At 38.0% G+C, this 51,477-nt stretch overlaps 1 protein-coding gene across 1 annotated transcript; it reads left to right on the top strand.

Annotated features, from left to right (window-relative positions):
* Nucleotides 1-3,456: 3,456 nt before the first annotated feature.
* On the top strand, nucleotides 3,457-32,105 carry LOC129680529 (zinc finger protein 280C-like; the record flags this gene model as incomplete). The annotated part of the gene is made up of 13 exons (XM_055612172.1): nucleotides 3,457-3,624; nucleotides 3,758-3,867; nucleotides 6,812-7,032; nucleotides 11,697-11,770; nucleotides 12,574-12,674; nucleotides 13,722-13,868; nucleotides 19,126-19,257; nucleotides 24,302-24,603; nucleotides 25,245-25,382; nucleotides 26,846-26,908; nucleotides 29,443-29,561; nucleotides 29,700-29,736; nucleotides 30,207-32,105. Coding segments are annotated over 13 exons (1,628 nt in total), but the record flags the coding sequence as incomplete, so codon positions are not given.
* Nucleotides 32,106-51,477: the final 19,372 nt, after the last annotated feature.

Below are 51,477 nucleotides of genomic sequence, written 5' to 3'. Positions count from 1 at the left end.
AAACTGACTCTGATCTCCACAGGTACACCATTGTATGCATGTGCCCACAAGCGTCCATATATGTGTTTTGAAAATTGTTTTTTACTAATTTGATATGTCTTAGTAGAAATTTGATATATTTCACTAAATATATTTCTTAAAATTTGATATATTTCACTAGAAATTTGATATATTTCATTAGAAAGATTTATAATTTTTCTTTTGAATTTTTATTTACTAGTAAATAGTATATTACATGTATTAAGCCTTTTAAAGGTTTTATAGTTATTTAAGTCTCAAAATATTTTCTCACTGTTTCATTCTTCATTTGATGTTAACCTCTGTCCATTTAGCAAATAACTTAGAATTAAAATGGATAGGAAAATGAAATCGTTATTTTCAGTATAATTTTACTAAACACAAGGTCTCATTCCTAGAACAAGTCTCAAGTTTGTAGCAGTTAAAGACGTGGACAGGAACTCCAGAAGGAGAGTGACAGAACCAAAAAATATGAGCAGAGGGGTCTTTCCTGAGACTGATACTCCAACCAAGGACTATGCATGGAGATAACCTAAGACCCCTGCACAGATGTAGTCCATGGCAGTTTAGTATCCAAGTGGGTTCCATTGTAATAGCAACAGAGATTGTCTCTGACATGAACTGAATGGCCTGCTCTTTAATTACCTCCCCCTGAGGGGGAAGCAGCCTTACCAGGCCACAGAAGAAGACAATGCAGCCACTCCTGATGAGACCTAATTGACTAGAATCAGAAGGAAGGAAAAGAAGACCTCCCCTATCAGTGGACTTGGGGAGGGGCATGCATGCAGAGGGTGGAGGAAGGGAGGGATTGGGACTGGAGGAGGGAGGGAACCACAGGGGTGATACGAAGTGAATAAAGTGTAAGTAATAAAGAAAAAAATGTAAAAAAAAAAAAAAGACATGTAGCCCTTCCTCCCTATTTTAAAATTTTTCCACTGTGTGTGGTGGCACATGTATGAAATTTCAACCCTTGGGAAGTGGAGGCAGGTGGACCAGGAGTTTGAGGGCCAGTCTTGGCTACATAGTGAATTCAAGGTAGCTGAGTTACATAAGACCCTGTCTCAAAAGAAGGTCTTTAAACTGTAGAGAAGAGAGATTTGTCCTCGGTAGTAAACACTGTTGTTAATTTTACTGTAAAAGATAACAGGTGTATCCGGGCCCTGTGGCATTAATCCCAGTACTCAGGGAGAGAGATGCAGGAGGATTTCTGTGAGCTCCAGGCCAGCCTGGTCTACAAAGTGAGACTACGATTGCCAGGGCTACACACACTGAAACCCTGTGTCAAAACCAACACCAATAAGAAAGAAGGAGAAACTAGAAGAATTCTGTTCTACAGATTTGTGTATGCTTTATCAAGTTACCTACCTTTTCTCACATTGTTAATACATCCACTCTCTGGACCCAATATGAGCCATTTGGAGATTATGTTACTCATCTTAGGAGTTTATTGAGGCAAAAAAAAGAAAAAGAAAATTGAAAACTGCTTTATAAACTTTTAATGGTCTATAATGTTCAGAATAATAAGTATGTGATATGTTTGAATTGCATAAAAGCACATCCTGTCTAAGATGAGCATGAAAGGTTCTTCAACAAAATTAGATTTGAGCTTGAATTTGAATTTGTGCATTAGTCTTTTGACTGCATGTATGTCTGTGTGAGATTGTTGGATCCCTTGGAACTGTTACAGTTTTGAGCCGCCATGTGGTGCTAGGGATTGAACCCGCGTCCCCTGTAAAAGCAGTCAGTGTTCTTCACCACTGAACCATCTCCATAGCCCGGAAATAGGGGATCTGACACCCTCACACAGACAAACATGCGAGGAAAACACTAATGCTTAATAAATAAATAAGCAGAAATGAATGAATAACTTGAAGGATCTGAACTGGAAACTCTTTATCTCAGAGTAATTTTCTTTAATTTAGATGCCCCTGTGCCTCAAAAATTATATACTGGGAGGCTGTCGAGATGGTTCAGCAGTTAAGATCACTTGCTGCTCTTCTGGAGGACCGAGCTTGGTTCCCTGTACCCATGTGACATCAGGCAGCTCACAGCCACCAGGAGCTCTAGCTCTGGGAGATCTGACGGCTGCAGACATGCATGTAGCATAGTCACAGAGGTGCACAAACACCAGCTCTAAGAGATCTGACACCTTCTTCTGGGCTTTGCGGGCATGCATGTGACATACATTCACAGAGATGTACAAACATACACGTACATAAATGGAATAAAAATAAATCTTTAAAAGGCTATGTATTAAAATAGTATGTTTTTATTATCTAGTGTGCTGTGTAATATCACCTAGTGCAATATCCCAACATTTATTGATTATTCAAGTGACACAGGCATCTAAAAGAAGTAAGCATGAAAGTAACAAAACCAAATTCAGTTTCAAGTGCTGGCAGTAATCATTCAGTAACCATATCCTCTAATGATAGGGAAAAAATTGTGTCATCTCAAAGAATGAACACTATAAATTTGACAGGTTAGCCTCCACTTTCCACATACACCTTTTTTTCTACTGTGAATTTACACTTCAGTGCATTAAACTATGTGTGGTTTTAGGGTCTTTGTCACAAAGTAGAGTTTATATTGGATTATTTTTATAAAATCACTTTCTCTGTGTCTGTGCCTGTTCCTCGAACAGATGCCATGAAATTATATAATCTTTTGGATGCTAAGATGATAGCTTTCAAGCACAACTATTTCTTCCAAGGAAATCTTTATTCAAACCACAAAAGTAAGATGAAACATAAAAAGAAAGGCTCTGTCTGAAATGCCCATTATGTTTAATTAATCCTGGGGATAGTAGTTGGAAGGCCATTGTGGAAACTCTAGATTTTTTTTCATATGAATGAGTGAAGTATTTTGTTTCCACTTTCTACATAAGAAACAACCAAATAATTTAAACCATTTGTCAGGTTATTAGTTGGAGAAGACCAAAATCAATTTTCTTTAGATATCTCAAGATTTTAAAACGACCTGTAAAGAATTCTCCTGAATGTTAGAATGAATATTTTTGGTATCAATGTTTTTTTTAAGTTTGAATGTATTTAATCACCAAAACATAGATTCATTTGTAAGAACTTAGCTCAGAGAAAGTTAACCTTGCTTTCCCTTTTCTCTCTCTATCTTTTTGATTATACTATTGTTGCTTTGGGTTTTGTGGGGTTTATGCTTTTTTAACCTCAGCCTGCCTCCTTTAATGGACATTTGAAAATTTCTTTGTAATTTTCTTGCATAAAGTTTATTTTGTGAATATGAAAATACTTCCTTGTATAGTTTCTGCTCTTTGGTTATATAAATTTTTGTCGTTTAGGTTAGCTGCAAGGCATTTTTATTAAATTGTAAATCTAAGCCATTTTCATTGCAGTTTTACATAAGTAATAGTCTATGCTAAAGCATTTATAAATGTCTTTCCTGGTGTTGAAATCTTTGTAGGTATCAATCAAACTTCATTAGGATTAAAACATCCTTCCACTTCCGAAGTAAACAGTGTTAATCCAAAAAAGCCAAAGACTGATGCAAGTGTTTCCGAAACAAGTCCTTTGTCTTCATCATCTTTACTTAAGTCCCCTTCAGAGGCTTCTCCCCAGGCTGTAGGGTCAAGTAAGTGTGAAATTTTACATAAGAAAAATGTATTAGTTAGAAACAAATCCTATGAATTGTGATGGACTTTTTAAGATCATTAAGTGTTTTAAAAGATCAATTTTTGCTCATAACAGTCCTTAATTTATTTTAGATATAAATACCTCATCACTTCAGTCTGAAGCTGGAGACCCTTCACTACGACATTGTCCAAACTGCCAAGTTAAGTTCAGGTTTTTGGATCTTTTGAAATGCCATATAAAGGTAAAATAGTTACACATTTTGACTTTTTAAAATGTTTCCAAATCCATGAAGAATTAAGAATAACAGAGTAAATACTGGTCAACCTATTTAAATAATAAAGCTTTTACTGGTATTTTCATATTCTGATGTAAAAATTAATTTTCATACAGTCTTTAAATTCTTCAATCATGAAAGTTTAAAACTTAAGTTCATCATATATACTCTGTAGTATGTGGGTTTTCATTTACAATAAGTTAACTGGTATGTGTAATTTTCATTGGAAATGAATAAACTATAATATTTTATTGAGTAAATCATGTTATTCTTTATACTTCTCATAAAACAGTTATTTATTGATTAATCTTCCATTTAACTTAAAATTTCCTTCTAATTTATTTGTTCCATGGTATCATATTCATTTCATATTTCTCAATGGAAATCTTAGCTTTATGTCTTCATTTTCCACAATTTCCAAATGGAGCATTCCTTATGAAATGATAGTTTTAACTCAATGAACTTATGATTTGGTTAAACTTAAAGTGATTGAAAAGGTATGGGATTTAGAGAAAATTCTAATTAAACTATGTTACCTGGTAATAATAGTATTCTGTTGTATCTTTATAAGATCGTCCTTCTCTTTGCCTGCCTTGTGTAAATGACAGTGAGGAAAAGGGCAAAATGGTAAGATAAGTGAAATAGGTGATATGTGGAAAAGAAGGATAGGGAGAATATAAAGAGGCATCTTAAGGAAAGATTATGCTCACTGTTCCAAAGACAGAGTTTTATTAAATCCTACATCTTGGAGAAAAGTAGAGGAGTGAGAATGAGTGCTCAAGGTTTTAAATAAAATATTTATTCTGGGAGCAAGACTGATACCAGATGTTAATCCATCCTCCTCTCTGAATATGTGAGAACATTGGATCCACTCTCATATCATCATCTTAGCCATTCTGATGGGTGTAAGGTGAAATTTCAGGGTCGTTTTGATTTGCATCTCCCTGATGGCTAAGGAAGTTGAACATTTCTTTTTTTAATTATTTTTACTAGTTACAGTTATTCACTTTGCATCTCCCCCTCCCCTGCCAATGCCACCTCATTCCCTCTTCCCTACTTTTGCGCCTCCCCCAGTCCACTGATCAGGGAAGTCCTCCTCCCCTTCCCTCTGATCCTAGTCTATCAGGTCTCATCTGGAGTAGCTGCATTGTCTTCCTCTGTGACCTTGTAAGGCTGCTCCCCCCTCAGGGGGAGGTGATCAAAGAGCAGAACAATCAGTTCCTGTCAGAGACAGTCCCTGTTTCCATTACTATTCAACCCACTTGGACACTGTACTGCCATAGGCTACCTCTGCACAGGGGTTCTAGGTTATCTCCATGCGTGGCCCTTGATTGGAGTATCAGTCTCAGAAAAGACCACTGTGCCCAGACTGCTTGAATCTGTTGCCTTGTGGAGCTCCTGTCCTCTCCAGGTCTTACTGTCTCCCAATTCTTTCATAAGATTCCCTGCACTCTGCCCAAAGTTTGGCTATGAGTCTCAGCATGTGCCTTGATACCCTGCAGGGTAGAGCCTTTCAGAGGCCCTCTATGGTAGGCTCCTATCCTGCTCCCTGTTTTCTCCCTCCTCAGATGTCCATCCTCTTTGCCTTTCTGAATGGGGATTGAGCATCTTAGCCAGAGTCCTCCTTCCTAATTAACTTCGTTAGGTGTACAGATTTTTGTATGTTTATCCTATATTGTATGTCTAATAGCCACTTATGAGTGAGTATATACCCTCTGTGTCTTTCTGCTTTTGAGATACCTCACTCAGGATGAAATTTTCCAGTTCCCACCATTTACCTGGAAATTTCATGATTTCATTTTTTTTAATCACTGAGTAATATTCCATTGTGTATCTTTACCACAATTTCTGTATCCATTCCTACTGTATCCATTACTACTTTTTGGGTTCCTCTTTCTTCCACCCTTCTCTATCCTTTCAATTTGCTTATAATAGATATCAGAGAAAAAAACAAAAGAGAGCAGACAATGTTATCTTTAGACTACTTCCTGTTGATTAGGGCTGTCTAGCTCCTTGGGGCAAGTTTGCTCTTCACTATCAGGATATCTGATTCCTCCTTCTTGTTCTTCTTGATCTTTTAATGTTGGTTTTTATTGTTATTGTGATAATTATAAGAATTCTCACACTTGGTTTCTAACACTTTATTTTTTTAAAAAATTTAATTTTTTTCTTATCACTTACATTTTATTAACTCTATCCCAGCTGTGTCCTGCTCCCTCATTCCCTCCCAATCCCACCCTCCCTCCATCATCTCCACTGTGCCCCTTTTAATACACAGTTTATTCAACAGTTATACGAATTCTGTGATCATCAAATATCTTTCCATTTTATTTTTGTTCTGGTTACTATTTTGAAGATTTATTTATTTAACTTTGTTTGGCTGCTTTGTTTGCATGTATGTCTGTGCACCACTTGAATGTCTGGTGTTTCTGGAGGCTAGAAGATCATTGGCTCCCCTGGGACTACAGTTACAAACAGTTGTGGTGATGTGGGTGCTTGAAATTAAACCCTGAGTTCTGTGGAAGTGTGGTTAGTGCTCTTAACTACTGAACCACCTCCCCAGTCTGCACCAGTTCTCCTAGAAAAATCCTACCACTGAAAATTATATATAATAAAAATTAATTTATTCAATGAAAAGGCTTATGTGTGGAAACTATTCTATTTAGAATCAGTTTAAATGAGATTTTGATTTTATTTGTGATAAATATTCCCCATGAACTATTTAAGTATTATTATAGATAGAATGCATTTAGATTTTGAGAATGTAACTGATGACTTTTGGGGGGCCACAAATTTTCTAGTACTTTGTGTTAGGGGAATGACATATCAACTATGCTCAAAGTCTAGTTCCAACTATGCTTTATTAAAATTTATAAGAGGTAAAAATAAAACATACTATTTCTCCTTTCAGCTTTGCTGCCCAAACATGATAAATCACTTTCTGGAAACTCTTCAGTCAGATGATTCAAAGGATGAAAACAAAGCTAACATTGGCTCAGACGAAGGCAAATTGATCATGCTGGTTAGTGACTTTTATTATGGAAGAAATGAAGGAGCTATTGCGGAACACCCGAAGACTTACAGAACTTTTAAATGCTTCAGGTGCTCGAAAGTTTTTAAGAATAATATTAGGTATGTAAATATTTATTATTTGTTTGAAAATTAACAAATAGTAATTTGTATCTTGATCTTTTATTAGAAATCTTGGTAGGTTTTCTGTTGTTGTTAATTTTGTTTTTGTTTTTACTCTCCTGGGTAAATTATTGTAATACATTACTAAGAAAGGTTACTTGTTATGCTGAATATTTTTATATTTCTCTTGTATTTTCATAGTTTGAAATCTGGATCTATCTAGTCATAATTTTTTGATAGCTTAAGAAAAAGCAAGAGTATTTACTGTTACTTAGAGGAAATGACATATTTTCCAGTATTCTGAATTATTCTTCTGTTGTCATGATAAAACACAAGGACCAAGATAACTTATGAAAGAAGATATTTAATTGAAAGTTACTATTTCAAAGGATCAGAGTCCATGATGGTAAAGCAGAGACATAGTAGCCAGAATAGCTGAGCGCTCACATCTTAATCCACAAGTAGGAGGCAGAGAGATTAATACACTGGGAATGACCAGAAACTTTTGAAATCTTAAATCCTGCCTTGAGTGACAAATCCCTTCCAAGCAGGCCACAATGCTAATCTTTTCCCAACAGTTCCACCAGCTGGAGACCAAGTATACAAACCTATGAGCCTATGGGGCCATTCTCGTTCAAACTACCACATTTTAATCTGTATTACTGAGGGTTCTCTAAAGGAACATAACAGATCGTATGAATATATGTATAGTAAAAGGAGATTTATTAGGGTGGATTACAGGCTCTCATCCAAGAAGTTCAGCAATGGCTGTCTTTTGATGGAAAGACCAAGGATCCAGTAGTTGTTCAGTGCACCAGAGTGGATATCTCAGCAGTCCTCACTCTTCTGCCAGAGGCCCAGGGAAGTCCTGGAAGAAACAGGTTCTAATATCAGCATAGGGATGGCTCAGGAATAGGATAGATTGGAATCGCCAATGGACAGTGACGGCAAGCAGGCAAAAAGCACAATCTTCTGTCTCGTTTTCTGTAGCTGCTGTCAGAAGGTGAGTCCTCTCACCTTGATTGATACAGTCAAGAAAATAATCCCAGCACCCAGGAGGCAGAGGCAGGCAGATCTCTGTGAGTTCAACGCCAGTCTGGTGTACAGAGAGAGAGTTCCAGGACAGCCAGGGCTACACAGAAACTCTTTCTCAAAAAATAAATAAATACATACATAGGAAGAAAAGAAAAGAGTTAGCCCTTTATGGATGTGCCCTGCTGCTTGGGTTTTGATTGATCTCAGATGTGGTCAAGTTGACAATCAAGATTAGATATCATATCTGTATAGACATCACATCTGTGTATTCATCTTATTGTATTGAAATATATATTTCTGTACATAAAAGAACGACTTGATTCTGCCTAACATCGTCCATACTAGTCTCATTTATAATTCATAATTAGAATTTTAGCATATTTACCTCAGAAAGAAAAATGATTTTTTATTATCTTCTTTAGAAAAGTTCAAGTTGTACAAGTTCAACTTGTCTGCTTTGAATTTTGTACAATTGAACACGTTATAACAGATATAATTCCCAATGGAATTCTAAAGATTGTTTTGTTTTGTTTTTTGTTTGTTTGTTTTTGAGACAGGGTCTCAATATATACCCAAACTCACAATGTAGACTAGGTTGGCCTTAAACTCAAAGATGTGCCTGTTTTTACCTCTTGAGTACTGGAGTTAAAGGTATGTGCCACCATGCCTGGTTAAATTCTAGAGATTTTATACATTTTTGCCTTAAAATTTAAGAATTTATATTTTTATTGTATGGCATGTTGAATATTTATCAGCATAGAAAACACAAGTAATAACTGACTGATATTTTTATCATTGCTTGTATAGCCTGATATTTGTGGTAGGTGACATTGTTTTCTGAATGTGTGTGTTTGTTTGTGTGTGATATCTTTTTTGATATTTATTGTTAATACTTCCAATACTTTTCTAGAGGGAAAAAAACTTTTTTGAGACAGGGTCATTCTATTTTGTAGCCATGTCTGTCCTGGAACTCACTATATAGCCCGATCTTGACTCATAATGCACAGAGATCCACCTGCCTGTGATGGGACTAAAGGAGTGTGCTGCCATTCTGGCTTAGAGAAAAAATTGAGACAGGGTCTCACTATGTACCTATCATGGGCCTGGAACTCACTATATAGACCAGGCTGACCTTGAAATCATACAGAGCTCCCTGCCTCTGCTTTAATACTGAGTTCTGAGATTAATGGTGTGTGTCATGATGCCCTACTAGATTTTTTTAATTCATACTTACACTATACAGTATAGCTTTAGGAAAGCTAAAAAAACAAAGTATTGGAAGTAGCCTTTTTTCTTCTCTTTATTGTTTGAGAACTTCATACATGCTTATAATACATGTTGATCAAATCCACCCTGTTCCTTCACCCTCAGTATGGCCCCTATACATCTTCCCCCCACACACACATAATCTTTTCCCTCCCAAGGCACTGATATTTTTTTTTCCTTGAACCCGCCTAGTTGCTGCATGATATAGGGTGTTGAGCATGGGTGTAGGGCCATTCATTAGAGCACAAGCAGTCTTTCAGGGACCACGTTCCTGAAGAAAATTGACTCTTGTCAGTAGTTCCTCAATTTAAGAATGGAACTTCATGAACCCATTCCATACACATGCTGAGGGTTTGACTGTCTTGCTCTTGTGCAGGCCTTATGCATACAGTCACAATTGCTGTGAGTTCATGTGTGTAACAGTGCTATTTTCCCAACATTTTATAGGAAAAATATTATCTCTTCAACAATGGTTTGAGAAAACGTTTACCATGAACGTCTGTTTACCAATTTCATGCTACCACTCCTTTGGTTTTCGTAGGAGTCTATAATTTGCTTTGAAAAGTATCCAAAACATCACTTGGTTCTATGGGTGAATACAGGTGTGGTAAATCAAGTACCTGTTAACCTCTGATCTGAAATGCTCCAAAATCCAAAAGTTTTTGAGCATCTCATTACTCCACAATTGCACTTAAGTACATATGACATGTTTTACTGGCTAGTTTTATGTTAACTTGACACATGCTGACATCATCAGAGAGGAGGGTATCTCAATTAAGAAAATGTCTCCGTTAGTTTGTACTGGGACAAACCTGTTGGGCATTTTCTTGGTGATTCATGAAGGAGAGTGCAGTCCATTCTTGGTAGGGCCAACCCTGGGCTAGTGCTAGGTTGATTTTGGTCAAGGTATTTTGTCACAACAATAGAAACCCTGACAAAGAGACACGTTAATGTAAAATGCAGGTATATCAGAAGTATCATGCAACACTCCCTTTAAGCTATATGTAATAACATAAGTCAACTTACTTGATTTATACCTGTCTCCAAAACAAAGTAGATATGGTTCAATGTATTTATTACCAACAGTAGCTCATAGTTTTTTTTTTTTATAAAGAACAGTATTTTATAGCCTGTAACCCCAGCGCTCAGCAGGTGGAGTGCTAATATTAAAATTGCTTTTTTGCTCTTCTTTTTTTCTTACCTCATACCTTAGCCTCCATAGTTCTAATATTGAAGCTATGAGCCACCACATCCAGCAAAATATTTTGATTGATTGAGTTATTTTACTTTGACATTCAGTCTGGTAAAGGCTTCAAAACAGGCACACCCATTTATCATAAGCTCTACCATGAACTTATTTCTTTTCATTTTTGTGGGATTTGTTTTGTTTTGTGTATGTTGTTTTTGTTTGTTTCTTTCTTTGTTTTTTCTACACAGGGTTTCTCTGTGCAGCCTTGGCTGTCCTGGAACTCACTCTATATACGAGGCTGGCCTTGAACTAACAAGAGATCTTTCTGCCTCTGCCTCCCTCAGTGCTAGGATCAGAGACATGCATCACTACACCTGGCTCAAAATTCCATCTTATAAAAACCATTTTTGTGAAGCTGAAGTAACAGGAAGTAAAACTGAGCAAACAGATGGTGTTACAAAGGGTAACACTGACAGATATCTGAAAAAAGCAATTGAAGGAAGAATTCTTTTGGCTCATTCCTTCAGAGTTTTGAATCCGTGATTAGCTGATGCTTGAAGCAAGGCAGAAGCATCATGGAGGATGGACATAGTGTAGAAAAATTGTTCACTTTCTGCTAGCCAAGAAGCACAGGAAATGGCCAGGGTAAAGGTACCTCCCAAGTGTTGAGATTAAGTACAAAACTTTTGTTTGATGATAGAATCTGCTGTGTTTCCCAGAGAAGCTGTAATCTCAGAGCTCAAATTAATCCTGTATTCTTAGCCTCCTGGTAGTTAGTTCTACAGACACATGATAGATACCATGCCAAGCTAAAGTATTTTCTTTGTGAATTTTCTATTGTCACGCCAAAATACCATGACCAAGGCAACCAATAAAAGAAAGCATTTAATTTGGGCCTCACTATTATTGAGAGAGGTTAATAGCATCCATGACCATTAGTGGATAGTCAGGCATGGAGGAAGCAGTAGCTTACAGCTTACATGTTGAGACATCACAAAGCAGAGATGGGAAACTGAGACTAGCAGGGCCTTTTGAGGGCATTAAAGCCTAGGAGATAATATTTTAAATTGTAGTCATGAAACTATATTTTAAATTTTTAGGATCAGATAAGTATTTGTAAATGTTTTGTTGTTATAAATTTGCATTTTTGCACCTGTTTTACTATCATTTATAGATTCATGAACCACATGAAACACCACTTGAAACCTGAGAAACAGAAAAAAGAGACCTGGAAAAGCCGTTCTACATGTGAGCACTGCTACTGGCAGTATCCCCACCCTTTTCACCTCCAGTGCCACAAGAGAGCACACACTCCTAAATTTTACAGAATTTAACATGTGATTGTGAGGGAACCTTAATGATTCTGTTAGAAAGTCTATAGAGGGCTTTCAATTTTAAAATCAATGGCCTTAATTTATACTTAATTTAAAAACTTAACTTGTAGTTAGCACAGCCTGGGAACCGTGTAGCTTAAGTTGAAATCCCAGCATTGCTTCTTTTGTTTGTTGTTTTGTTTTTTCCAGGCATGGTTTCTCTGTGTAGGGTTGGCTGTCCTGGAACTCACTCTGTAAACCAGTCTGGCCTCAAGCTCACAGAGATCTGCCTGCCTCTGCCTCCCACAATGTTGGGACTACAGGCGTGTGCCACCATGCCCAGCTCCCGCATCATTTCTAAATGCAGCTGTGGGACCTTTGGTAGTTAATTAATCTTTCTTTGCTCCTGGTTTCTTATCTGAAAATGTGAATAAAAGTTGTAGCTCTTTCCACAGTGTTGTTGTGAGAATTAAGTAAGCTGAATAATATCCTTAGATCTTTGTTTTGTTTTGTTGTTTTGCAGTACTAGGGATTAACCCAGGGATGGAGAAATGTTAGTTAAGTAATCTACAAGCAAGCTACATCCCTCAGTTCCCCCAAACAGTATTAGCTTTGATAGTGATAAGATTGCTGGAACTACCTTCTTTTGTCCTGTTACTGTATTTGATGTTAGGATTCTATGAAATGAATCCTGTTTTCATAAGTGTGAAAAATGATTCGATATGTTTTCCCTTTCAGCTCTTTGCAAAATCTGTGAATTGTCATTTGAAACAGAGCATATCTTTTTACAACATATGAAGGACACTCATAAACCTGGTGAAATGCCCTATGTTTGCCAGGTATACACCTGTTTATTGTACACTTTGGTGTCTGTTCAACGTCTGCATTCCATGAAATAGTATTGTTTATTTTGCTTACCAAAGCACTTAAATAAAATTAGTATACTAAAATTGAGAAGCCTTTGTGTTTAGTGACTTTCCCCTTGGTTGAACTCATGCATTGTATGTGGGGGTAGTGGTCTGGATTTGGCCTTCCTGGCCATACTGTAATAGTCCTACTGGAGAAAGACAAACATGGGCTTATCATAGAGGGAAGAATGTAGATGTTTCAAAGAAATAGGAAATACTAGAGAACCTAACTGAATATACCTAATTATCTATTTGTCTATGTAAATCATATATATGCATGTATGTGTGCTGCTTTTGAGACAGGGTTTCTCTCTGTAACAGAGCCCTAGCTGTCCTAGAACTCAAACTCACAAAGATCTCCCTGCATCTGCCTCCAGAGTGCTGGGATTAAAGGTGTGTACCACCACTCTCCATGGCTATTGCCCGGCTTCTTTCTTTTTTTCATTTTTGTTATTAACTAAATATATTTTCACTAGTGTTTTAACTGAGTTTGAAGTAAGTCCTAGTATTAAGAAAGGGATAGGGGGCTGGAGAGATGGCTCAGAGGTTAAGAGCACTGGCTGCTCTTCCAGGGGTCCTGAGTTCAGTTCCCAGCAACCACATGGTGGCTCACAACCATCTGTAATGAGATCTAGTGCCCTCCTCTTGTATGTAGGCACATGCAGGCAGAATGCTGTATACATGAGGAATAATTAAATCTTAAAAAAAAAAGAATGAAAACAGAAAGGAATATGAAGATAAACTGTCTCTGGCATAGGCTTTAAAATCTGAAGAAGAAAATACTGTCTTATATAGTAGAAAAAAACAGAACAAGCCCTTGAAAATTTAAGTCAACATAAAGGAAAGGAGAAATAAAACCTGGCTGTGGTTTGAAATATTCCTAGTGCAGGATGTTTTTCTAAACATATCACTACTAATTTGATGTAAATTGTATGCAAGTTATAAAATTTTATGTTGAATTTAACTTTATATTTCTAGGTTTGCCAGTTTAGATCATCAATATTTTCTGATGTGGAAATTCACTTTAAATCATCCCATGAAAACACTGAGAACTTGCTATGTCCATTTTGCCTCAAAGTTGGTAGAATGGCAACCCCTTATGTGAATCATTGCATGAGACATCAGGTGAGATTTGGACTTTATTTCTTCATATGGTTTCATTGGAAAGATATACCTGCTGAGAACACTAATTAGATTTAATCCAGATGGAAAGCACAGTTGTTCAAAATGATGTGTTTACTTTACACTTTATACTGACTTAGGAAACAAGGACATGTTTTTCCCCTGCTTGCGGATAATATTAAGGTCCATAACCAGTGAACTTTTTGGAAGATATCATTAGAAATAGGTACCATAGAATAGAGGGAAAGGGGGTAAATGAGTGGGATGTTTAAGCTGCATATTTTGGCATCCAAGATTGGTTGGAATTGTGATCTTGAAGGTAATTTTGAAGAGCAGAGGAAAGCATTTGAACTGACTAGACTTAAGAACTTTTTGCTTTTCTTTCCTTTCAAACATCCTTTTCACTTCCTAGTCTGTTGCTGTTAGAAGACAAGTATTTGTCATCATTACCCAAGTTTCTCGTGGTAGCTACCAAAAGAGGAAACAGCTGTGACTCTTATTACCAGATTTGTAAACTCTGTCAGGGAAGTGTATTTAAATTGTACCTTGCTTCTGGCATGAATCTTGCGAGTTCTACTATATAATTTCTAAGATACTCTTATCAGTGCTTACACATTTCTCTTTAGTTCTGATTTGATGTTCCCCTGGTCTTTTTCTGAAACCATTAGCCTGGCCTTTGGCTGAAAACTCTGATGAAACTGAGCGTATTATTGCTTGAAAAAGCAATGAACATGTACTGAAATTTTGCCTCCTCACTGATTGGCTCAACAATTGTGTTGTCATTGCCAATTTACACAGCTCTACTGCCAACTTGAATTTGGTTTCAGTCATTAGATAATCATGACATTAACTTCCTGTTAACTGGGGAAAAACCTTTCACCCTTCAAAATTCTCAACAGAATCAATCAATCTTTCTCTTTTTCTCTCTCCATCCCTGCCTCCCCCTTTTCATCCTTCCTTCTCTCCCTCCCTTCCTCTCTGTCTCTGTCTCTGTCTCTCTCTCTCTCTCTCTCTCTCTCTCTCTCTTTTGACAGGAACTCACTATGTAGCCCCGGCTGGCCTGAAATTCTGTGTAGACCTTGCTGACTTCAAATTCACTGAGATCCATCTGCTTCTGCCCTCTGTGTCCAGATAATAGAATTAAAGACATGTTCCACCACACCCAGCAAGAAAATCTAGCAAAGGATTTTCCTAAGGCAATTCTACTTTCAAGTACGTTCTGATAAAAGAAATGACTGGACTTTCAAAATTCAGAATTACAACATTTTATTGAGAGAGGATCTCTGTATTTTTTCCTGGCTGTCCTCAAACTTACTCTGTAAGCAGGCTGGCTTTAAACACAGAGATCTTCCTGATTGTGCCACCTGAATGCTGTGACTAAAGGTGTGTGACAGCATGACTAGTCTATAATTTTTTACTTATGTTTATAAACAGAAAACAATAAAAATCTCTTTTATTAAACTGGGTTACATAAAGTTATGTTTTCTTCTTTTTTGTTTTTTCTAGACAGTTTAACATTTTTAGATATAAAAAATACTTTCATAAAGTTCTTAGTAGTAAAAGTAATTACCAACTACTTACCTTATTGATAACCAGTGATGCTTTTATGTCCATTATTTTAGCAGACATTTCATGAAGTGAGTATCTGATTGTTTCCATTTTATACAAGGGAAAGCAAAGCTTTATAGAAAATAACTATACCAATATCACATTCTTCAACCAACAATGGCCCAAAATTGTTTTAGAGCTCCAACTTTTACCACTGCTTCAAAGTCTACAATGAAAGGTCAAAAAGCAGAAATTCTGCTTCTGGGATACTTTGCTTAGGATGATCTTTTCTAGTTCTCCAAATTTCCTTGCAAATTTCATGATTTCCTTGTTTTTAATAGCTGTGTTGTATTCCATTGTGTAAATGTACCACCATTTCTGTATCCATTCCTCCTTTGATGGATATCTGCATTGTTTTCAGCTTCTGGATATTATGAATAGGGCTGCTATTAACATGGTTGAGCGAATGTCCTTGTTTTGTACATGAATATATTTTGGATATATGCTTAGGACAGGTATAGCTGGATCTTCAGGTAGCACTATTACTGATTATCTGAGAAAGAGCCAGATGGATTTCCAAAGTCTCTGACATAAACTCAGTGGCTGTCTCTTTGATCACCTTTCCCTGAGAGGTCGGAAGCCTTATCAGGCCACAGAGAAAGACAATGCAGTCAATCTGATGAGACCTGATAGGCTGGGTCAGATGGAAGGGGAAGAGGACCTCCTCTATCAGTAGACTGGGGAATGCACATGGGAGGAAAAGAGGGAGAAATTGCAGGATTCGGAAGGGATGAGGGAGAGGGATACACCCTCCCTCATTGTAATAAATAAATAAATAAATTTTAAGGCAGAAATTGCAGACAGTTAATATTACCTTGCAAATTCTAACTTTTGAAACAAAACATTGTTTCTTTTGTAGAACATCATGTTATTTCTGTATCCTCGTCAACCTTAGTATCTTGCAACATACATACATACATGAGAACAATGTGCAAATTTAAGTTCAGTTAAACTGAGTATTAGATTAATATCTACAACCCAGGCCTCTAGGGAAATGTTCTCTGAATGGAATAGCAGATGTTTTAAACTCGTTGACTCATGCTCAGTGCTCACGTGTATCCTTCCATTCTCTTGCCGCGTGACTTGCTGTTTTTTTAACAAATAATTTATAGTTTATAAATATTAGGAATATGGAAGTAAGAAGAGCGATCTTTGCCCTCTGGAGTTTGCATTATAATGGAGAAAGGTGTGCGTGTGTGTGTGTGTGTGTGTGTGTGTGTGTGTTTGAAATTATATACACACTGGTTAGTAGTAGATGCAGTGGAACAAAAATATAGATGGATTGGGACTTATCCATCTTTCGTGATGCAGTGGGTTTTCCTTGTTTATATGAATTGGTCAATGTGGGCCTCTCCAAAGGAGAAAAAGCAGTATGTAACATGTCTGTCAGAAAAGTTATATTCCAAGCCAGCCGTGGTGGTGTGCACCTTTAGTCACTGCCCACAGGAGGCAGAGGCTATCAGATCTCTGTGAGTTGAAGGACAGCCTGGTCTACAGGGTGGGTCTAGGAAATCCAAGACTACGCAAAACCCTGTTTCAAAAAAACCAAAAAAAAAAAAAATAGAGTTCAGAGTGCCTAAGTCTGTTTTTGTTATGAGATTTCGATAGGGGAAATTTCCATATACTGAGATACTGGAAAAGTATGGAAGAAAAAGATTTTTAAATGTATAATGATTTCTTGAAATTTTAATTATATTATTTTCCCCTTCCCTTTTCTTCCTCCAACACCTCCCAGACATCCTCTCATCTTGCTCTCTCTCAAATTCATAACCTTTTTTTCTTTATTTGTTACATACACACACTTAAATATCTATATATAATGTACATATATTATAAATATAAAAGATAACCTATTCAGTTCCTGTAATGTTACTTGCATGTATATGATTTCAGGACTGGCTATGTGGTACTGGATAACTGATTGTGGACCCTTCCATTATATTTTTACTTGGAATCATGTAATGTTCTGGTTTTTTTGTGGACATGAAAGAAAAGTTACTATTTGCAAGAGAATATGTGATTTTTGTAACAGTGACTATAAAAGATTCAGGTTCCAAGTATTCATGAAGTCACTGAATATTATATAAAATAGTAAGCAGGCATATTACATTTATGCTATATATTACTTTGAATGTGGTATAAAACTTTTATGCATCATTTGCTTGTTGTGAACCAGTAACTGTCCTAGATATTTTTGTGTATGGTACCTTGTTTTTGTTTTTCTCAATGATTATTTGTTTATAAAGGAACATTTTTGTGCTTATGCACATACAGATTTATAAAAATTACTATTTTTCATTTATTCTGCTCAAACAATATGTGTTATCAATGAGAATATATACATAAAAATTACAACTAAAAGATATAAAAAGAACATTAACATAAACAAGTGACTTGATTTTTCTGGAGTTCCGTTTTGTAACAGCAAAATAATACTATGGCTGTTTGAGGACTCGGTCAAAAGATTAAACAGTAAGTTGGAAAGAGTTATTTATGCTTTCATATGCATGTAGCTCAACATCATAACACCTAGTGATGTGTGTATTTGAATGTAAACCCATGAAAAAGTAAAATTATAAAATCTGTTGCACTTGTCACATTTAAAGCACTCACTGTCCATTTATAAGTGGTAGATTTCACAATGGATAATGCAACTTTTGAAAATTCTGTTGGACAGAACTGCCATTTAGAACAATTGTATATTACATAACTTTAGTCAGAGTTTCTGGTTAGATTTTTTTTTTTTATTTTCGTTTGGTTGCTTGGTTTTTTTTGTTTGTTGGTTGGGTATTTTGTTTGATTGAGACAGAATCTCACTGTGTGGCTCTGGCTGACCTGGAAACTGCTATCCAGACCAGGATGGCTCAAACTCACAAAGATCCACCTGCCTCTGTCTTAAGAGGGCTGATTTCATTCAGCCAAATGATTTTTTTTTGTTTTAAAAGTTAAAATTTGCTTTACCAACTTGTTAAACAAATGGAGATATCAAAAACAAAGAATTTCCTTTTTCTAAATATAGAAATAAAATGTAATTCATTTTGTAGTCTCATATGTTTAAATAGTTTATATATTGCATTTATAATCAAAAGCACTTTTACACCATAATAGGTGTAGAAACTTCCACAGTACATCCTAGTTGATATAATTTCATATTGGGTACTTTATATCATAGCAGATGAAATAAAGCACTTGCCTAACCTGCATGAAATCCTGAAATTCATCTCCAGTACTTCAGAAACAAAGAAATGAATGAATGGATGGATGGTTGGATGAATAAATGAATGAATTAGCTCAGTATAGTCCATTGGTAGCATAGGTGCCTGAGCATGATTCAGCACCAAAATAAAAAGAATATCATGGCATTATGTATAATGGGAGATGGTAAAATAGTTGCTTTTAAAAAATTATAGAGATTTTAGTCAAAGAGCAATTTCAGGTGTGAGGGTTTGTGGTGCATAGTTGTTAGCATCTCTAGAATATGAACATGCATACCTATAATCCTAGCATTTGGGAGTCTGAAACCGGAGCATTGCAAGAGACTAAGAAAGTATGCCACATGCAACATTCTAAGGGCAGCTGGAGCTGTGTACTGAGACCTTTTCTCAGAAAACAAAATATATTTTCACATATTTCTATTTTTTTTTATAAACAGAGAAAAGGAATTCATCATTGCCCAAAATGCAGACTACAATTTTTGACCTGCAAGGAGAAAACAGATCATAATTTAGAACACCGTACATTTATACAGCCTAAAGAACTAGAAGGATTGCCTTCCGGAACAAAAGTGAGTATTAAATATGTTGTAGTTTGGCATTTTGTCTGATAAACTCCTGGGCTGGGTATGGTGGCACACGCCTTTTATCCTAGCATGCAGTAGGCCGAGGTAGGTGGATCACTGAGTTCAAAGACAGCCTGATATACATAGAGAGTTCCAGAACAGCCAAGGCTACATTACTGTCTCAAAAGACAGAGAGGGGGAGGAAAAACCCTTGTCTCATCTTATCTCTTGAATATAATATAAAAATTTGTTTTTAATAAGAGCTAAAGAAAGATTTTGTTATTCTTTTTAATTTGTGTGTATATATGTGCTATGTGTTAAAGCATTAAGGTTTTATTACATTTCTGTGTGGGTGTGTGTTATTTAAGCAATAAAATTAACAGCTAGGCACAGTGATGCACACCTGTAATCTGAGCACTCTGAGAGGTACAGGCAGGCAGATCATTGTAAGTTAGATGCCTACAAAGCAAGTCCAGAACAGCAAAGGCGACAACAGAAAAACCTTGCCTCGGAAAAAAATACCAAGAAGAGGAGGAGGAAAGAAGAAGAAGAAGAGGAGGAGGAGGAGGAGGAGGACAAAAAGGATAAAGTTAAAAAAGTTGTGTGTGTTATCAGTACTGGCATGTGAGTCACCCTACATGTATTCTGGCAACCAAACTCAGGTCCTCTGCAAGAGCATCAAGTGTTCTTAACTGCCTGGCCATCTGTCTCTACACCCAGGTTTTATTATTCTTACGCTCAAAAAGCAAAAACAAAATTGACATGTGCCTTGTGACATTCCTTTATAGACTCATTGTGGGATAAGTCACTAAGTTGCATAGTATTCTACGGGCTATTTTTTTTTTAATCTATTACATGAATCCATGGCTAGACCACGACACTTTTGAGACTGAGAGTCACGTTTAATTTACCTTTAGGTGTTGTGAGCATCTATCAGTGCATTGAATGTCATAGATACGTTGATGTATAACTATGTCATAGTTACGTTGATGTAACTACCTACATGGAAACATTACTTTCCTGGATAACATTGCTGTTTTAAGTGAATAAGCACACATTTGATTATAAGTTTTCTGTGTTTGATATATTCCCACCCCCCTGCTTTTTCTTAACTCAATTTTATTTATATATTTATTTATTACACTTTATTCACCTAGTATCTCTGCTGCAGCCCCTTCCCTCGTCTCCTCCCAGTCCCACCCACCCTCCCTCTTCTCCCCCTATGCCCTTTCCCTGGTCCCCTGATAGAGGAGGACCTTCTCCCCTTCTATCTTACTCTAGGCTATCAGGTCTCATCAAGGCTGGCTGTATCACCTTCCTCTGTGGCTTGGCAAGGCGCTGTACCACCCCACCCCACCCCGCCCAGGGTAAAGCTATCAAAGAGCTTTTAACTGAGTTCCTGTCACAAACAACCCTTGTACTCCTTACTACGGAACCCACTTGGAAATTGATCAGACAATGGGCTTCCTTTGAACAGGTGGTCTAGGTCCTCTCCATGCATGGACCTTGGTTGTAGTATCATTCTCTTCAGGCCTCCCAGGGACCAGGTATTTTGGCTCTTTTGGTCTCCTTGTGCAGTTCCTGTACTCTCCAGGTCTTTCTATCTCCCTTCTCTTCCATAAGAATTCTGGCACTCTGCCCAAAGTTTGGCTGTGAGTCTCATTATCTCCTTCAAAATCTTGGTGAGTAGAGTCTTTCAAAGGTCCTCTGTGGAAGGTTCCTATCCTGTTCCTTCTCTTCTACTTTCCAAAGTCTATCCTGTTTGCCCTTCTGAATGAGGATTAAGCTATCAGTGGACGTGGAAAGGGGCAGGGAGGAGATCAGGGAGGGAGTGTGGGGTTGGGGAGGGAATGAGGGAGCGGGATACAGCTGGGACACAGAGTTAACAAAATGTAACTAAAAAGAAAAATAAAAAAAAAAAGAAAAAAAAAAGCATCTTCCCTGGGGTCCTCCTTACTTTTATCTTCTTTAGGACTAAAGATTTTAGTATGCTTATCCTATATTATATGGCTAATATTGACTTATAAGTGAGTATATGTCATATGTGTCTTTATGCTTCTGGGTTACCTCACTGTATGATCTTTTCTAATTCCCACCATTTGTCTGCAAATTTCATGATTTCCTTGTTTTTAATTGCTGGATAGTATTCCATTGTGTAGATGTACCACACTTTCTGTATCCATTCCTCTGTTGAGGGACATCTAGATTATTTCTAGATTCTATTACATATAAAGCTGCTATGAACATAGTTGAGCAACTGTCATTATTGAATGGTGGGGCATATTTTGGGTATATGCCCAGGAGTGGTATAGCTGGATCTTAAGGTAGCACTATTCCTAATTATCTGAGAAAGCACCAGATTGATTTCCACAGTTGTTGTACAAGTTTGCATTCCTACCAGCAATGGAGGAGGGTTCCCCTTTCTCCACAACCTCCAGCATGCATTGTCCGTTGAGTTTTTTACCTTAGACAATCTGATGGGTGTTAAATCTCGGTGTTTTGATTTGCATTTCCCTGATGGCTAAGAACATTGAGCATTTCTTTAAGTCTTTCTCTGCCATTCTATATTCCTCTACAGAGAATTCTCTGTTTAGCTCTGTACCCCATTTTTAAATTAAATTACTTATTTTGTTGCTTTTTAGCTTCTTTAGTTCTTTATATATTCTGGATATTAGCCCTCTATCAGATATAGGGTTGGTGAAAATCCTTTTCCAATCTGTAAGCTCTCATTTTGTTCTGATGATAGTGTCCTTTGCTTTACAAAAAGCTTTTCAGTTTCATGAAGTCCCATTTACTGATTGTTGATGTTAGAGCCTGTGCTGTTAGTGTTCTGTTCAGGAAGTTGTCTCCTGTGCCAATGAGTTCAAGGCTCTTCCCCAATTTTTCTTCTTACAGATTTAGTGTGTCTGGTTTTATATTGAGGTCTTTGATCCACTTGGACTTTAACATTGTGCAGGGTGATAAATATGGGTCTATTTGCATTTTTCTACATGTGGACATCCAGTTCCCTCTGTCTTCATTATATAAAGTTTGTTCTTGACTATGTGGTCTGGCAGATGGATAATCCACAATGAAATTATTCCTAAGCTTTCATATTTGGCATTTATTACATACATTTGTGATTATATCTGCTATTAGAACTACCTAAAGTAATATAGGGTAATGCTGTGAACATCTAGAGTGAGAGAAGCATTCAAGGGTGACTTCTTGAGATCCGTTTATCCCATGTTGAGACTAGAAATACAGAACATTAATGTGAACATTGAAAACCTCTCCTGTTTTCCATATTGTAATACAGTGACATTAATAACATTTGTGTCTTTTTTATACTTCTAATTTATCCAGTCAGTGACCCAACAAGACAGGCAAGTGAGCTAGTATTATTCCTGTATTACAAAGAGACTTAGATGGAAAAGATTTCTTACTCAAAATCACAGGAATTGGGATGGAAAAATATATTCTTTAGATTCTCATGAAATTATCCATTAATACCTATGTTTATGTATAATAAATACTGCCAATAGGAAACTATTTCAGCAGCAAATGAGCATAATATACCTGGTAAGACCATTCAAAATAAACGGGGAACTAGGCCAGTGGGTAAAAGTACTTGCAACCCAACAATGCTAGTCTCATTACTTGAGTTTTGATTACCGGAACTCATATAAAGATAAAAAGAGAGATTCAATTGCAGAGTGATTCTTTAACCTCTACATGTGCACACACAGAGATGTACACACAAAAACCTACAAAAAGTAGAATAGATGGAAAATACCTGATTCCATTTTGTTTTCTATTTTAAATAATATTTGTCTTTTTTAGTTATACTGATTTTTGTAACAGCTTTTTAGAATACAATTTATATACCAATTTTTCCATTCAGAGTGCTCAATTCACTAGTTTTATTAATGTATTTACAGTTGTGAAAACGTCATCTCATGCAATTTTAGACCATTTGAGTTATCGGTAAAAGAAATTTTATACCCATTAACGGTAACTGTATTCTGACACTACGAGATGCAACCTTTAATCTCTTCCTTATAAATTTTTTCATTTTGAATATTTCATATAAATTAAATCGCATGGCATAGTCTTGAGGATGTATTTTTTTGGTATAGTGTTTCATAGGTTCATCTATCTTGTAGCATGTCTCAGTGCTTTTCTATTTTTATAATTTTTATTTTTTTATATTAATCACAGGTTATTTACTTTGTATCCCAGCTGTAGGCCCTTCCCTCATTCCCTCCCAATTTCCCTTTCCAAGTCCACTGATAGGGGAGGTCCTCCTCCCCTTCCGTCTGACCCTAGTCTATCAGGTATCTTCAGGACTGGCTGCAATGTCCTCCTCTGTGGCCTAGCAAGGCTGGTTCTCCCTCAGGGGAGGCAGAGGTCAGAAAGCCAGCCATTGAGTTCATGTCTAAAATAGTCCTTATACCCCTTACTAGGGAACCTACTTGGATACTGCCTTTTTTTCTTTCATTGCTGACCACTATTTTATTGGGCACATACTTTCATTCATCAGTTGGTGGCATTTGATTTTTTGGGGGGGCTGTTATAATGATGCTATAAATATTTTTGTAAAAGTTTTTATGCAGGCATATGTTTTTATTTTTTTGGGAATATAACTTGGAGTAGAATTATGGGGTGCTTTGGATGGCACAGTTAAGTCATTGCCTGAAGGCATAGTGGTGCCTTTAATCCCAGAACTTGGGAGGCAGAGGCAGAAGTGGATCTCTATGAGTTTGAGGGCAGCCTGGTCTATATGATAAGTTCTAGCACAGCTACAGCTTTATAGAGAGACACACACACACTCTCTCAAAAAAGTAGGAATCATTACCTATTCAAGTGAGAGACCCTTCTTCAATATATAAGATGGAATGTGATTGAGAAAGATGCCTAATTGTAGACTCTAATCCTCCACATACACATATGTGTACCCACATACGTGTGAACACACATATTAGATAACTGAATATTAGGCCTTACAGGTAATGTTTTTAATACCACTTTAATAATCTTCTACAAATATATCCTGCCTTTGTTTTCGTAGGTCACTATTCAGGCTTCATTTGGATCTGCTCAATCAAGCTCATCAAGCCCATCTTCTAGTTCTATTCCAAGCATTTCTCTTGAGGTCTCAGCTCCAATGTCTAAAATTACAACTACTGAAAATAACTCAAAATTATTTGCAAATAATGTTAAGAAAAGTAAGCCAATTTTAAGCACAACTCGTAAGCCCAAGTCAAGTAATCCAGGTACAGGTATAACTAAATCCAAAGCCAAGCCCTCCTACAAGCAAAAGAGACAGCGCACCAGGAAAAGCAAATTAAGTATATATTTGAAGAATTTAAGGTATTATCTTTATTCATTATATGGGATACTAATTTAATCTCAAAAGTTACATGTTCATTTTAATGACTTACTTTGTCACAGATATTCTTACACATTTACGGGACAATTGTTTTTCTATTATGAAAACTAAACAGATAATAAAACGGTACCTTTAACAACTGCTGGACAGAATTTGAACTGCCATGTTTATTCTGTGATTTTAATCTTTTGCACTAATCTTAAACATTATATTTTTACCTTATGATATTAAATTGTTTAAATATTTTTATTCTGGGGAAATATTTACATGTGTTAAACTTTTTACACTTGTTTTAGCTTACTGCTTCAAAGCAAATTTTCAAAATTTAAATATTGATTTCATAATCTTTTGTTTTTATTCTTCTCTCGTATAGTCTACCAGTTCCCTCCTCCTACTTCCCCTCTCCCCCAGCTCCATCCACTGAGGCTTGGGCCTCAAGTTACACCAGTCATTGGTTGGCCTCGCACTAGTTTTAGCTCATTGCTTCAAAGCAAAGTTTTAGAAGTTAAATATCTATTTGATAATCTTAAACATCTTTGTTTCAATTAACTAAATGTTAGTAAGTTTTCCTTACTATTTTTATTGTATGACGCATTTCTATTATTGTTTCTGTCTCCATAAGATGTCACCAGGGAATTTACACGTGTATTGAGTGCCATTCCAAAATAACAGATTTTTCAAGCCACTTTTCTACATTTATAAACTGTGATGTTTGCAAGTATACCACTAACTGCAACCAAGCCTTTACAAATCATACGATGTAAGTTGGACATGTAAGGTGCCAGTCAAAATTACCTTTTGGGGTCGTGGGTCTCGTTTTCTGGTATACCATTGCTTAGGATGTGTAAAGTTCTACGTTTCTCTTGTGTAGCCTTGGCTGTCCTTGATGCACTTTGTAGACCAGGCTGGCCTTGAACTCACAAAGGTTCACCTGCCTCTGCCTCTGAAGTGATGGGAAGATTACACATGTGCACCACTCCACTTGGCTCTGGCTCCAAGATTTTTTTTTGAATTTTATTTTTTTCTTATCAGTTACATTTTATTAACTCTGTATCCCAGCCATGTCCCGATCCCTCATTCCCTCCCAGTCCCTCCCTCCCTCCCTCATCTCCACCGTGCCCCTTGCCAAGTCCACTAATAGGGGGGACCTCCTCCCCATTCATCTGATCCTGTTTTATCAGGTATCTTCAGGACTGGCTGCAAAGCTCTCCTCTGTGGCCTAACAGGACTGCTCCTCCCTTGGGGGTGGGGAGGCCAAAGAGCCAGTCATTGAGTTCCTGTTAGAAATAGTCCTGGTTCCCCTCACTATGGGAAACCAATTGGTTACTGAGCTACCACAGGCTACATCTGAGCAGGGGTTCTAGGTTACATACATACATGGTCCTTGGTTGCATGTCAGTCTCAGAAAAGACCCTGTGCCCAGATATCTTTGGTCCTTGTGGAGCTCCTATCCTTTCCTCATCAGACTAACTCCCCTTCTTTCTTATGATTCCCTGTACTCTGCCAAAGGTTTGGTCATGAGTCTTTGCTTTGAAAACACTGCTAGTTAGAGTTTTTCAAATGCGCTCAGTAGACTCCTGTCAATGTGCGTGGTAGCGCACACCTGAAATCCCAGCATTCTGGGAGGCAGAGGCAGAGGCAGGCAGATCTCTGTGAGTTTGAAGCCAGCCTGGTCTACAAAGTGAGTCCAGGACATCCATGCCTATGCAGAGAAAACCTGTCTCAAAAATAGGTAAGTAGGTAGATAGGTAGGTAGGTGGATGGACAGACAGAAAAAAGTATAGAAAGAGAGGAAAGGAAAGAAATGGAATGAAAAAAGATCAGGTACAAGCAAGAACAAGTGTTCTGGTGAGAGCCCATTTCTCATAGCACCTTTTTACTCTGTTGCACTCTATTGGGGACAAGCTAGCTCTCTTGTGTCTCTTTTTATATGGGACACAAATCCTACGTGTAAGGATTCTGCTTTTGGGACCTAGTTATTTCTCCAAAGGTTTCTCCTAATGCCACCACATTTATCAAGTGAGGGGGAGGTTAGGGATTAACATATTAATTGGTGGGTACTCTTCTCAGACCATACCAGTGATCAATATATCGCTTTATTTATGTCATTAACTTCTATTCAAAATTAATAAATTAAGCATGGACTTGAAAACATGCTCATAAAGTTAATGTGACTTATTAGATATAAAAGTAATAGAGACTTGTTTTTCTTTTATCTATCAGCTCTCATAATGACCAACCAAGTAAACAGTTTTATATTTCTAAGAAGCATTCCCAAGCCCTCAGGTAATTGATATGTTTCTGTTCTTTGTATTAAAAGTCATAATTAAACTTTTAACCAGGTGTTGGTTTACCTAATGTGAAATTGAAATGATTGCCACTGGACATGATAGAGTTATGTTTGTTATAGTCATAGAACAAAGGAAAGGATAGCCTATCATATGACTAGCCTCTGTTACAGTGGTGCCAGATACTGAGTTGAAACTTTCATGCATTTACAATGTAAGATGGAAAAAGGTCCCAGCACTGGGGGAGGCAGAGGCAGGTGGATCACTGTGAGTTCAAGGCCAGCCTGTTCTACAAAGTCAGTCCAGGAGAGCTACGGCATGTTACACAGAGAAACCCCTTCTTGAAAAACAAAACAAAAAAAAGGTCCATGAAGAAGAAAGCATGAATGAAATATGGAGCAACAATTTTGCACTTAGATACAGATTTTTTAGTCCAAAAAACAGTTGTAAGTAATTAAGAATTGATTTTACTTTGCAAGACATTGAGAAAATCATAGATGCTTTGGGTGGAATCAAGGGTATGGAAGGAAGATCAGTTTGAAGAAGTATACATGGTGAGCTATAGCTTCATAAACCACAAAGTAGTTAAGGCTGTTATTTAGTAATGAATTGGCTGGGGGCTAGAGAAAATGGTGATGTGGTTAAGAGCACTTGTTACTCTTACAAAGAATCTAAGATCAGTTTCTAGTACTTCTACATGGTGACATGCAACCATCCATAATTCCGGGTTCAGGGGAACCTGATGTTCCAACTTCCATGGGCACCAACCAAAACATTCAGACATAAATAATATAATAAATATTTTTTTGTTTGTTTGATTTGTGAGACAGGGTTTCTCTGTGTAACGCTGGCAATTGTTGGTTTGTTTGCTTGTTTTTGTAGTTATTTATTTATTTATTTTTCAGCAAAAAGAAAGAACAGAGGGACTTGGGAGGTGTCTTACTAGTTAAGAGCACTGGCTGCTCTTCCAAAGGGCCTGACTTCAATTCCCAGAATCCCAGTGGCAACTTACACTTGTTCTGACTCCAATTCCGGGGGATTTGACACCCCCACACTGACATACATGCAGGCAAAACACCAAAAGGACAGAAAATAGAATAAATATTTTTAAAAAAAGCTCATTTATTAAAAAATAAAATTAAAAAACTTACAACAAATCTTATGGGATGCTTGAAAGAAAGAACAGAAAATGGGCTCTGGTATCAAAGGGCCAAGTTTCAAACATGGGGCTGGCCTTAGATAAGTTATTAAATCTGGCCCTATCCCCTTTAGAAAAGTTAGAACACCTATCTTTTAGGGGTCATTTAGGTCATTCGTTTAGAAGAGGTAGGTCTTCTAAAATCCCCAGCTTAGCACAGTGTAAATGATATTTTAAATTATTAAATATTGAGATATTTGAAATGTTCTTATTTGAACTTCATTCACAAGAAAGTGTCATCATAAGACAAACCAGGAATAGAGGGTGGTTTGGGGGAGAAAAGGTGATTTGGGTTGTTCAAGAACACTTCCTTATGTGTATAGCACCTAGTCTTAAATGTAAAACAGGATGTTAAGACCAGACCAGCATAAGGCATACTACTGGATTTTAGATCTATAAAGTTGAGTTGTTTTATAGGATGAGGTGATGGTGGGAATGGTGGCTCACACCTACAACTCCAGCACTAATGAAGGAAGCAGGGATTTCCTGCATTCAAGGCACCACTGGGCTAGTAGTAAGACCCTGTTTCAAAGCAGACAAAACACAAGTAAAATATCAAGTATGTATATGCTTCGTTAATAAACTAACTTTATTCTGACTTACATACACTAGATTATATGCTTCATAAACTCTACCTTTTTGTGTGCTGTGTGCTGTTGTATCCAAAATATGTAGGAATTTGGTGTATAGAAAATATCCTATGGCTTATTTTTAGTTTTTTCAAGATATATTGAAAGTTTTTATCAGACCTCTTGGCTATTTATATTGCTTATTTAGAGGTCTTTTGCTCAGTTTCTGTGAAAAAAACAGTTCTGTGTTTATTCAGGTGTATCTGTAATAATATGAAGCCATGCAAGAAACAAACAAGGTCTTCAACCAAAATATTAGAGTGAATATTATCTTCTTGCTTGGCAGATAAGCCAAGGCATGGAATCACTGTGATGTGTATAAGATATACCAGTATCTAGTTGAGCCACAACTGCTTTGGGTCTCTGGATGAAAAACTTTTAGCAACCAATTGAGAGAATACAATTTATAAAGCACAAAATAATAGCATAAATTAGCTGTGGCTAGGCCATTTTCTGGAGAATTCTTTTTTTTTTATCCCTCAGAGCCAACGATCAAATCTAGGGCCTTACGTATGCAAAGCCAATACTGCCTATAACCACAACCCTTTGAGAAAAATTGCATATATTTATAATAAAATTTGAAAATGACAGTGACAGCACATGACATAAAAATCAAGAGTTATTACATGGAACAGTTACTGAATTTATGTATGGATTTCCACATATGGTCCTCTGTCCTGTAATTAGTCTTTTCTCTTTCCATAGGGGCATCACTCTAGTGTGCCTTAAATGTGACTTCCTAGCTGGTACTTCTGGCTTAGACCGTATGGCTAAACACTTAAGTCAACGTAAAACTCATACTTGCCAAGTTGTAATAGAGAACGGTATGTACAAGTATCTGTTACTATGAATTTATGATATTTGGCCAGTAGTTTTGATCTGTCACAGTGTGAGCTCTTAAAAATTAAATTGATTACTCAGTTTTCAAGTATTTGTAAACATAAAGCCTTCTCTGATTTCAGTTACTGAAAGAACCTTAACTCCTGAATCCACTTCTGAGTAAGTCTAAATTTTATTCCCAATTTACTTTGATAGATTTTAGTACTGTTGAAATTTTTAAATGTATCTTTAATAGAATTGAAAATATTAATGGCAACTAAGTCTCCAAGTGGGTTTCCTAGTAAGGGGAACAAGGACTTCTCTAACATAATCTCAGTGGCTTGCTCTTTGATCACCTCCCTCTTTGGGGGAAGCAGTCTTACCAGGCCACAGAGAAAGATAATGCAGCCAGTCCTGATGAGACCAATTAGGCTAGGGGAGAAGGGAAGGGGAGGAGGACCTCTGCTATCGCTGGACTGGGAGAGGGGCATGGGAGGAGATGAGGGACAGAGGGTGGGTTTGGGAGGGAATGAAGGAGGGAGCTATGGCTGGGATTCAAAGTGAATAAAGTGTAATTACTAAAAAAAATTAAAAATAAAAAAATAAATGAAAAATATTAAAGTTTTGTTTTGTTTTCTTTTGTTTTAAAGTGGCTTGTTGAAATAGATTCCTGCTCTATGGAGCTCGTGCAACCTGGTGCAAGACAAGTTGGAATTTCCTAAGCTGAAAGTTCTGCAGTGTTTGCGTTCACAAATCCAGTTTCCTAAGTTCAAAGTTCTGCAGTGTTTTCATGAAAGCTGTTAAAATCCATGACACTCACTGTCATTATTCAGCTCTTTTCAGCTTTCAGGTGGCAGTAGATCGTTATTGTGTCAGGTTAACATATCTGAATGTGCTGTTCTTTTCCAGTTGGCTCTGGAAAAAGAACTTTGGTTCTGTTGTCTTTCTTACTTTGCTTCAGATAATTTGTTTTCTCTGCTGTAGTTGCCTCCAGAGTATTACATACAAATGCTGTAGCTGTTCCTTTTCCTCTTTGTCTGTATCTTGATTTCTTACAAGTCTTGCTGCTCAGATAGCATTCATTCTTTGTCATTGTTCTATTTTTCATACTTTTCAGATACAGAGGCAACACAGAAATTTCAAAAATGTCCAGTGGACTCCTGGACATTGTCCTACTTCGATGGACACAACTGATGCCTGTTCTCTCATTCCAAGGAATGTGAATTGTTTGACTGTGAGACCATTTTCAATTTGTGGCCTTGGGAATTTATCAGTTCTTAGGCACTGTCCCTGACAGTCCTTCCATAAGGCTGATTTTGATTTGGCCACAGATGACTTCAGGGTGCACCAAACTAAACACAGCTTCCCACTGGGGGCTTTGATTCTTACATTTAACCTTTTGAGTTGGCTCTAATAATGAAAGCCCATCAAGTGAGTGCTTTGACATACACCACGTTTAATCACTTTGGCTACAGTCCTTCAATATTCCTCACGCAGTCTACAGTGCAAGAAAAGCCTGATTGTATGGGGAGTGAGGTTACTGCCATATTCTTGGAAAAACAAACGTTGTGAAAATGTGGCTCCAAATTAACACTAATGTATGTTATCATGTAAAGTTTTAGCCAGAATACCACAAGTTCTCAGCAATTCTAGTATTTGAATTTTTACTTTTTTTTTGGTTATGATTTATTTTATTTTATGTGTATTGGTTGGCCTGCATGTATGTCTGGGTAAGGTTGTCTGATCCCCTGGAACTGGAGTTAGAGTTGTGAGCTGCCATGTGGTTGCTGGGAATTGAGCCCAGGTCCCCTGGAAGAGCAGCCAGTCCCTTTAATGTGCAAGCCATCTCTCCAGCCCCCTCCTAATTGTTTTTGAAAAATTAAATTTAGATAGCACTATTTTTTGACATTCACCAAATTTAGTGATGTCCAGTTTATATGTCTACTTTTACAATTTTTGCTTAAATCTTTTGTTTTGTGTTAAAATTGCCAAAAAATTTCTTTAAAATTCTCTACATATTTCATGTACCTACTTATTGGTAGTTTCTTTGTTTGTTTGTTTCTTTCTTTCTTTCTGTCTGTCTGTCTGTCTGTCGTTTTTTCTCTTTGAGGCATGGTCTGTGTTATGTAGCTCTGGCTATCCTGATACTCACTATATAGATCAGGCTGACCTGATTTGTGCCTGCCTCTACCTCACAAGTGCTGGATTCAAAGGTGTGCGTGATACTTGTTTATGTCACTAGACATTAATATATGCTCTGTCTTATCTTGGGATTATTATCAACATGTTAGTGGTCAGGAATTTAAAGACAATGAACAAAAAGTTCCTTTACAAACACGTTTTAAGTTAAGTTGCTATTCACTTAATAGTTACTGTAATTCCGTTCGATAAAGATAATATATTAAAAATATTGGGACCAAAAAGTGCACATGTTTCTTGCCCACAGATACAGAGAGAGAGATGTATACATTTTTATTTTGGTGTTTGTTTATTTTGATTACATTGAATATATGTTTTCTGAACAGTTTTATTGTTACTTATTTTTTTAATAAAAGTTGTGTTATTAAACAATCTTGGAAATTATTTTATAATAAGTAATATAATATTAATTTATATTATATATTATATAATATATTATGTAATATAATATATTGAATATTATACATTTAATATTATACATCATACTAATATAATATATAATTTATATAATATATAATAAATGAGTTGATATAGATTGTATCATATAACAAGAAAAATTGTTTTCCTTCTTGCATGGAAGTCTGCCTCCTTTGTCTATTGGCTGAGGTTTTTATTTATTGAATACATCTTGTACTGTTATAATAAGCACACGTAAAAGCCCACTAGACTTTACTGATCTGAACTATTTTACAAGCTAGCAAAAGATGAGCTGAAGTGATGACTCAAACTGGTAAAAACACTGCCTGCTCTTCCAGAAGACCCAGGTTCAATTCTAAACACTCACATGGTAGCTCACAACCATCTGCAATTTCTGTGCAGGGAATCTGATGTCCTTTTCTGCCCTCTACCTGCACCAAGCATATATGTGGTACACAGATGTATATGTAGGCACATAAAATATAAAAATTAAAAGATAATTTGATACAGGATCTTTTTGTATAGTCACAGCTGTCCTGGAACTTGTGGTGTACACAAGGCTAGACTCAAACTCACAAAGATCCACCTGCCTCAGTCTCCTGAATGCATGTGCCACCACACACACCTGGACTTAAAAAAAATGAGCTATCAAAAAACTTGTTTTCTTAATTATGGTGAAAGGAAGCAAGGTGTCAAGACCCAATTCCATATGGGGTTTTTATTAGTTTAATTTGCTTGTTTGTTTGTTTGTTTGCTTGCTTGCTTTAAATCATATCTATATGAGTGTATTTTGAAACATACTAAAAGTCAATTCAACTGGTCACTTGTTATGCAGTATATTCCTTCCAATCATAATCAAGAGCTGAATTCATGGAGTTAATTTTTCATTCTGATACCTGCTGTCAATGGTATTTCAAAATCTTTGAGATTAGCTTATTTTGAAGTAGCAGCTTTGGTGATATTCTAGACTTTGGGGGAGAATTGGATTTTCTTTTTTTTAAGATTTATTTATTATTTATTATATATACAGTGTTCTGTCAGCTGCATGCCAGAAGAGCACCAAGTCTCATTATAGATGGTTGTGAGCCACCATGTGGTTGCTGGGAATTGAACTAGGACCTTTCTAAGAACTGCCAGTGCTCTTAACTTCTGAGCCCAATACTCTACACTTATTTTCTGTACTCAACTCAAGGTTTTGTTTTGTTTTGTTTCAGTTACCATTTTTCCATTCAGTTTTTAAAACATTTTGTTTAAGCAGTATTAATGAAAACCCAATTTTTAAGTTTTAAACATGTACCCAGAAATAACTTCCTTCTGACATAGTTACAAACATGAATAACTACATTCTTAATGTAGCAATATTTAAGGGAGGAATGTGGTTTTGTGCTATTCCATGGGACTGTTTCTTAAAGTTCTGTGCCTTGTAACATTTTTTAGCTTTCTTGAAATAAGACTTTTCAGGCAATCAGTGCTAAGCTTGCTTATATGTTTTCTTTGGTAGTAAAGAGTTTTAGCTTGACACTCCCTGTTTTTCTTAGACTATTCTGTCTTTTCATTGCATGTTACTGCATAGTGGCTTTTGTTTTCCAATAGAATAAAAAATACAGTTGGTTTACTTTCGGTTCATTACCATTAGAAAAATAATCACTAAGTGGGCGGTGGTGTGCATACCTTTAGTCCCATCACTCAGGTGGCAGAGGCAGGCAGACCTCTTGAGACCAGCCTGGAGTATACAGAAAGTTCTAGGACAGCCAGAGCTACACAGAGAAACCCTATGTTGAAAAACCAATAATAATAATAATAATAAAAATCACTGAACTACTGAGACTTAGATTCTCGCTCTCCATTTTGACAGCACATAACTGGACCTCAGTGGTTTGTTCAGCAAACATTTATCGAGAACTTGGTAACTGCCAGCATTCTGGGTGTTTCAATTGCCCTTGAGGAATTTGTATTTCAATAGTGAGGGACAGACAATTGAAATAAGTCCTAGGTGCTTCACAATAAAGGAATAAGCGAAGACTTTCTGAAAATAACTTTCTGAAAATTTTCTATTCTATTGGAAAACAAAAGCCACTATGCAATAACATGCAATGGCTATATCAAACTGAAAAGACAGAATAATCTGAAGAAAAACAGCTCAATAAATGTTTGAAAGAATTGATTTAAAAAAAAAAAGGATTGCATGAATTTAGGAAGGTTCTGCAGAGCATCAAAGAATCAGTGAAGTGAGAGCATAGAATAGAATGGGTACAGATGTCTTTGCCAACTATATATCTAACATAGAATGAGTATCTAGGACCTATGAAGAAATACATTCTTGGTGTAGCTAATATATGCTTATAAAACGGGCTGGAGATATGTATCAGCCATTTAAAAGCTAGGCTCACGACCAAATATATAAGTTCAGTTTCCAGCACCCACAGCTTTCTCTGCAGCCACCTTTAGATTGGGCAGTTGTGGCACATGCCTTTAATCCCAACACTTGAGAAGCAAAGGTAGGCAGATTTCTGTGTGAGTTCGAGGCCAGCCTGGTCTACAGAGTGAGTTCCAGGACATCCAAAGCTACACAGACAAACCATGTCTCAAAACAAAATAAAATGAATAAAGAATTTTAACTAGAACGCTATAAAACTACTCCAAACAAATGAAAGAAATAAAAGCATTGAACAAATATTCCAGTCAATAACTGAACAGACATTTTTTAAAAGATGGAGAGAAACTTCAGCAGTGAAGAGAGAGCACTGAATGCACTTTCAGAGGACAGAGATTCAATTTCCAGTACCCAAGGGCAGCTATAACCATCTGTAACTGTGCCAGGCATTGTGGGGCATGTCTGTAATCCCAGCACTTGGGGAGCCAGAGGCAGGCGGATCTGTGTGAGTTGTACACCAGCCTGCCTGGTCTAAACAAAAAACCCTCTCTTAAAAAAAAAAAAAAAAAAAAGCTGGACCTCAACAACAACAGAAATAGCAAAAAAGCCTACACACACATGGAAACTGAGCAACCTGCTACTAAATGACAGCTGGGTCAAGGAAAAAAAGAAATTAAAGTCTTCCTAGAATTCAATGAAAATGAAGACACAACATACCCAAACTTGTGGGACACAATGAAAGCAGTGCTAAGAGGAAAGTTCATAGCACTAAGTGCCTTCAAGAAGAAATTAAAAACAGCTCATTCAAGCAAGTTAATGGCTCACCTAAAAACCCTAGAAAAAAAAAAAAAAAGAAGCAGACACACCAAAAAGGAGTAGGCATGGTATATACTCACTCATGTAGACATATGATATAGGATAAACCTACTAAAACCTGTACACCTAAAGAAACTAATCAAGAGGGAGGACTCTGGCTGAAATGCTCAATCCTCATCCAGAAAGGCAAAGAGGATGAACATCAGAAGAAAAAAAAAACAGGAAACAAGTTAGGAACCTGACACAGGGCCTCTGAAAGGCTCTGCCCTGCAGACTATCAAAGCAGATGCTGAGACTTACGGCCAACTGTTGGGGTATGAAAGAAGTGGGTAGTAGTAAGATTTGGAGAGGACAGGAGCTCCACAAGGAGAACAACAGAACCAAAAAATTTGAACACAGTGGTCTTTCCGGAGACTCATACTCCAACCAAGTACCATGCATGGAGATAACCTAGAACCTCTGCACAGATGTAGCGCATGGCAGTTTAGTGCCCAAGTGGGTCCCATAGTAATGGGAACAGGGACTGCCTCTGAGATGAACTGATTGGCCTGCTCTTTGATCACCTCCCCCTGAGGGGGGAGCAGCCTTACCAGGCCACGGAAGATGACAATGCAGCCACTCCTGATGAGATCTGATAGACTAGGATCAGAAGGAAGGAGAGGAAGACCTCCCCTATCAGCGGACTTGGGGAGGGACATGCGTGAAGGAGGAGGAAGGAAGGTGGGATTAGGAGGGGAAGAGGAAGGTGTTCATGGGGGATACAAAGTGAATAAAGTGTAATTAATTAAAATTTAAAAAAGAATGAATGAACCATATAAATTGTTAGTGACACTCACTCTCACCCTCCTGTGGATGGTATACTTTCTGGTACTGTATAGAAGGAACAGCTCCATTCTGCCTGCTCCCCACCTGCCTGGCTCACCCAGGTCAGAATCAGCCAGCACAGCAAAGACAGTGAACACAGTCTAGCTGAGCTAGGCTTGGGACCCAAGTTCCATTCCCCACTGACTTAAAGAAGCCTGTGGGACTCTGAAGAAGCTCTAGGCAAAGAGATCTATCTGCCATTGCCCCAGTTGGCTCTGTAGGGCAATCGAGCCCTACAGAAGATACTAGAAGGAAAACTTCAACCCAATGAGATCAACTACACCCAAGAAAACGCAGGATAAAAACATTATCACATCAAAAAAGCAAAAGAAAACAAACATACAATCACCACCAACAATAAAAGGAACTAATTATCATTGGTTACTAATATCTATTAACATCACTGGTCTCAACTTTCCCAATAAAAAGGCACAGACTAACAGATTGGTTGCAGAAACAGATTCCAACATTCTGCTGCATCCAAGAAACACCTCTGCAATAAAGAGAGATACTATCTCAGAGTAAAGGACTGGAAAGAGGTTTTCCAAAAAAGCAATCTGGAGTACCCATCCTAATATCTAATAAAATAGACTTTCAACAAAAATTAATCAAGAGAAGGAGAGAGACACTTCATTCACATTAAAGGCAAGATCCACCAGGAGGACTCAATCCTGAACATCTATGCACCAAACGAAAGGGCTCCTGCATTTGTCAAACATTATTAAAGCTTAAATCACACATTGATAGTGGAAAAAAATCACACCTTAATAGTGGAAAACTTCAACACCTCACACTCGCCAAGGAACAGATCATTGATACAGAAGCTAAACAGAAAAATAATGATACAGATGTCTTAAATCAAATGGACCTAACAGATGTCTACAGAACCTTTCACCCAAACACAAAAGAGTATACCTTCTTCTCTGCACCTCATGGAACCTTCTCCAAAATTGACCATATAGTTGGGCACAAAGGAAGCCTCAACAGATGCAAGAAGATTGAAATAATCCCTTGAATCCTATCAGATCACCATGATCTAAAACTAGACCTCAACAATAACAGAAATAACAAAAAGCCTACACACTCTCTCTACTCAATGACAACTACAACTCTACACTCTCTACTCAATGACAACTGGGTCAGGGAGGAAATAACAAAAAGCCTACACACACTCTACTCAATGACAACTACAACACTACAACTCTCTACTTAATGACAACTGGGTCAGGGAGGAAATAAAGAAATTAAAGACTTCCTGGTACTTAATGAAGGTACTTACCCTAACTTACGGGACACAATGAAAGCAGTGCAAAGAGGAAAGTTCATAGCACTGAGTGAATTCATAAAGAAATTCAAGGCATCTCATACAAGCAACTTAATGACACACCTGAAAGCACTAGAAAAATAAAAAGAAGAAGCAGACACACCCAAGAGGAGTAGACAGCTGGAAATAACCAAACTAAGGGCTGCAATCAATACATTAGAAACAAAGAGAAAAATTCAAAGAATCAATGAAACCAAGAGCTGGTTCTTTGAGAAAATAAACAAGATAGACAAACCCTTAGCCAAACTAACTAAAAGGCAGAGAGACACTATCTAAATCAACAAAATCAGAAAAGAAAAGAGGGACATAACAAATGTTTCCTTTTAAAGCTGCCCAGGTCATGGTATTGCTTTACAGCAATAAAAAATAACTAGGGCAGGGTGGCTGCCCAACAACCATAGGGGTCCTCCCATCTCTGCCTTCCCAATTTTGGGTTCACAGACACATATCATTTGGAATTTTTACATAGGTTCTGAGGATCTAACATGTGTGGCATGCACCTTATTGACTAAGCTATCTTCCCAGCCTCTGAAATCTTGTTTTTCCCACTCTATTTATTAATAGCACCCATAGGATCCAAACCCAGTGAGGTTCTTTGGGGGTTTGTCTTGTTTTCTTTTCTTTTGTTTGCCTCCTGCAGATGCCAGTTAATCATATAAAGCTCTTTGGGTTGGTGCTTTTCTTTATTTAGCCCAGTACTTCTCCAGCCAGGTTATGTTGTATTCCTTCTCAGCTTAATAACTAGGAGAGGCTGCTAACCACTCCTTTGAGGGGAATGGTAATTATCTAATTGTCTAAAACAACCTCTGTAGAATCTTATGGTATGGAGGAATCTGTTAGCTCTTCTGAGGGAAGAACAGGATGTCTTCAGGACCATCACCCTCAGTTCTGTCTAGCCACATTTTCCTATTCCATGTTTTAGGGTATCATCATTCCAACCTCAGAAAGTCATGTGGCCATATTTTGGCATAGCATATCTACTAGACATTAAGTACTGAACCTTCAGACTTCCTGAAATTCTGAAATTATGTACTTTTCTTCTTTTGGTGGTTATTGGTTTCTCTACTGAAGGAGGGAAGGGACTCTGTGAGCACCATAGAAACTCACAGTCTTTACATATGCTTTAACCACTTCCCATTTTTATTACCCTTTTCTGAATCAACAGGGCTGCTTGTGATCATTGTTTTCCAGCCATCTCCATTCTTTTTATAAGCCCATTTCATGTAAATTTTTCACAAGTTTAACTCCATACACTGGAAATATCATTCATCTCCTAGGTCATCTCCATAGAAATCCTTAACAGTTGGCTTGCTACACTGTTTTGGGGTTATCTGTAAAGAAATTCCAATTCCACTGGCTGCTCTAGCAAAAGATCACACCCAAAGACCTAGCCCTATGTGATTTTACTGGAATACAGATAATACCTTAGTACACGCTTTTAATTCCTCTGGCTGGAATACATACCTTTAATCCTTCTGACTGGAATATAAACACAACACACCTTTAATCCCTCTGGCTGCAATACAGACATGCCTTTAGCACACACCTTTAATCCCAAACAATGCCTCCTATTTGAGGGGCAGACAAAGTGAGGAAAGACAAATCAGAGGAAGATCTAACAGAATGAGTCAGAGATAGGATATACCCAATTCTCAAGAGAAAAGACAGGAAAGAGCATCTACTTAAGAGCAGCGTAAAGAAAGAGCAGGGAGTTCGTAGAGACAGTAGAGTTCAGGAAGACAGCACCATTTGGTGCAGTTCAGTTCATGAAATTCAATTTGTACAGTGCAGAGGGATTTTTTTTCCAGGAAAGGCAATTCACTGAAACATGGATAGAAGCCAATTTGAATCAGTCAGCTTCAAGAATCATTTTGAGCCCAGAACAGCTGAGTTGAACCAGCAAGCCAGAGTTCAGAAAGAACTACAAAGAGTGAGCTTATTCAGCAGTGTCAGAGACTGAAAACATTCTAGTATTAGGTTAGCAGATGGAGACTGGAAGCTGAAGGCTTCAAGCTCCAGGATTGCAGATTAGATTGTACAGAGGCTAGAAGTTTCCAGGCCTAAGCCTTGGAATAGTTAGAAACATTCTGAGCTCAGCCCAAGCCGTGTAATCATAAGCTTGGGTATGGCTTTCATCTCATCCCCTCTTCTAAGGATATAAAAACAACATTTACAGTTATCCATGCCTTCACAATGATGTGTAGGAACCCACTCTCACTATGGTTTGTTTTATTAGACAGTCCTTCACCACTGGAAACATTTGTGTTAGTATGGATTATCTCAGAAGCAGGTATCAAGATGGAATTGAGGTTAAGAATGAGAATGAGAGTGGTGAAGGGGAGAAGAGAGGAGGAGAAAGGAAGGGATGGGAGGGGAGAGAGCTAGAGTGAGTGAGCAAGAGTGAGCAAGCAATAAGCAATGGAGAATGAGAGAGAGAGAGATTAGAGAAAGCAACCATGAGGGAAATGAGTAGAGAGCCAGCCAGGAAGAATCTATTATGCAAACTTAATCCTTCTGCAAGGGAGGGGAAACCAAGAAGGATAAGTAGGAAAAGTCGTGAATTAAATGATGCCGTTTTGTTTATACAAGCATGTGTGTCTCTTGGGAAACACTATACAACTGGGACCCTGAGCAAGCTGTCACATTTTTGGTGTCTTGGACTTCAAAGTGCTATTGCAGAGCACCCCATATATAACTAAGTAGGACCAGGTTTCACAGTGTTTAACTGCTCACTTACCAGGTAGAGGGTCACTGGTTTGTTTGGTTGTTGCCACACGAGTCTTTCCTTCTACTCTTGACTCTTCAATCACAGTCCAAGATCCCCACATGTGTAGCATCTATACCTGTTGGCATGTAGTGGCGGTGTTTGGAGGCATGGTAGTAGGATAATTTACATCAGTGGTTCTCATCCTTCCTAAGGCAGCAACCCTTTAATATAGTTCATGTTGTGGTGACCCCCAACCATACAACTATTTTTGTTGCTACTTCATAACTGTAATTTTGCTACTGCTATGAATCATAAATGTAAAGATCTGATATTCAGGATATCTGATATTTGACCCCCATAAAAGAGTTGTTTGACCACCAACAGGGTCACGACCCACAGGCTCAGTACAGCTGGTCTAGGGTGTATGAAATTGTTAAAGTGAGGCTCAAGTTCCAATGGAAACCTTCAGATGTTGTTTGGAATGCTAGGACCATGAGGCATCTACCCGTAAAAGCTGCAGGCACAGAATAAAGCCAAGAAAGAAAAGAAAGAAAGAAAGAAAGAAAGAAAGAAAGAAAGAAAGAAAGAAAGAAAGAAAGAAAGAAAGAAAGAAAGAAAGAGAGAAAGAAAGAGAGAAAGAAAGAGAGAGAGAAAGAGAGAGAGAGAGAGAAAGAAAGAAAGAAAGAAAGAAAGAAAGAAAGAAAGAAAGAAAGAAAGAAAGAAAGAAAGAAAGAAAGAAAGAAAGAAAAAGAAAGAAAGAAAGGCTACATGTGTTACAGGACGTAGAGCTGGAGGAATAGCTCTCCAATTCCTTTGGAGTACAGATGATTCCATCAGAAGCTCCAGATGCTGGACATGGAGCTGCAGGGTTTGGTGTTTTTATCCCTGGTAGGGTTTTGTCTGTCTCGGATCCAATCTTTCCTTAGTATGCACCGATTCCTCCCATTAGGAATAGGAATGTTATTATGTGCCATTGTACACTAGAGGTATGTAACTTGGTTTTTGATGTTACAGGGGCTCACTGATAAGAGGCTGCCTGAGCCTCAAACAGGCCTCTACACTGCAAACGTTTTTATTTTGTTTGTCCCTTGGCTCCTTCTCACAGTCCTGGGTCATCCCTGTGTCAAGTAAGGGAGGGACTAAGTCCCTCATCCAGGGCCACCTGCAATCTAAGCTGAATGCACACAGGGAGAGGGAAAGAGCTCCGTGCCTTCTCTAAGCAGTCCCAGGGACGGGAAATAGAGTAGTTCCATTCCTTCCCCTTTCAGAATTTATGTCATCTTGTCAACCAATGATTCATATAATTGGAAAACTCAAACCAAACATTCTCTGAAAAAAATAATAATCTCTCAGCCTGGCAGAGGGATTTAGGAATAGAATCATTGATGGGCAATGCAGCCTAGACCAAGGACGAAGGAGACTAGGTCACTAGGTCTTTCTTAGAAGGATTGAAGATGGCTGCTAAAAATTTTATTTTGTCACCCAACTGGCCTGAGATATTAGAAGAAAAAAAAAAGCTGTAAAAACTAGAAAAAAAATTAAGGTATATGTAAGTCTAAGTTGCTGGAGATAACTCAAACCATCTTTAAAACCAGAGCACTGACTGGGACAAGATCTTTTGTATAAACTGAAATGTACTGTCACCTACTCTGATGATGAGGCTCAGTTAGATTTACAGGTATCCAGAAAAAATGTTGGTGTTTTACCCTCTGTTAGAAGATTACCTTCTAGCTTAAAGTATTGCCTCCAATCAAAAGACTGTCTCTCAGACTGACAACAAAGATCCCTTGGGGTACAGGCAGAAACCAAACCCCCAGGACTGGCCCAATATCAAGATCCTGTAATTGTTCAACTAAACAATTCAGCTAACCTCTACAGACTAAACAATACCCAATGACCTACACCACTCCTTCCCAGCTGAGACCAGCAGTTGGGAAAACTCTGACTGGTCCTTTCTCAAGTCATACAGGCCCTCCAGTCCTCCAATAAAGGCTATTCCATGGAATATATTAAAGACCCAACTGACCTGAGTTTACCTTGTTTCCCCTTCTTTGAGTCCGGTGATACTGTGTTGGTTGAGCAGGTAGCCAAAAGGGCACGGAAACCAACTTGGGAATGACGCCACACAGTGAGTCTGCATTCCTATGGCTGTGAGGATAGCTGATATTACATTATGGATCCACCACACCCAGGTCAAAAAAGCAGAAGCCACAGACACAGCCAAATGGGTCTTGAACAGACCCATTGAAATTAAGGTGTTGCTGAGTCCCAGGCCCTTTCACTCTCTGCCCTTCTGACCTTCTCCTGAGTCTTATGTCTGGTAAAAATATATGGTCATAGGCCAACTCCCACTGCCCTCAGGACTGGACCTGAGAACTCAGAAGAGACAGATATAGAGGAGATGATAGCTAATGTGGCTGTAGACCAGGAACCCATATTCCGTCCTGACCTTTACTTACTGATGCCCATTTTAAGTGTCTGGTTATATTGGAGAAAGGAAACATACGAAGTTTTGCTTCTGAGAAAGGAATGCAGAGTTTACAATTCTATAAATGCCCTGTGGCTGGGTCCCTAGTTACCAGGAACAAGGGAGCTTCCACTGCAAAAAATTGGGGTTATAAAACAGAGGCTTCCTGAAAACACACGAATGAATATACATAAAGACAACCCCCCAAGAAATGTACAATAGGAAAATATCCAATAGCCATCAAATTAAAAATCTAAAAATCCATTAGAAAGATAGCCTTTGGAAAACAGGCAAAGGCCTGTAGAATCGGACTCTAAGCCAAATGAAGGGACCCTAGAAATGGGGCTAATCATTCCCAGCCAGAATCAGCAATGATTGCTGGTTATGCTTAGACCACCGGTGGCCAAACATAGGGTTAGGAATGGACCAGACTGTCAGCCTATTGAATGTGACTAGGGACAGCCCAAGTTAACATTAGAGGACTTAAAAGTGGCTGGAATTTGCCTAATAACCAAAACCATTTTTTTCTTTTTCTTTTGTTTTGAGACAGGGTTTCTCTGTGTAGCCTTGGCTGTCCCGGGCTCACTTTGTAGACCAAGCTAAACTTGAACTCCGAGATCTGCCTGCCTCTGCCTCCCAGAGTGCTGGGATTACAGGCATGCACCATCTAGGCACTTCCCCTTGGTCTGGTGCCTCCTGTTCTGCCTTATGGGTTAACTCATCTGGGCAATGGCAGTATTACCGAGCCCCTGACACTTACTTGGTGGGCATGTACTAGTAGTGGTTTGACTAAATGACCTCTTCTAGGATATGCTTAGCCCTGATGTGACTTGATGTACCCAGGTAGGTGTGTGTGTGGGGGGGGGGGGGGTTTCCTTTTCTGAAAAGGGGATGGGGGAAAGGCGGAAGAGGGGGGGAGGGTGGGACTGGGAGGAGAGGGGGCTACAATAGAGATATAATGTGGATAAATAAATAATTTTTAAATGTGCCTCTTTTGCTGCTTTCCAAACTAAGTAGACAGGACCTAGGGGTATTAAAATTTCCATTTCTGAGTTAAAACAACAGTTAGATTCCCTTGCAGAAGTGGCACTACAATTTTGGAGAGGCTTAGACTTAATTCTCATGAGATAAAGGAAATTGTGCATGGCTTTAGGAGAAACCCGTTATTATGCTAATTGATCAGGAGTAATTAGAAAAAATCTTGCCATGGTTGGGGAAAACCTCAATAAGTGAAAGAGGCAAACACATGAATCAAATAATTGATGCCAGTCTGTTTTATTGGTCCCCCTGGCAAGTTACGCTGCTCTCAGCACTGTCTAGGCCTTTAATTCTTATTGGTTAACAGTGGGGCCCATCCGAAACTATATGACCAATTACGTATCAGTTCAGTACAATTAATGGTCCTGAGGACCAACTACACCTCTTTAGAGTGGGATAAATTCACAATCTGACTCATTTACTAAGACCAGTGTGGAAAATAACAAGGCCCCAGACCTTAGCACAACTGACTCCATGATGGAAGCACCATGCAGGCTATAAAACTCAGCATGTAGGCAGCACCACCTACCAAAATAAAAGCAAAGACCTTTTCCATAGTTCTGGAAAAGAGTCTAAATGTCCTGACCTTGGTTGTTGGATTCTGTAGTTCCTCTTCTGGCTAACTGTTCTTGTTAGCTGAATTATTATGTTGACCCAGAATATGGTGTTTTACTTAAAAGCTCACCCCGAAGAAGGTTCAGTGCTACATTGTGATGGATCCTGACCACCCGGTGTAGTCCTTAGCTAGCTAATAGAGACTTTCTATTGGCTTAAACCCATGTCTGAGCAGTCTTCCCTGATGGATACCCCACAGCACCCTTAGGGTTCAGGGAACCCTGTGAAAGAAGAGGATGAAATAGTATAAGAGCCAGAGGGGATGCAGGACACCAAGAAAACAAGGTCCTCTAAACAACCATGACCGAAGATCAAATGAACTCAGAGACTGAGTGAGGCAGCATGCACAGGGCCTGCACGGGTCTGCACCAGGTCCTTTGTGTTACAGTTTCCAGTTTAGCATTTTTTGTGGGATTCCTGAGTGTGAAAATGAATGTGTCTGTTTATTTTGCCTTCTCTTAAACTCTTTTCCTTCTATTAGTTTTGTCCAATTCCAACATGCAATTTTTCCTTATTCTTATTATGTTTTATGTTATTATTATCCTTTAAATTCCTTTTTATTTTATACAGAGAGACAAGAAGGTAGTGGATTCAGATGGGAGGGGATGGGGGAGGAACTAAGAGTAGAAGGAACAGAGACGATAATCAAAATATATGATATTAGAATAAAAACCTATTTTCTTTTTTTAAACAAATAATTTATTTTTTGAGAATGTCATATAATTACACATTTCTTCCTTTCCTTTCCTCCCTACAGACTTTCCCATATACCAATTCTTACTGTTTTTTAATACATGGGTCTGTTTCTTTTTGTTTGGTTTGTTTGTTTTTGTTTTTTTAAATTTTTTATTAATTACACTTAACTCACTTTGTATCCCCCCTGTATCTCCCTCCCCCCTCCTCTCCCAAACCCTAGCTTCCTTCCCCTTCTCCACGCATGCCCCTCCCCAAGTCCACTGATAGGGGAGGTTTTCTTTTCCTTCCTTCTGATCCTAGTCTATTAGGGCTCACCAGGAGTGGCTGCATTCTTCCTCTGTGGCCTGGTAAGGCTGCTCCCGCCTCAGGGTGAGATGATCAAAGAGCAGGCCAATCAGTTCATGTCAGAAACAGTCCCTTTTACCTTACTATGTAACCCTCTTGGACACTAAACTTCCATAGGCTACATCTGTGCAGGAGTTCTAGGTTATCTACATGCATGGTACTTGGTTGGAGTATCAGTCTCAGGAAAGACCCCTGTGCTCAGATTTTTTGGTTCTGTTGTTCTCCTTGTGGAGCTCCTGTCCTCTCCATATCTTACTATTAACCACTTCTTTCATAAGATTCCCTGCACTCTACCCAAAGATTGGCCATAAGTCTCAGCATCTGCTTTGATAGTCTGCAGGGCAGAGCCTTTCAGAGGCCCTCCGTGACAGGCTCCTAAATTGTTCCCTGTTTTCTCCTTCTTCTGATCCATCCTCTTTGCCTTTCTGGATGGGGATTGAGCATTTTAGCCAGAGTCCTCCTTCTTGATTAGTTTCTTTAGGTGTACAGATTTTAGTAGGTTTATCCTATATAATGTCTATATGAGTGAGTATATACCATGTGTGTCTTTCTGCTTCTGGGATACCTCATTCAGGATGATCTTTTCCAGATCCCACCATTTACCTGCAAATTTCACGATTTCCTTGTTTTTTATTGCTGAGTAATATTCCACTGTGTAGACGTACAATTCTATATCCATTCCTCAGTTGAGCGGCATCTGGGGTTTTTCCAGCTTCTATTACAAATAAAGCTGCCACAAACATGGTTGAACAAATGTCATTATTGTGTACTTGAGCCTCTTTTAGATATATGCCTAGGAGTGGTATGGCTGGATCTTGAGGAAGCGTTATTCCTAGTTCTCTGAGAAAGCACCAGATTGATTTCCAGAGTGATTGTACTAGTTTACATTCCCACCAGCAGTGGAGGAGGGTTCCCCTTTCTCCACAACCTCTCCAGCATGTGTTGTCCCTTGAGTTTTTGATCTTAGCCATTCTCATGGGTGTAAGGTGAAATCTCAGGGTCGTTTTGATTTCCATTTCCCTGATAGCTAAGGACATTGAGCATTTCTTTCAGTGTTTCTCTACCATTCGATATTCCTCTATTTAGAACTCTCTGTTTAGCTCTGTTCCCCATTTTATAATTGGATTATTGATTTGTTGCTTTTCAACTTCTTTAGTTCTTTATATATACTGGATATTAGCCCTCTGGCAGATAAAGGATTGGTGAAGATTCTTTCCCAATTGGTAGGCAGTCGTTTTGTTTTGATGACAGTGTCCTTTGCTTTACAGAAGCTTTTCAGTTTCATGAGGTCCCATTTATTGATTGTTGCTCTCAGAGCCTGTGCTATTGGTGTTCTGTTCAGGAAGTTGTCTCCTGTGCCAATGAGTTCAAGGCTTTTCCCCACTTTTTCTTCTAACCGATTTAATGTGTCTAGTTTTATCTTGAGGTCTTTGATTCACTTGGACCTTAGTTTTGTGCAGGGTGATAAATATGGATCTATTTGTATTTTTCTACATGTAGACATACAGTTAGACCAGCACCATTTGTTGAAGATGCTATCTTTTTTCCATTGTATGGTTTTGGCATCTTTGTCAAAGATCAAGTCTCCATAAGTGTGTGGGTTTATTTCTGGGTCTTCTGTTCAGTTCCATTGATCCACCATTCTGTTTCTATGCCAGAACCATGCAGTTTTTATTACTGTTGCTCTATAGTACAGCTTGAGATCAGGGATGAAGATACTTCCAGAACTTTTATTGGAGAGGATTGTTTTAATATGTCTGGGGTTCTGGTTATTCCATGTGAACTTGAGAATTTTTCTTTCAAGGTCTGTAAAGAATTGTGTTGGTAATTTGATGGGAACTGCATTTAATCTGTAGATTGTTTTTGGTAAGATGGTCATTTTTATTTTTACTATGTTAATCCTGCCAAGCCATGAGCATGGGAGATCTTTCCATCTTCTGATATCTTTTATTTCTTTCTTCAGAGACTTGAAATTTTTTTCATACAAGTCTTTGACTTCCTTGGTTAGGGTCACAGCAATGTACTTTATGTCTTTTGTGGCTATTGTGAAGGGTATTGTTTCCCTAATTTCTTTCTCAGCCCTTTTGTCTTTTGTATACAGGAAAGCTACTGATTTTTTTTTTTTTACTTAATTTTGTATCCAGCCACTTTGCTGAAGGTGTTTATCAGCTGTAGGAGTTCCCTGATAGAATTTTTGCGGTCACTCAGGTATACTATCATATCATCTGCAAATAGTGATACTTTGACTTCTTCCTTTCCGATTTGTATCCCCTTGATTTCCTTCAATTGTCTTATTGCTCTAGCAAGGACTTCCAGCACTATGTTGAAGAGATATGGAGAGAGTGGGCAGCCTTGTCTTGTCCCTGATTTCAGTGGGATTGAACTAAGTTTCTCTCCATTGAGTTTGATGTTGGCTATAGGCTTGCTGTATATTGCCCTTACTATGTTTAGATATGTGCCTTGTATCCCTGATCTCACCAATACTTTAAACATGAATGGATGTTGCATTTTGTCAAATGATTTTCAGCATCTAAGAAGTTTATCATGTGTTTTTTTTTTCTTTCAGTTTGTTAATATGGAGGAACACATTGTTGGACTTCTGTATACTGAACCATCCCTGTATACTTGGGATGAAGCCTACTTGGTCATAGTGGATGATATCTTTGATGTCTTCCTGTATTCGGTTTTTTGCATCAATGTTCATGAGGGAGATTGGCCTGAAATTCTCTTTGTTGGGTCTTTGTGAGGTTTAGGTACCAAAGTGACTGTGGCTTCATAGAATGAGTTTGGTAGTGTTCCTTCTGTTTCTATTTTGTGGAATAATTTGAAGAGAACTGGAGTTAGCTCTTCTTTGAAGGTCTGGTAGAATTCTGCGCTGAAACCATCTGGTCCTGGGCTTTTTCTGGATGGATGACTTTTGATAGACTGCTTTTATTTCCTTAGGGGATATAGGACTATTTAATTGATTTACCTGATCTTGATTCAGCTTTGGTAAGTAGGATCAATCAAGAAAATTATCCATTTCATTTAGATTTTCAAATTTTGTGGCATATAGGCTTTTGAAGTAAGTCCTAATGATTGTTTGGGTTTCCTCAGAGTCTGTTGTTATATCCTCCTTTTCATTTCTGATTTTGTTGATTTGGATGGTGTCTCTCTGCCTTTTAGTTAGTTTGGCTAAGGGTTTGTCTATTTTGTTGATTTTCTCATAGAACCAGCCTTTGGTTTCATTGATTCTTTTAATTGTTTTGTTTTTAATTTATAGATTTCAGCCCTGAGTTTATTTCCAGCCATCTACTCCTTTTTGATGTGTCTGCTTCTTTTTTTTCCCCTAGGGCTTTTAGGTGAGCCATTAACTTGCTTGAATGAGACATCTTGAATTTCTTCTTAAAGGCACTTAGTGCTATGAACTTTCCTCTTAGCACAGCTTTCATTGTGTCCCATAAGTTTGGGTATGTTGTGCCTTCATTTTCATTGAATTCTAGGAAGACTTTATTTTCTTTATTTCTTTCCTGACCCAGCTGTCATTTAGTAGCAAGTTGTTCAGTTTCCCTGTGTGTAGGCTTTTTGCTATTTCTGTTGTTGTTAAGGTCCAGGTTTAGCCCATGGTGGTCAGATAGGATTCATGGGATTATTTCAATCTTCTTGTATCTGTTGAGACTCAATTTGTGACCAACCACATGGTCTCTTTTGGAGAAGGTCCCATGAGGTGCTGAGAAGAAGAAGGTAAATTCTTTTGTGCTTGGGTGAAAGGTTCTATAGATGTCTGTTAGGTCCATTTGATTCATGACCTCTGTTAGAGACATTGTCTGTTTAATTTCTGTTTTGTTGACCTGTCCTTTGTTGAGAGTAGGGTGTTGAAGTCTCCCACTATTAATGTGTGAGGATCTATGTGTGGTTTAAGTTTTATTAATGTTTCTTTTACAAATGTGGGTGCCCTTGTATTTGGGGCATAGATGTTCAGGATTGTGATGTCTTCCTGGTGGAATTTTCCCTTGATGAGTATAAAGTGTCCTTCCCCATCTCTATTTTCAATAAAAGAACAAAAAAAAAACATTTAAAAAGTAGACTCATTTAAAAACATTTAAAAAGTAGGGTTTCTACTGCTGTGACGAAACACCAGGACCAAAAGCAACTTGGGGAAGAAACAGTTTATTCAGCTTACACTTCCAGATCACAGTCCATAACTGGGGGAAGTCAGGACACAAACTCAAGCAGGGCAGAAACCTGGAGGAAGGAGCTGACACAAAGCCTTTGGAGGGGTGCTGCTTACTGGCTTGCTTCCCATGGCTTGCTCAGCCTGTTTTCTTATAGAACCCAGGACTACCAGCCCAGGGGTGGCACCACTCACCATGAGTTAGGCCCTCCCCCACTGATAACAAATTGAGAAAATGTCTTTTAGCTGGATCTGATGGAGGCATTTCCTCAACTGAGCCTCCCTCTCACAGCTCTAGCATATATCAATTTGACACACAAAACTGCCAGTACACCTACACTAATAAAATCCCAGTATCAGCCATGAGAAATCTCTGTTCCAGTTGGTCATGGGAGTCCAAATAATATAGGTTATTGCTGTTGCCCTTGGCTACCTCCCTGAAACTGAAAGTCAGTCTCTACTGCTGAAGGCACCACCCAGTTTGGACACAGAATACAAGAGTATTTGAGCTAGACTGACCTGAGAGTGTCCTCCTTGGGAACTAGATTTAATTATAGCAAAAGGTATAAGCAAGATGCCAAGGGAGGAAGCAATCAATAATCTTATGCAGCTGTGATACCTACAATTAACAACAATGATCAGTAGGGCCAGTTATCCCTAAAAGTGCAATGGTGGCACTCTTATCTTCATGGTAACCGACAGCTCTCTAATCAGACAAAGGTCCATTTAAAGGAGGGAAATCATGCCTGGTTCTATAAACCTAGTCAGTCATTTATGGCTACGAGGTCATGGATCTTAGAGAACCTACTACTACCACTTTCCTCAACCAGAGTAATTCTTAATTGCATTCTAAAAACTTTATACCCATCAATGAGTGTAACTCTCAACCCTCATCAAAGAAGCTTCTTTCCACAAGACACAATTAGAGAAAGTAGTAACTACTCAAAATGCAGGAAACAATTGACAATGGGGTGCCCATTCTTAATTAATATACATCTACAACACATCCCTATACCTAAATCTCTGGAAGCATCACAGAAGAAGGGGTGGGAAGATTCTAAGAGCCAGAGGACTAGGAAGCCTGCTGCAAGAGTATGTCTTCTAGATATGTCAGGGAAGTGACATTCATGAAATCTCAGCAACATGGCTGTTAAAATGAGACCTGAGTAGTGACATCAGTTGACTTGCCCATGTGGATGGGGGGAATCTCAAAGGCCCCAAGGCCTAGATGAAGAGCTATGGGAAAATTTATTTACCCCAAGGAAGAGTTCCAAGTGGTCAGCCCTAAAATATATACATACAATAAACACTCATCAGATTGTATTTATATAATTATTCACATATTTATATATAACAGTAATAATTAAATAAAGGGTTATCAATTTGAGTGTGCATGGGATGTGATGGGGAGAGTAGCAGAAATGATGTCACTGTATTTTCAATCTTAAAATTTTTTTTAAAAAAAGGAACTGCTAATCAGGTATACATAGGCAATGGAGATGACAAGTTCCCATCTCAGCAGAGCAGTGACTTGAGAAGGCCACAAGGAAACCTTGTACGTCTGGAAGCCCCAAAAGCTCAATCATTAGCCAAACAGTACAAAAGAACCAAATGTCCATCCATGAACCAAAAGCACGTATCTGCTCATTATTAGACATCTATGAAAAGTGAAGAAATACAAACATACTACAGTGTCAGCTTTGAAAACACACTAGGTTAAACAAGGGAGACAAAAAAGGCCAATCTGGTATAATTTCACTTAAAGGAAATACCCAAAGCATGTTATATTTCATTTCATTGTCAACCTAGGAGACATACCTCTGGGTGTCTATGATAATCCACAGAGGTTTAAGAGGAACGACCCACCCTCACTGTGGGTGGCACCATGGATTTCATGGGCTGAAAT

The sequence above is a fragment of the Psammomys obesus genome, unplaced genomic scaffold (assembly GCF_907164565.1).
Source record: "Psammomys obesus unplaced genomic scaffold, mPsaObe1.curated_primary_1811, whole genome shotgun sequence".
Taxonomy (NCBI): Eukaryota; Metazoa; Chordata; class Mammalia; order Rodentia; family Muridae; genus Psammomys; species Psammomys obesus.
The sequence above is the reverse complement of the archived record's forward strand: the minus strand, read 5'-3'. Positions and strand labels throughout refer to the sequence as shown.